This window comes from Cololabis saira, chromosome 3, assembly GCF_033807715.1.
Source record: "Cololabis saira isolate AMF1-May2022 chromosome 3, fColSai1.1, whole genome shotgun sequence".
In the NCBI taxonomy this organism is placed as follows: domain Eukaryota; kingdom Metazoa; phylum Chordata; class Actinopteri; order Beloniformes; family Belonidae; genus Cololabis; species Cololabis saira.
In genome coordinates, this window is record NC_084589.1 from 27,488,725 (window position 1) to 27,555,800 (window position 67,076).

The 67,076-nt window shown below is 37.8% G+C and overlaps 5 protein-coding genes across 6 annotated transcripts; 4 read left to right on the plus strand and 1 right to left on the minus strand.

Annotated features, from left to right (window-relative positions):
• Positions 1 to 1,989: 1,989 nt before the first annotated feature.
• On the plus strand, positions 1,990 to 5,112 carry si:ch211-120k19.1 (uncharacterized protein LOC563199 homolog). Its single transcript, XM_061718410.1, has 6 exons — positions 1,990 to 2,103; positions 2,353 to 2,501; positions 2,684 to 3,029; positions 3,539 to 3,609; positions 4,522 to 4,551; positions 4,634 to 5,112. Exons 3-6 carry the CDS (start codon positions 2,696 to 2,698, stop codon positions 4,751 to 4,753), a joined length of 555 nt encoding a protein of 184 aa, XP_061574394.1. The 5' UTR covers positions 1,990 to 2,103; positions 2,353 to 2,501; positions 2,684 to 2,695; the 3' UTR covers positions 4,754 to 5,112.
• A 3,097-nt stretch (positions 5,113 to 8,209) lies between these two features.
• On the plus strand, positions 8,210 to 14,208 carry rpl18 (ribosomal protein L18). The gene is made up of 7 exons (XM_061716951.1): positions 8,210 to 8,320; positions 8,919 to 9,005; positions 9,149 to 9,256; positions 10,287 to 10,385; positions 10,507 to 10,630; positions 12,139 to 12,208; positions 14,073 to 14,208. Exons 1-7 carry the CDS (start codon positions 8,318 to 8,320, stop codon positions 14,146 to 14,148), a joined length of 567 nt encoding a protein of 188 aa, XP_061572935.1. The 5' UTR covers positions 8,210 to 8,317; the 3' UTR covers positions 14,149 to 14,208.
• Positions 14,209 to 14,461: 253 nt separating this feature from the next.
• On the plus strand, positions 14,462 to 27,966 carry sphk2 (sphingosine kinase 2). The gene is made up of 8 exons (XM_061716952.1): positions 14,462 to 14,569; positions 16,863 to 18,335; positions 20,089 to 20,238; positions 20,320 to 20,414; positions 20,551 to 20,666; positions 22,407 to 22,610; positions 23,360 to 24,953; positions 25,652 to 27,966. Exons 2-8 carry the CDS (start codon positions 17,876 to 17,878, stop codon positions 25,712 to 25,714), a joined length of 2,682 nt encoding a protein of 893 aa, XP_061572936.1. The 5' UTR covers positions 14,462 to 14,569; positions 16,863 to 17,875; the 3' UTR covers positions 25,715 to 27,966.
• A 2,124-nt stretch (positions 27,967 to 30,090) lies between these two features.
• cyth2 (cytohesin 2) lies at positions 30,091 to 47,114 on the plus strand. The gene is made up of 12 exons (XM_061716953.1): positions 30,091 to 30,269; positions 35,060 to 35,210; positions 36,878 to 36,944; positions 37,027 to 37,145; positions 37,230 to 37,310; positions 37,544 to 37,656; positions 38,746 to 38,894; positions 39,406 to 39,517; positions 40,156 to 40,232; positions 44,050 to 44,121; positions 44,232 to 44,386; positions 44,488 to 47,114. Exons 1-12 carry the CDS (start codon positions 30,203 to 30,205, stop codon positions 44,573 to 44,575), a joined length of 1,251 nt encoding a protein of 416 aa, XP_061572937.1. The 5' UTR covers positions 30,091 to 30,202; the 3' UTR covers positions 44,576 to 47,114.
• A 4,120-nt stretch (positions 47,115 to 51,234) lies between these two features.
• On the minus strand, positions 51,235 to 60,404 carry si:dkey-283b15.2 (neuronal pentraxin-1). 2 transcript variants are annotated; one of them, XM_061716954.1, is made up of 6 exons: positions 60,288 to 60,404; positions 56,857 to 57,745; positions 55,535 to 56,030; positions 54,406 to 54,659; positions 53,242 to 53,421; positions 51,235 to 51,862 (listed from the first exon to the last, which is right to left on the minus strand). In XM_061716954.1, the coding sequence occupies exons 2-6, from the start codon at positions 57,517 to 57,519 to the stop codon at positions 51,653 to 51,655; spliced, it is 1,803 nt and encodes a 600-aa protein (XP_061572938.1). In that variant the 5' UTR covers positions 57,520 to 57,745; positions 60,288 to 60,404; the 3' UTR covers positions 51,235 to 51,652. The 2 variants fall into 2 exon arrangements, with proteins under 2 accessions (XP_061572938.1, XP_061572940.1); XM_061716956.1 differs by having other exon boundaries at positions 51,241 to 51,862; positions 55,535 to 56,027.
• Positions 60,405 to 67,076: the final 6,672 nt, after the last annotated feature.

The following is a 67,076-nucleotide window of genomic DNA, read 5'->3' on the forward strand; positions in this document are numbered from 1 at the left end:
CAAGGCCATCAATCGAAACAACAATCATATAACAACATGTGATGTAAATCCACCCCCCCACCCCATGTTAATTTTTCTTGGCATTAAGCTCAAGTTTGGCAACCACTTGATCTCACTGTCAGACACCCATTGTGTTGTATTTTGAATGTACTCACCTCTGAATCATGTTGTGAAGGAAGCGACGGTGGTTGACCTGTCTTTTAGACGGTCTGCTCTTCCGGGGTTTTTGCAGGGTCCTCATCATGTGGCCCGCTGCCGAGGTGACGAAGGTGTACAGGTCACGACCCCAGGGGACGCCACGCTCCAACCCAGGCTCAAGACTCATGGAGATGGACGGTCGCATGGCTGACAAATGGAAATAAGCAAGTTTATTCAGATACCAAATGCTTCAGAACAAGTGTATGATCTGATTCATAAATGTGACAGAAAAAATAATTATTGTCAGATTCATTTTACAAATACAAATACTTTTAAATCCTACTTTTATGTTCATTAAAGTCCTGCACAATATGTGTGTGTGTGTGTGTGTGTGTGTGCGTGTGTGTGTGTGTGTGTGTGTGTGTGTGTGTGTGTGTGTGTGTGTGTGTGTGTGTATATATATATATATGTATCATTTTTGGACCTTTCTTTACTTAATCTCTCCTCTTTTTTCTTTTTGAGTTTGAAAACCAAATTGTTTCTATATTTCATCGTAAAAGTGACTAATTAAATAAAGGAGGTTTCAGAAACCGGACAGCAGTATTTGCTGAAAACGTCTGACAAACGGGGTACACCCTACATAAATAGCGGGAGATGGAAAAAGACTGGGAGAGGGGATAGAGGAGAAAACAATGATAAAACTAATTCTGAAATTTAACAAGCATTTTTTTTCTTTCCAAAAAATTCAACCTTTTTAAAATTGGAGAATGATATTAACATTTTTAAAGACATACAAAAAGTTATGAGACTGCTGAGGTTACTGTCGGATAAGCAACAAGTCCAATTATCATAGTTCCTGTTAAAACTAATAATTGTTAACTTAGAAACAGAGTATTTTTATAGGACTTACAGAATAATGAAATCTGTCTTACCTTTTAACCTTCAGGCTCTGGTGTATCTCTGTGTCTATCTACAAGCTGAACTGAGCACTGAGGAGGCGGGCTGCCTCAGTGAGAGGTGTGCCAAGTAAAGTGTTCATCTATATATGTGTGTGTTTGTGTGTGCTTTTATTGTGGGTTTGTGCACACATATTCAGTTAAGAAACATCAGCACTCCTTGCAAATGTGTGATTTCTCTTTTCTCTTGCAATGTGAATGGAATCAATTGATGGAGGACGAGGGACACGATGAGAGGCTCTGAAAAGGGAGCGCTAATTATCAGAGAAGTCAAGCGTTTGTGGAAGTGTGGGTGCCCGTCGCTATAGTGTGGCACACTAAAAGCAGTTTGTTAAATACTGGGCGACATAAATGTTGCAGTTGAGGCAGATAATAAGCCCTTAATTGGTCAGTTTAAACTCTGGCCCCAATTATCACATTCTCAGAAGGAAGAGCTAAGATGGTTGCTAGTGGCTTTAATTGATCTTGACATTTCAACAACGCTCCTTCCACAGGGAGTATTTTACATATCTATGGCAGCAGGTGGACGATGGGGCTGTGGCTTTTACACAGATGAGAAACACTGACGAAATCAAAATAGAGAGTAACAAGTTTCTTGTTAATAAATTCATATTTTTACCCTTCAAGTTCACATTTTTACAAACCAGTTCACATAGAAACACTCTTTAATTCAGGTTCCATTATTCATACATACAATTTAAAACTTTCTTCACTAAAAATCTATTGCTTTAATTTTAGCAGTTCAACCACAAAGACTCCCACCTTTCTTTACTAAACTAAATTGAGGATTTTGTAACTCAAAAAAGTAACTCAAAGTAACTCTTTGTAACTCTTCCGGCGCCTGGCTGCAGGCAGTAAAGCACTGCTGCAGGACTGTTGTCTATTTATAGTGACACCACATGTGCTTCTGAGCAGAGGGTTGCATGGCTAACTACATTTCTTGTAGATTTGCCCTCGTGCCTTCTGTATGTCGCAACTTCAACACTTCACCTGAAGAGAAAAATCTTTGGTAAGTCCTGTCTTACACATACATACACTATAAAAAGAAAATTACTGTCGTGACCCCTTTTTTTCATAGATATTTAAGAAATGTAATAAATCATGTTGTGTCAATCTCAATAATGTGTGAGCTTGTTTCAGTTTACTTGTACATAAGTTGATTGTAATAGTTTAAGAATTATGATCTCTCATGTGCTGCTGCAGATTATTGTTCAACCTGTAGCTCCTGAATAATTCCTCACATGTGGCGTTTTCCCAGATTCCTCCCAGAAAGCTGATAAGTTTTATCAACGATGCCTTACAACAGTGAAAGAACTTTGACCTCTATAGATTTGCACTCGCCCTCACAAGTGTGTGTTTCTTTGGCTTTGTAAATTGAAGAAAAAAGGTGTGAAGAGCCACATAGAGGTAGGTATGACAATTATTTGATTAGAAATATAACTTAAAGTGATCCAAGACAAAGAAATGTTAAGTATGTAATTTGTAATTTCTTTATTTCTTTCCTTTATTCTTTATTGTGTTTTAACAATGTATTTTGTACATCCACGTAAAACCCTTAACGCAGCAACCCCCATCCCTTCTCTGATCAGATAAGATTCACGATGAGCCGCGTCTGGGCTTTGTTCAAAGCTCACCCATACATCAGCAACGTTCTGGGATACACAACGCTGTTTGCCTCAGCCGACCTCATCCAGCAGGGCGTACTGAGAGGGAAACCTGCCGCAGGGTCTGCATCGAAGGATGCACCTGGCATAGACTGGCATCAGACGGCTCGGGTGGCGACCGTTGGCTTCTGTTTCCATGCCAACTTCAACTATTACTGGCTCAGAGGGCTGGAGAGGATGCTGCCAGGAGGTGGAGTGAAGGCGGTGGCAGGGAAGGTTGTGGTGGATCAACTAGTTGCAGCTCCTCTTACAATCAGTGCCTTTTATATTGGTACGTTTGTCCCGAGGCTTATTTAACATGTTTGGGGATTATTTTGTTTAGACTTCATATTTTAAATGGGAAATAACCACCGTTGTTCTGTGCTACTTAGGTATGAAGTTTTATAAAACAATCTGGCTGCATTTCTTTTTTATAAATCTGTGACATCCTGATCTAGGAATCATGTTTGATTTCTTTTTTAGTGAGTAAGTTTACAGCTTGAGTCTGGAATTCCAAACATAACCTTCACCAAACATTGATTTAATTTACATTAAAAAAAAAAGAACAAAAAGAAAAAAATCAGCCACTATTATTTAATTTCATAGAATCATAGCTATTGCTATTTATATATATATATGGGTCAATATATATATATATATATATATATATATATATATATATATATATATATATATATATATATATATATATATATATATATATATATATATATATATTTTTTTTTTTTTTTTTTTTTTTTTTTTTTTTTTTCTACAATTAAACACCTGTATCTTTTTAAGGTTTAAGTTTATTAGAACACAAAGATGACCCTCTTCAAGACTGGCAACAGAAATTCTGGACATCTTACAAGGTAAATAAAGTCAAGTACCATCTCTTTATTCTCTAACCTTTCATGTTTCAAGACGTAATTAAAATAAATTATCTAGTGATTGTCTTAAAATTAGGTTAACCTCCCAGAAAGTCTCATATCAGCTGAAATGCTCCAGGTTATTTAAATTCAGATTGAAGACACACCTGTCCTTAGCTGCATTTGAATAAAGCTCCAAATCTGTTGCTTTTAAGCTTGAGTTGCAAAACGTATTTACATTTTAACTTCTCTTTATCTAGTGCCTTTCTTTCTTTTTGTTTTAAATCATGCTTTTTCTGCTATGTGACGTTTTAATGTTTTAATGCCTCTGTAAAGCACTTTGAATCCCTTTTTTGTTGAATTGTGCTATATAAATAAACCTTGCCTTGCCTTGAGAAGAACGCCATTAGTATGACATTATATACTGTCGATCAATAGTTTGTAGAAGCAGGTTTTTCAGCAATAACAATCATTTTCAGCGTGAAAGTGTAAGTCTGTCACATTGTTGTTGAGGAATTTTGTCCCACTCTTCTTTACAACATGGATTTAGTTCATTGACATCATTAAGGTTAGCAGGAATTTGTTGTTTTTGTAAGGTTCCACCACAGAACTTCAATGAATTTTAGGATAGGACTTTGCCTGGAAAAATTATGAAACTGCTAGGAAGTCCAGTCCATGGAAGACTGTCTTCAAAATAATCTAAGATTACTCACACTACCTGAAGATGAATGAATAATGTGCATTTGATCAGCAGCACCTGGTGTCTCGCCTTTTGAGTTAATGTCACAGTTTTGGTGTTTAGGTTCCTTGTGTTTAAGTTTTGTCTTGACTTCCCTTGTTTTCATATTATCATTATATGTTTATATATAGATTATCATAGTGGACATGGATTTATGACTCTATCTATCTATCTAGGCTGGGGTGGTGTATTGGTCTACAATGCAGGTGAGATAACCACACATGAATTCAAAGCAGTGTACAAATGAAACACATTCATCATGACATATCCATGTTTTCCTCATTTCAGGCTATGAACTTTGCATTTGTTCCACCTGTGGCACGTACAGCGTTCCTGGGAGGTATCGCACTGACTTTCACAATCTTCCTGTGTCACCTCAGGCAGCAGCACAACCACAAACCCGAATGAGCCTCACACCTTTGTGAGACTACTGTAAAATAATAGCTGATGCTTGTTTGGGAGCAAAGGAAATCTTCGGAAGAAACGAAAGAAACGTCCCCAAGGGAATAATTGTTACATCTCTGTGAATTCTTTAACCTCAGTTATTACAGACTAGTAATCTCATTCATACCTCGATGGTCCTCAGTCTGACCTTAATCAAATGTTGACTTTTTGTTTTCATTTGTTTTTTCTTTTAACAAGATTTTAGCCATATTTTCTTCTGAGAACAACACAGCATATAAATCCTTATCTTACTGACCCGTTGTTATGCGTATCATGATGGAACAGATCTGTCCCCACATACTTTGTGACCAATAAAGGTAATGTTTACATTTTTTTGTTTCATTTCCAATTTTTTTAATCATAATTGCTACATACATCACTAGCAAATAATAAACAGTGTATATTGCTAGTGTATTATAGAATTGAATTTGTGAAATGAGTAAAAAAGTGAAAAAAGAAGTAGCTCTTCTCTCTTTTAGACTTGGGTTTTACTACAATATGTATTGTCGACACTCAACAGATTAAGTCAAGTTATTTCAACTGAATTTAATTGACTTGAATTAAACTGATTTGAATTGATTATGTATATTAAAGTATAACAATTAAACAAATACAAAAGTATGTGATAGACTGAATAAAATAATTGATTTTCCAAATGTAGCCACTGTGATAAATATGAATAAATAAATAAATAAATGTAGGCAACAATTAAAAAAAATAAGGAATATGTTCACTCGGTTTCAGTTGTGAGTTGTGGCAGTTGTGACGAAGAGGGCTTTTTTTTTCCTGAGTGCTGAATGTAAACCTAAAGTAGGTCAGTGTGCCACAATTCACAGACACTTCTGGAATATTTTGAAACATTGTTCTCACCCTCCCCACAGGATTTTCTGTATTACGTAGGACTTCCAGTCTGTGCTATCCTACCCTGTTATATCCAAAGTTATTTATCCAATTATTCCCTTTACATTCACTATGTATATGATATTTTGAAAGTGAGCAGTTTAAAGGAATATAAACCTCCCCATTGTTTTTTAAAGAAAGACAGTGAAAGACAGGCTTAATTTGACTCAACACGGGAAACCTCACCCGGCCCGGACACGGAAAGGATTGACAGATTGATAGCTCTTGTCATTTTCGTCCTTATGATTCTGAATGTGATATTCCAGCTGAAAGAGACACTGGTCAATGTGAATGTCACAGCTGGAAAACTCACATTAGTGAGATTTTTATTTGGGATTATTGTTTGTTTCTTTATTGCTCTCAACTACTTTAGCTTGTATCCAGCCAATAAATTGTCCATATATTTATTATCCATACCTATGTTTTCCTGTTCAGGGTACTCTGGCTATCTTCAGGTGAAAGGCAGCAGTAAACCCTGAAAAGGTTGCCAGTCTGGCATAGTGACACATAAAGACAAACACCCATACATGCAATCCTGTGGTCAATTTATAATCACCTTTTTAACTAAGTTTTGACCTTTTTTTATTTATTTATTTTTTTAACCCAACATACCCACACTCACAACCAAACATGTTTTTGGATTCCACAAAAGAGAAGAGTAAGGAAATTGACAGTATTACAGTAGACCGTATAATAATACTCATTGGACAATATGTCTGTGTTTGTGTGTGTTCATTAGTTTCAATAAAAATTAATTCATTTAACAGTTCATTGGAACACATTAAATAAGACACTAACAAGTTGAGACAATTCAATTAAATTTATATACCGTCTATTACAACAGACGTTGTCTCTTGGCATTTTCCAGAGAGCCAGAAGAACAACAGAGATGGTTACATATTGAAATCTTTAGAAACATTTTGTTTTTTGATCGTTGTTAAGTGATAAGAATAAATGGGATTTGCCCAAAGCTAAACTCAGTGATCAGGCTTTTGCTTCCTTATTGGCTCGACGAGGTATCACACTTAAATGGAAGGAGTCTGCACCCCCTCCTGTCTCACATTGGCTTAGAGAAGTAATGTTAGCATGAATCTGGAGAAGATTATATACACTATCTGGGGATCAGAGAATACATTTTACAGATTGTGGCGCCCCTTCTTGGCATTTTTTGAGAAACCCACAACGGTAGTCTCTTTAAATCTACTTAATTATTTATCTATTTTTTAATGTATTTTTTAGAAAGACAATATATATATATATATATATATATATATATATATATATATATATATATATATATATATATATATATATATATATATATACACACATATATATATATATATATATATATATATATATATATATATATATATATATATATATATATATATATATATATATATATATATATATATATATATATATATATATATTGTCTTTCTCTTGTGTATTTATCTAACTTTAATGCTAATTTCAGTACCAATGTGCATTTACTTCTACTTTCCTTTGCTGTGTTTATTTCTGATGGCCAGCTGGTGTTGTTTGTTTCCACGTGTGGGCATCAAAGTGTGTTGTTGTCTGGGTGGGGGCTGATATAGGAAAAAAAATACTTCCTCCAGTAAAGTTATTGTTTTATTAATGACTTTTCATTAATATAAAGACCTTTTTTTTTTATCAAACTTTATTCAACATTCCAAAATTACAAAATTCCTTTGAGGAAACATTAATTTGCAACTGAAACATAAGTTCACAGCACACAAGCGAATATGTAACTATAAATTTTTTCCAAGATAAACTTCTAAATATAAATAAAAAGAAAATAAATAAAATACATTTAAATAATCACAAAATAAAATAATCATAGGGGTTGACATTCCAACAAAAATGTATAAGCGTAGCAAGATTGTATCTTAAAGAGCAAGAGACTCTAACATGGTTTCACATAAATCATTTATAGACTGATTTTCTTTTGAAAGTACCTTAATAGATGTTATATAACTTTTTATTTCGTTTTTAAAACATACTATGGAGGGTTTGCTGTTTTTCCATTTATTTTTATGTATATGATATTTACCCAAAATTAGAATTATGTTCACCATCTTGGATACCTTCTTTGGCAGACCATCCAATTATGACCTGAAACTTGCTGAACATACAGTTGTTGATCCCAATCTTTAACCACCGATAAACATCTTGCCAAAAAAGCTTTGTGATCGAATAAGAAAAGAATAAGTGTTCAATTGTTTCGTGTTCTGTTTTACAAAATATACAGGGTTTCAGCGGCAGGATAGATATTGTTTATTATTTTAAACTGAATTTCTTTTGCTTTGCGTGAAATTGGCCATTTAAGGTAGCTGCTGTATATCTTTGTTAACGTTACTTCAATTTCTGTTATCTTTATTTTTGATTAATAGAAAGACCTCTGAAAGAAAGAAATGTAGACGTTGAATAGTCTTTTTTGTCTCGTCTGCCACTAGAGGCGCAATCTTGAATCGTCGTCATTATCCTGCAGGAACAGGAAGCGCGTCCTCTGCGTCTGTAACCAATCAGACGCCCGAGATTTCACCGGACTTTGTTATCGCGAGACCTCTGCCTTTCCTTTTCCCTTTTCGCTCTGAATCCAAGATGGTACGTACCGCTAGCAGACTCTCACACTGCCGTGAATTCAGTATCCTCAGCCATCCTCTTTATTAAACAGTCCTATTTCTCCTTTGGAAACCGAAACATTCCCCAGCCATAACCACCGTAGCAGTGCTGAAGTGATTTTGTGTCGTACGCTCGGCCAAACCTTGTTTAGCTTATCCTCTCTGTGACCGACATTGTTGCTGGACATTATGCCGCCTTAAGTCGTATAGTTGATTAAAAGTTCACCTTGAAAACCTTTAAGACCGCGGAATATTGTTACATCATATCTGTTCAATTCCAGGCCCTGTTGAAACATTTTAAAATAGATTATCACAGTTGCTGTGCCGGAAGAGCAGTTAGCTGTAGTGTCAACGTGTGTAGCCGCCTGTGCTTTACAGAGCACTCATGAGATAGATAGATATATATATATATATATATATATATATATATATATATATATATATATATATATATATATAGAGCTGTGATCTATGGTAACTCGCTCTTTGTGCAGCAGAGAGTGTGGATTAAATGTGGGGCCACTGATGCATCAATTGCAAATTAATTATATATTTTTTCATGTTTCCGTTCACTTTTCCAGGGTGTTGACATCAGGCACAACAAGGACCGTAAGGTGCACAGGAAAGAGCCAAAGAGCCAGGATATCTACCTGAGGCTCCTGGTCAAGGTACAAAAATGAAAATTAAATATGTAAAGCAGTGCCAGTAAGGGCCTGCCTTTTTTTTTTTTACAGGTCTGAACTGTAAATGGTTTAATTATAAATGTATCTGGTAAACTGGCAATCTTTTTTAATTATTATTATTTTACCAGTTGTACAGGTTCCTGGCCCGCCGCTGTAATGCTCCCTTCAACAAGGTGGTCCTGAGGAGGCTGTTCATGAGCAGGTCCAACAGGCCTCCCATCTCCGTCTCCCGTCTGGTAAGTGTCAGTCTCTCAAGTTGTCAACCGGTAACGAAATCTCTTTTCCCTGACTGAACGTTGTTCAACTCGGCTGCTTTTACTATGTAGTCTAGGGGTGTAACGATACACTAATCTCACGGTACGGTACGATACACGATATTGAGGTCACGATAACGATACGATATTATAGCAGTATTTTTTTAACAACCTTGAATGAGGAACATATGACTGGAAAAAATTGTCTTTTATTTGAAAGACACAAAATACAAAACAATGCTGTGCATTTGCCCTATTGTTACAGTTTGTAATGGTTTATAACTGTTTAAGTTTTAAAGAGAAAGCCAGGCCAACCATTTTCCACAAACTGAACTAAAAGTAAATGTCAGGTTTGCATTATGCATCTTCAGTTTCATACAAGTACAAATATTTTGCCACAAACTGAATAGTTTCTCTCGTATGATTTGACTTTTTTCTTTTTTCGGATGCGCGTTCGTTACTAGTCAACACAATAGATTAATATTAATATTCCAATATCGCGATACACTTTGTCACCTCCACGACACGTATTGTGACGTTTTTGTATCACGAAATTTTGTGGCACGATATATTGTTACACCCCTAATGTAGTCACACTTATTTAGCTGGCAAATGTATTTTGGTCTTCTTAATTGTAGGTTATTTGTGGCTCTCTGCCTGTACTAACATTTTAATATCAGTCACGATGAGATACGTGATGTTTCACAGTGTTGAGGTTCTGAAAGTTGCAATATTTTGAATTTGATCCTTTTTTTTTTTTATTCTGCTGAGCTCTGTTTATTTTATTTGCTACAATGCTTTAAAACAATTGCACCGCAACATAAAGAAATTGAAAGTGTATCAGGAAAAGTTTTACTGTGTTCAAAATGACATAAGTTGCTACACAACACAATATTGCCAATTTACTTAAAGCTCTGTCAAATTCAAGTGGGGAAAGTGTATTTGATCAGCATCTTCCATGATGTCTGTTGTTCACAAATTAAACTACTCATTTCTTTTGTCTACTAATTAGATCCGTAAGATGAAACTGGCCGGCCGCGAGAACAAAATCGCTGTTGTTGTGGGAACAGTTACTGATGATATCAGGATTCAGGATATCCCCAAGCTCAAGGTAAGTTTTCTTATGCAGAAGTGATTATTGATGTTTGTCCACAAAGATGCAGTTCTACTGACGCTACATGAATGTTTAAATTGTTTGAATTAGTGTTGAAGTGCTGTTTGATGTTCCACAGATCTGCGCTCTGAAGGTAACTGATGGCGCCCGCCGCAGGATTCTTAAAGCTGGTGGTCAGGTGATGACCTTCGACCAGCTGGCTTTGACCTCACCAAAGGGACATGGCACAGTCCTGCTGTCAGGTAACTTAGCTTTAATACTTTTCTACCAGCATTAGTCAAGATGGTTGGGGGAAAAAGATCCTGCAACATTTTAAGAACATTTTACAAAAATCGAAATTATTCCATCTTTTTTTTTATACATATACTTTGTCATGTGTGCCAGGAAGTTTTGAAAGTTATCCATATGGACCTGTTATATTTTGGGGTACACTGAACGTAACATGTCCACAATGTTGTCCTCTGCTGTTCTGTGGTAACTGGTGTTTTCACTGATCCATCTCAGCCTTAATAAACGTAATCTTTTGGATCATTCCTAACACATGTACCAAAGTGAAAGGTTTAGAGCACCAAAAACAACACTGTTTGCTCTGTTTTGATATAACGTACAATCTCTGAGTTGTGTGGAGTAATGCTGAAATCCAGTCGTACACATTAGCCTCCTCTTTCCTGGCACCTTGCTGTAACTTTAGAAAATGTGCACAATGCCTTCGCATGACCACTTGCAACACTAACAAAGTCAGTTTACCACACTCCGTTTTGATTTATTCAGTTTTTTTAACTGTATATGCAACCATGTTGATTGGGGATATCAGCAAGGACACATGGATCAGACCTGATCACTTAAGACTAATAGGTCATTTCCACTAATGCCTCAGCCTCCGCTCATCTCTACTGTTTTAAGGATTTTCTCCGAGGTGATAGTACCGGTTAATGCCTCCTTTTTTTGCACCTACTTGGCTGGGGTTCCAACCAAGCTGAGTCGAGCTGAAAATGCAACATCACCAGGCTGCAGGCCACTGAAGAGAGTCTCTGATGAAACTTGAGAACAACTCCTTCACATCCTCATCTTTAAAACCCGGCAACAGCGACCGCAATATTTCCTTTACAACCAAAATATGATAGAGCGAAAAATGGCAAGCAAAAAAACAGAATAATGGAAATGGGGTGTACAATTGGTACCAACTTTGGGAAATCCCCACTGTTTTCAAGATCAAAGTTTATAGTTTTGGAAATAAGAATAATAAATAAAAATGACATAACCAAAATAGCAGCAGCCTACATTACATTGCCCATGAATAAGGATATTCCGTAATAAAAGCCTCCTAACATGCAACATCAATGGTGAGCCCGGAGGATTGGATTCTGGTTGGCTCCAAGTTTTTACTTTTTTATTCTAAAATAATTACTGTAAAATATTATCCAGTACAAATATTAGCTTTATTCAAATTATGGATGATACATTTTGTAGATTAAGAGCCTGTATTACTTTAAGGCTTTCTTGATGATGATCATCTCAGCTGTAATTTGCATTAACTAAACACATTGCTATTCTCTTTGGTATTTAACTCCAAGTGAGTAAAATAATACAAGAAAACACATTTACCTTGAGCTAAAGCCAAGTGTTAAAATGTACAAATAGGAAGTTCGAACTCTCTTCAAACCCCCATTTGATAACCTTCTTCCTCATCTCAAGGTGGTGTATTGTAATTGTGACTGCTTTTAATCCCTAATGTTTGTTTGCTTTCCAGGACCCCGCAAAGGCAGAGAGGTTTACAGGCACTTTGGAAAGGCCCCTGGAACCCCTCACAGCCACACCAAGTATGTGTACACTGAACAAAATATAAAACTAATGCACACGTTTAGGACAGATACAGATTAGATCTGGTGTCTATTACCCCGCTCTGTTTCTTTTTTTTTTTTCTTTGTGGATTTTCAAATTGTTTTTTGAAGGGTTCAGCTCAATATTACTTTATTCGTCTGTAATGGGAAATTATATAATAATTGAAACAGAATTTGCAAGAACCTTTTACTTTTTTTTTTTTTTTGGACGCAATTACAAATGTGCTGTAATGAGGGGTACATTTAACTTGCATGACTGATCAACAACAATTTACGACCCTTAAGAGGCGCACTCAGTACTAGACGGCATGAAAAAGCTGTTTGCCCAATTGAGACTAAAAAACAAAAATGCAGAAAACTCTTTCTCCCATATATGACCTAGGTCACTTTTTTGTTTAAAATTGTGTTTCTGGTTAGCGATTAGTATTCAGTTTTACTGTTAGCGCAATCAGTTTTTATCTTGTCTCTACCCTAATCTTCTGATTACACTTTAGAGCAATGATCAACCCTGGTCATCAAGATCTACTGTCCTGCATGTTTTAGATGTTCCCTTGCATCAAAACCACTGATTTTAATGATCGTTATCAGCTTGTCATCAAGGTCTGCATTGACAAAGCCACTTGTATAACAGCGTGATTAAGCAGGGAAACATCTAAAACATGCAGGACACTAGATCTTGAGGACCAGGGTTGGAGATCACTGCTTTAGAAAACAGATTGTTCACTCTGTCACCTAATGGAAATATAGCTCATTTGATATTTTTGTTCTCTCTGTAGCATTTGAAAAACTTCAAGTCCACTGGACTAATTTCACTACCACTCGATAGTGCAGATGGATGTACATACTTGTTTTAAATGATTAGGTGTCCAAACCTTTGACAGATATTGTGTATATAAAAACACAGCCATGATAATACTTTTGTACCAATGTTTTCCCTGGCTCAGTTAAAATATGGAACCAGTGTGAAAAATAAAATGAGTGACATTTAAAAGTCATTACTTTGCTTAATCAGCTTCGATTCCATATTCAAGTTTTCTTTTTTATTGTAAAGGTCTCTGTGTTAGCCAGTTAGGTATCAATACAGCGCTTTTTTCAGGTACATGGTTCACATACAGGGCAGCATGAGTTGCCACTCTGGCAAGTCTTTCTGTTTGGTTTGCATGTTCTCCATGTTCTTGCATGGGTTTCTCCCGGTACTCAGGCTTCCTCCTGCAGTCCACAAACGAGTGTCCGGTTAATTGGTGATTCTAAAGATTCGAGTTTAAGTGGTTGTTGTCTCTGTGGTGTCCTGGGTGTACCTCTGCGCTTTGCTCATAGAGAGCTGGGACAGACTTCAGCACATCCCTGTGGACCCAAAAGAGGAAAAAGCAGATATAGATAATGCATGGATAGATGATTCACATACCCGTTAAAACCTCTTGAATATATAGCTAAAACAATTATTTTGACATTAGCATTTTGAAAGTTTTAATGGAAAAAGGCAGATTTGCAGCTCAGAGTTCACTTCAGTGAAGCAATATTGGCATTGTATTTGTCTTCTAACGTATGAAACGGCTGCGTTGAACTGCAAATTAGACCCCTTTTCCCAAAAAACCTCAATCTGGTATGGGTCTCTTTGCAAATTGAAAAATCAGTCTGACGAGATTAAATTAAAACCCAGGATTTTTATCAGATATTTTAGTTGTAGTCTTTACTGAGATTGAATTGGTATCGTAAAGATTAATTAAGAGAGCCATCATGACACAGCCCTAAAGATTAGATAACGTAACTGACGTAGGCTGTGTATCTAAGGGTGTATCTAAGGTGGTAACTAACAAACATTTGTTTCTGTTTTCTCCTCCAGGCCCTATGTCCGCTCCAAGGGCAGGAAGTTCGAGAAAGCCCGCGGTCGCAGATCCAGCTGTGGTTACAAGAACTAGTTTGTGTTATTGTTTTCCATGCAGTCTGACACAAATAAAAAGATTGGCTGTACAAAATGAGTCGCATTCTGTGTTTCTTTGAGCATCTTAAGCCTTGTCTTATTTCCCTGGAATATCTTGTGTTTTAATCAAGACAATGCCACACCGATTAAAACTCCCAGACCTTCTGAGATTAAAACCTATGATAAACTCTTTGATAAGCGTTCATCATCATGCCCTCTTTAACAAACGAGCCGGACAGGAAGCGGCGTCGTGTCTATGATTGGAGAATGTCGGTGGGTGTTGCAGTATTTTTCTTATCGTCATTGGTGTTTCCTCTCCGCCGCTCACATCTGCTGCGGCTCCGTCTGCAGACGCTTCCTGCAGCCACGCACTTTCCTCAGCCCGCACCGACACCGTCCTAAAGGGGAGTCAAGATGAGGTAAATTCAGCCACCGTGGAGGGATTTTAGTTCATATTTTTGCTGTTTTATTCAACCCCGAGCTTCGTTACGTAAAATGTATGAGTGGTCTGTTGTGTTACTTAACTCTTGATGGTGAAGTAAACCCTGGGAGCTAACAGGCTAACTTGTGTGGCTCCTTCAGACCAAACAATAACTCAAACCTTGCACTAAAGAGCAGGCTTTATCGTGTAGCTGGGAGTGTCGCCTATGTTTTTGAGAAGAAATATAAATGGGATAGTTGTTTTAAATGGTCTTGGAGTTGGTGTAAACGTCAAGTAAAGTACTAGCCGCTTGCTTGACAGGCAGCACTTCATTAGCCAAGACGAAAAACTTGAGCTCCACGTTTGTGTTTATGCTGTCATTTATTTCTGTTTTCTTTTAAATTTGGTTATCAATTACCATCTCAAAGCGTTGATGAAAAGGGCCTTGCTTTGGTTGTGTTTTAGGTTAGATTAGATTGTCCTTTATTTCTCCCTCAATGGGGAAACTCGCTTTGTGCAGCAGCAGTACACTCAACACACATGCAGGGAAAGGGTAAAAAAATATATAATTACAAAATATAAACAGTATATACATTGAAATGAAAAAAATGAAGATACAATTTAAAAAAGAAAACATTTAAAAAAAAAATGTAATGTCCAGCCAGTCCTACTGCTAGCTGCCTTATGTGGAAAATATCGATAAAAGTTGAAAGGACATTTACATTTTATTACATTACATTTCAACATACAGGACTGTCACAGAGAATTAAAATATTGTGATAAAGTCCTTTATTTTCTGTAATGCAAAAATGTCATACATTCTGGATTCATTACAAATCAACTGAAATATTGCAAGCCTTTTATTTTAATATTGCTGATCATGGCTTACATCTTAAGAAAACTCAAATATCCTATCTCAAAAAATTAGAATATTCTGGGAATCTTAATCTTAAACTGTAAACCATAATCAGCAATATTATAATAACAAAAGGCTTGCAATATTTCAGTTGATTTGTAATGAATCCAGAATGTATGACATTTTTGTTTTTTTAATTGCATTACAGAAAATAAATGACTTTATCAAAATATTCTAATTTTCTGAGACAGGCCTGTATTCTTAGTAGCGTCAATTACTTGTCTAAAAGTGTGTAAACATCCCCCTGCCAGGAGGATAACTGCTCCTGTGTTCAACGTGAACGCAACAGAACCAGCAACAGAACCAGCAACAGCCAACAGCAGCCTCATTGTGTGTCGTTGACAAATTTAGCTGCTGGTGTTATTATTTCTGGCTGTCCCCACCCTGCACTTCAAGGACGTAAGGTGCAACAATGGGCATCAACGAGATGCTTTGCAGTTTTATCAGGGCAGCACATTAGTCGAGTATTCTCTTGTCTCCATTGAACATTGTACTATATTTCCTGACTTCTTTTAAAAACTTGAAATATGTGTAGTTAATGATATACCACCGTAGATCCTAATACAGCACAGCCACTGTATTCAGATGCACTATGTTGTAATGATTTATACCCCGCTGACGTTGAGTCTTCTAACATTTTGAGATAAGTTTATAACTAATAACTGTTAGAAATCATACTAGACATGTATTTTTGAGTGTTAAACTTGTTTTAACAGTCTTATGATACATTTTTGCTTCTCATCACTATTAGATTTCTTTCATCAAGTACATTGTGAAGTAGATTCTTTAGCAGGGAAACTGCCAGACTGAAAAATAATACTGCACGTTGCTGAACCTAAAACATCCTGTACCATTTAGGTCAGCACTTTGTGAAATCTCCGTCCAAGATTTAACTTGTGAAAGAAACACTTTGTCCCCAAGTCTTGTTTGACAAAATCCGCAAAAATGAAAAAATGCCAACCAATTGTGGTAATTCTCATGCAACCTTTCATCCGAATGAATGTGGTGTCTCAGCAAGAGGGTTGAGGATGTGTGACTGTGAGTCAGCACGGCACAGACCAGTGTAAGGTCAAGGAGCATGATGGATCTTGTATTACTTCACTGTTTAACTACAATATCTTTCTCTTATCATTTATTTCTTCTGTACTTTTACTTTATGATTGTGAAATGTGTGATAACGAACTATTTTCCTTTGCTCAACCAAACCCATGTGAATCAATTTAGCTAGGAGTAACTTGTTTTTTTCTTAATCTCAGTTTCCTAACCATCTCTTCTAAAATACTTCAAACATGATCGCAGATATATTGAAATGTTGTTGATGTTTTATGGTCCATTCCTGGACTTAACAATGTCCTTTTTTCTCCTTCACATATAGGAACAGAGATCTTTGGGCGGGAACGTGAGGCTTAACTCAAGGACATTAAGATGACATAAACTGAGAACCCGCATGAACTGTATCTTTGTTTGTCTTTTGTTTTGTTCATTGTTATAATTTTGTTACTCCTCTTGTGGAGGAGTATTTTCTTGTATGGAAGTTTAGTTTCTCACACTACTGTCGAGGAGATGGACCTTGTCACTCCTCTTGTCTGCCTCCTATATAATTGAGATCTAAAAAAGCTTGGGGAAAGAAACTACACTTGTATCTTTGTGGCATTAATTACACTTCAGGCTGAACTCACCATGCAATATACTTTACAAAAATCTTCATTCAATTGTTTTAGCCTACTTGAGCAAACAAAACGTGTCTGTCTATGTCTTATTCACACTTAATCGATCCTCATTTAAATGCAGGCGAGAAGTTCAGTTTCGTCCATCTGTGTCATTATTTAAAATTTAATTGTTGACATTAAGTAGCTGCTCTACTGCCTTGCATTGCTATCACATAAGGCAGCTTTAATTTGTAATGTAAACTTATTTTTATACTTATGCAATTTTTGTTAAATTGCTCTTTTTTTTTTTAAATGACTGATTTAAATTTTTGAAGTTGTGTTGAACAGTTGCCTGTACACTTTTCAACTGGCTGAAAACTGTATAAGCTGACAGCTCATAGGATCCGTCTGAAGGGATATTAATTGTTTTAGCATTTCCCATTTTCACTGGATTATTCTGAGCAAATAACTATTTGAACTGGAATAAGTTATCATTATTATTATTTTTTTTACTTTTTGAATGAAGATCTAATCAGAAATGGATGCAGATGAAGATACTTTTTTGTGGCAATTTCTTTAAGAAGAATTTTGAGTTGATTTCAGGGATAAAGTTCTCAGACTCTTGTAAATCTTAAAGATTGATACCAGAATCCACTCATCAATCTTATATCTGCATAAAATTCTACTGTTCAGCTTTTTTTTTCTCCACTTAAGACTTTTGTCCACTTAAACATTGAGGATGCGATCCCCAGAACCGTGTTCACCTTCTCCAGCAGAAGCCCTACTTCATGGCCAGTTTGCCAGCTGGGGATCAGGCACCAACAGCAATAATAACAGCTGCCCCAACAGCCCTAGTCCAGGAGGGCGCACCCCTACTACATCCCCAACTTCATCTCCAGCATCGAACTATGCCTTGACCCTCACCCACACCCACATACATATTCAGCGGCTGTCACAGCGGTCAGGAAAGGAGGCGCGTTTACTACTGCCCTTATCGGAATTGGTGGGGTGCAGCTGCCCTCGTTCTCCTGCACCTCCTCTGCTCGTGCTGTACTGGTACCCGCCAGGAAAACGACGGAAGGGGGTATCAAGACGCCGGCAGGTGAGAGCCTATCTGGCAGAAAGCAGGCCTGAAGCTGAAAGATGGTCAGCCGCTATCCAGTGTCTGCTCAGAGATGTCAACGTCACTGCTTACACAGGTGAGTGTGTTTAATGTTGTGTTTAGTGAAAGTTGCTCTGTAAATTACCTGCATGTTTATGCTACAAGTTCTTAAATTCTGTCCTCATGTATAGAACATGATGTATCATTACATAGATTTTCAAATTTTTATTTCTTTTTTTCCTTTTTCTGAAAAAACAACATGGTGCAAAAAAAACACCAATACATAACAACAAAAAATGAATAGATAAATGTAATAACAAAACAAACAAAAAAAAAAGTAATGCCCATATTATTAAGTATAACAATGCAAAATTAACACATAAATTAAGAGCAAAAATAAATAAATAAATAAATGAAAATAATTTTATTTTCATAAATGTTCTTAAGTGTTAAAAAAATAAATGTGTAATTTGGATATTTTATGTCCCCTGGTCTGAGAGAACACATGTTATGGAATCAGAGCGGGGAAAGTGAAGGAAAGATTATGGCTATGCCTATGTTGTTTTGCTTTAACAGTGAGTCTTTTGGCCTTTTATGTTTTACCCCGCAAGTAGGTCTTGAACTCTACACAATGCTGTCTCATTCTGCTTTGATTTACACCTCCTTTTGTAAATGTTTGCCAAGTATAGCTTAATGTCACAGTGTCACAAGAACTTCCTGGACACACGGCACAAGTTTTGTCACTAAGAGAACAAATGGGGCCAGAATTGGTCCAGGATCCCCAAAAACTATGGAGGAATAATACTAATACATACATTACAGGATACATTACATTTCCTGTTTATTTGTTTCTTAGATCTCTTTCATTTTATTTATCTGTTACTTTATTCCTTCCCTTATCTGTCCTGCACACATGGTTTGTATCATTCAGTGTCAAATGTAGAGCCAGAGAGGGTGGGGTTGCTTGCCACCCTTCCTTTACCATGTTCACCATGCTTAATGTTCACTTTCCATGGCTGTGTTTACATTTTCCTCACTTCTGTCTATTGACCTTTTACTTAACCAGCATCGCCATCTTTTTTAATCCCTATTCTTCTTTAGACTTCATTTTCTTTCAACTATGAACACTGTCTGCCTTTGTTTTCTTTCTTTAGTCTGAGCTATTTGCCTTACTATTCTTCCTACTAGAGTAAAAGTATTTATTTTTAATTCTCTCCAGTCCTCTTTGTGCCCTGCCTTCTCACGTTTCAGTTATAATTTAGCGAACATTTGTGTCTCTTTAGCATTTCTAAAGAATCGCTGACTTGATTCTGTGACTTTAACCACTGATAGGCATTACAGCTTTAATCTAGTTTGTTGCATAATCAAGATTTATCTGAACATGGACCTTTCGTCTCCCTCCCTGTACGATAGGTATTAATCCTTACCATTCTATATTTTAGAATATTTATAGTTGACTGTTGCTTGTATTTATTGTAATGATGGCTGTCAACAAAAAAGTGAAGTATCTTTACTGCAGTGCTTTACGATCAGTTATTTTAATACCAACACAAACTGGAGACCAGAGTTAAGAAAACAATTGTTTTATGACCAAGTTTCTGAACTTAAATGATTAACAGACACGTGTCAAATCCAGGGGCACCAGTTCAAGGTGAAACAAATCCTGCGAGGTAAAAACAAAGGAGGTTGAATACACCCAAAGTCCAGGGTTGGGCAAACACGCTAATAAGAGCTTACCTTACATACCAGTTGGCTGGTTCTAAAAATGTAATGAACCTTTCTCTCTCTCCCAGACAAAAAAAAGGAAAAAGGTTTTAACTCATTCATGCTGTTCTTTCTTTGTCATTAAGAATTTTCAAGAAGTTTACTACCTCGTCCCCGGCGACTACTGTTATTGGTTAATCCGTTCAGTGGAAGGGGGCAAGCAATGCAGTGGTGTCAGACCCACATCCTGCCAATGATTAGAGAGGCCAACATCAGCTACAACCTCATACAGACAGGTAACAGAACAATGCAAAATAACAGCCTCGTACATAAAACATGTGTTTATCCCAGGCATGAACTCAGTTAATGTGTTGCAGAACGTCAGAACCATGCAAGGGAGCTCATCAGAGAGATATCGCTCCCAGAGTGGGATGGTATCATCATTGTTTCAGGAGATGGCCTGTTGCATGAGGTGAGGTACTTTTGCTGTAGCTCTAAAAATTTGACATTTATTTACAAGTGTCGTGTATTTTGTTTTTGGTACATTTGAATCCTGGCCCAGCAGTATCATTTTCTTTAATTATTTTTTTGTTTTATTTTTTTAATAGGTAATTAATGGGCTTATGGAACGCCCAGACTGGGAACAAGCAATAAAAACACCTGTTGGGATTCTGCCCTGTGGCTCTGGAAATGCACTGGCTGGCTCCATCAACCACAATGCAGGGTGAGCATGTCTTACATTGATAACTGTAAATGATGTTCCTTCTGCAGTTGTTAAATGTTTGAAATGTTTTTACTGAAATTTCATGTCTTACAAATCCTATCCTTTCTCTGTGTGTGTTGTGACTAGGGGTGGGTATTGGGAAGGACCTCACGATACGATACGCATCACGATACTTGAGCCACGATACGATACACATTGCGATATCCCGATTATGCGATATCCCGATTATTATATTCTACATAGTTCACCGAAAAATTTTAAAATGCATTACACATCTTAAAATCCAAGTTGTATATATGTACATCAGATGATAGTGATGGATCTTAAAATCCGAGTTGCACGTTCATCAGATTATAGTGACAATTCATGGGACAAACTGAGTCAAAACAATGTTTTATTATAACTATACAAGCTAAAGTTACAACATATTTGTATATGTTTTTCATATTATTTACATCATATGAAATTAACATTCAATTTAGTATGAGGTTGGTTTAATTATGTGGCAAATGATAATAAACACAAGAAAGATGGGTACTAAAACCAAGGACAGGCACAGTGATCAGTCAGTACAGATATAAATCCATAAATAAATAAACCTCTGTCCATTATTTTTCATTTTTTAAGGACAGGCAATTGTGTTATATAAAAAATAAATTATAAAATGAAATAAAACGTGAAATAAAACCGGAGCTCAGTGCAGGGCCCTCCCAGGGTTGGTAGAGGATGGCAATGCCCAGGACTGTCACTTAGGTAGGAGCACTGGGTGATATAATGGGAAAAAAATCGGGGATAAAAAATATTAAATAAATAAATAAATAAATTAAAAAAAATCGATATTCAAATTTTGAATATCGATATTGAATCGGCTGGAAAAGTATTGCGATATATTGCCATATCAATATTTTTGCCCACCCCTAGTTGAGACCATGTCATGTTTTGTGCCACAAGGCTATGGGATTGCTGTTAAATGGTCAAATATTTATTGTACACCAATAGATAAAATAGTAGTTTTGTCGAAAACAGTGACAGCGACAATCAGCAAACGCAGCACAGCGACAGTAATGAGAGGAAGAGACAGAAGATGTCGAAGGTGTGGGATCATATTAAAAGGAAAAATTAAGGTCCCGGTCCACACTATGTAAGACTCTTGTTCCAAGTCCTGGTCCACAGCCAAGCATTTCTGTTTAAACGTATTGGTTCCGAATGTGAAGTTGCACAATTTAAAGGCAGTGTTTAAGAATTTTTAGAAAAAATAAGTGGGAAGCAATTGTATTTATTTTTGTCTAATTTTATGTCTCAGGAAATGTTAAGTTTGAAATAACTATTTATTTTTATTGGAAAATTTAACAAACAGTGTATTAGTTTGCATAATATGTAAAGAAATTACAATTTTTCTTATAAAGGAAACACATTGGTTGTTTTTAATAAGTGATCTGTCTTGTTTTCTATTGTATAATTATTATTGGGCTTTAATTAAGAAGTAAGTAAGTTTTATCCGGTAACTTGATTATTCATTGGAATATTCAATAGAATAATCGATTACCAAAATATTGGATAGCTGCAGCCCTAGAAATCAGCATCTTTAGGCTCTTAAAAAAAAAAAAAAGAAAGAGTGGCTTTCCTTTCCTGTTTTACTTCACACTGCGCTCACATTAGTAATATTCTGCTCGGTGATATGGCTCTGCTGAAATAACACGTGTTTTTTGTATCCTCCCCTCTCTCTCAAATCTTTCTTAGGTATGACATGTGCCTTCGAGAGCCCCTCCTATTGAACTGCTGCTTTTTGCTCTGTAGAGGTGGTGTTCAACCCATGGACCTGGTCTCTGTGACAACAAGCCCTGCTCCTTCCAAAAACAACCATGCTGCAGGACCCAGAAGACTGTTTTCCTTCCTTTCTGTTGCCTGGGGCTTTGTGTCCGATGTGGACATTGAGAGTGAGAGGTGTGTGTATTGCATTACCTCTAAACCAGTGGTCCTCAACCTTTTTTCAGTGATGTACCCCCTGTGAAATATTTTTTCAGCCAAGTACCCCCTAACCAGCGCAAAGCACTTTTGGTTGTAAAAAAAAGACCTAAAACAGAGCACTGTGCCATCAGTAACTGATTTATTAAACATAAAAATATTGCTGCTATGCTTCAACCAGACTCCATCGTTGGTCCAAGTGATTGACAGGTGAAGCCAGGTGGCATTTGACAGGTTAGGTGGAACCATCCTGGTGTGGGGGAGACTCTGGGGCTTTAGGATAATAAGTTGAATAGCCTATTCTGGAAGATAAAATTCATTTTATGAATTTAGACTTATATTTTCCTCAATTATTTATGAAATATTTATTTTTAAAGGATTTTTGCATGGATGCTACTTTTTAAATATATTCAATTAATTTTTTTTCAATTCAATTTTATTTATATAGCGTCTAATACAGCAAAAGTTGTCTCTAGACGCTTTCCAGAACCAGAACATAAACCCCCGAGCAATTATTACATAAACAATGGCAGGTAAAAACTCCCATATATGTATATTTTAAAATCTCACGTATCCCCTGGAGTGCCTTCACGTACCCCCAGGGGTACGCGTACCCCCATTTGAGAACCACTGCTCTAAACCATTTATTGGTTTATCACTAGTTAATTATGTGACAGCACATAGTTTCCTTATAAAATATGGCTTCAATTCATGTTTTCTCATTCCAGATATCGTGGCCTAGGCTCCGCTCGCTTCACCCTGGGCACCTTGGTGCGCATAGCTTCACTTCGATCCTACAAGGGTCGTCTGTCGTTCCTACCCCCCCATGCTGTCACTTCAGATGGCGTACAACCTCCGCCACGGAGAGCTCTATCCCGCAGTATCACAGAAGGACTGGAAGGATTCTGCCGAATGCCTATCCATCGCACCGGTTCTGACATGGGTATCAGTGAGCAAAGGAGCCTGCGTAAGGGTGAAGGAGAGAGGGAACGGGATGAGAGACAAAGAGAGCGGGAGAGGAGAAGGGAGAGAGCCAGGGGAGGAGGATCCGGTGTGGTCAGGGCAAGCAGCCTGGCAGAAGACAGAGAGAGAGAGGGGCAGTTGGAGATGGAAGCAGAAGAGGAGAAGTTAGCCACATGTTCTGAGAGATCTGGGACGAGTTCTGAATCAAATGAAAGGGATGAATGCAATATGGAAGGGGAAGAAAGGTTGGCAAGGATCACAGATGAAGGGAACGAGGAAGGCACAATAGAGGAAGACTCTTGTGGCATGGAAGAAAAGGATGGGGAACGCCGGGGTGGTTCAATAGAGGGGGAGGGAGTCTTGCAAGCTAGAGAGCTGGGAGAGAATTATGGAGTAGATATGGGCCGAGAGGCACACGAAGAGCCGGAGGATTGCAACACTTACCAGGACTGTCTTCAAGATGCCAGAAAATTGGTGAGAAAAAATTCAGCTCCTTCAAGTCAGATAGCAGATGCACTATTCACCCAGCCCCTGAGTCAGGACGCTGACACGGATTCTGGCACTTCATATGGGGTAGAGGACATGGATCTGAATGGAACTTACTTCCAGAAAGAATCTTACCCGGTGGAGGTTTCTCGTGAGCGGGCTCTCACCATCTCCTCTCCATTTCGTCATTCTCCCTTCTCATACAAGCAGAAGGCCTTGGACCAAAACCAAAATGCCTCCCGTCCGAGGCCCCTCTCACTTCTCCAGCACTCCAACTCCAACTCTCTCCCCCCTAAACTCCCTTCCCTGTCCCTGTCTCCTACACCTCCCTCCTCCCCTTCTTGTGCCTCGCCACACTCATCATCCTACCTTGTCCCCCGTCCAAACACCCCTAATTCCACTTCGCCCTCTCCTTCCTTCCGCACACCGTCCTCATCTTTTAACTTTGACATAAACGAACCAGCAAGACCATTCAAGAACCGTCCATTCATCTCATTGCCTTTTGATCTACCAAGGGACGACTTGGTACCGCCTCTTGACCAACCCCTTCCCACTAGAGACTGGGTCACCATTGAAGGGGACTTTGTGTTAGTCTTGGCCCTCTATCAGACCCACCTTGGAGCCGACCTCCATGCAGCTCCCCAGGCTAGATTTGATGATGGCCTTATTCACCTAACCTTTGTGCGGGCAGGGATCTCCAGAGCCACCCTCCTCAGACTTTTCTTTGCCATGGAAAGAGGAACCCACCACTCCGTCACCTCGCCATATGTGAGCCACGTTACCTGCAAGGCCTTTAGGCTACAGCCTCTGTCTACGAAAGGAACCCTCACTGTGGATGGAGAACTTGTTCCATATGGGCCGCTCCAAGCACAGGTCAGAAATGAGAATACTTGTATTCTGTATTTGTACAGAATAGGGCTGCACGATTAATCGTTAAAAAAATCGCGATCTCGATTCATGCTTGAACGCAATCTCATTTCCAAATGACGACGATTTAATTTTTTTTTTTTTTTTTTTTTTGATGTTTATTGTTTTTATGTTCAATGTCAGCTGTTACAAAGTTGATGCCAGTCTTTTATCAGGCACCATCATATTTTTTGTAACTTTTACCTTTTGTATCGGCAGCTTCTTAATAGCAGCAAAAGGCAATGGGGGGTTCATCCCAACCAGAGGAATAATTTGTTGCCTCAGAACTACAGGATCTGTTACAAGTCCCCTTTCTGAAAGGGTGTTCAACTCAGGGAGGAACAAATATTGTTCAAAATTGTTATTATTGTTTAAATTATTCAAAGGTTTGTGTAAAGAAGACAAGAGATGTTTATTGTTATTATATTTTTGTTCAGCTGTTGCAAAGTTAAAGTAATAAGTGCAATAAATTTTATATTGGAAAAAAATCGTGAGAGAATCGTGATCTCAATTCTAAGCAAAAAAATCGTGATTCTCATTTTGTCCAGAATCGTGCAGCCCTAGTACAGAATACACGTTGTGAATTTGTGTTGTAACTCTATGTCTAGGTCTATGTGTTAATGCCAAGATGTTAATATTTTTTTCTTGATCTCAATGTTTCACAGGTTCATCCTTCCATGGCTCGCCTCATTGTTGGAGATTCTGGAGTGAAGATTACTAGATTTTGATCAGGGACTGGTTGAGTTGATTGACATATCAGCAATCTACTGAATTCTTTTATCTTCATTTCCATTTGTACTAAGGGTGTATCTGAGACATTTAAATTAGCCTGGATTGGAGGAATTGCTTTTGTAGGGATTAATGAAAGGGATAACCTACCGAGCCACGCATCTTTGAGGAGTGACTGCAGGGATTAACAGTGAATTTGAAAATGGATGGAAAATGCGCTTCATTGCACAGATGTTGGATCACGCTGAGCGTACACTGAGAAGCATGAAAACTGCACAGCCTTGGATAATAAGAGGGACGAACATGTGAATGTTTTAGGTGGGGGCAGTTGTGCAGATAGTGCATGTGATGGATGTATACATAGTAGTATGCATGCAGAAAAGCACTACCTGATCTTTTTTTTTTTTGCCTTACATTGAAACAATGATACGTGTATAAGAAAGTTGTTCTTAAACATGGGAACCTAAAAGAAGACACAGATAAAGAGATCCATTTAGCACAGCTGATATGGAAATTGCCCTTATCTTAAGTTTCACCACCAATTTACAAATATTTAAGAACCTTGGTCCCTCAAAAGAATGCCTTATCTGCTATTACAGTACATCTCAATCTTTATCTGTTCCCTCTTATGTACGGAACATAAACTTTATTGATCTCTGTCCTCCTTTGAGATTACATATGCAACATAAAAGCAAAGCTGTTCTTTGATATTTAGAAATATTCACAAACCCAACTTTCAACTGCTGTCTGAGTATGCTACTAAACCACTGTTTAACTGGAGACAAAATGTGGCTATGGTGGAAAATAAATAGGTGTAGAGCAGCAAGAACACATTTTTTAGGATCAATACACTTATGAGAAATATTGAAACACTGAAGTTTAACCATTGCTGACATATTTGCATTCCACCTGTTTTGTTGAACATGTGGATGCACGCTGCTGCTGTCAGTGATGTAGTGTTCGCAACATATCAAACATAAAAACATCTAAACAAAGCAAGAATATTTGTGCTTTTTGCCAGTTGGTGAAGATAAAAAAAAAGAAAAAATCAAACTCACAGCCTGAGCCCAAGTTTGGCCAAAATATCCCACTATCTTTGAGCTATGTTTGAAACTGTGATTGGAGGATAGGAAGTAGTGCATTTATTTTGCACAGAAACTTCAGTTGAAGCAGTCCGGTGAATCAAAACACTATAATGCAAAGTAACATTTAGATACTAACTACACAGTAATAGAGACAAATGTTTTAGAGTGGATTCACTACAGTAGTTGCCTAGTCCAGAAATTAAATGAATTGTATTGCTTTCTTTACCTAAAGTGAATTGAATATCACAGTGTAAGGAGTGTTTACAAAAACAATTTGAAGCAGGAATGGAGACAACACTAAAATAAATAACTGCTGTACTATCAGATCAAATGTTTGCTTTTTGAAATGAACAAATTGGATAAAAATAAACTCCACTTTGAGAAATTAGTTGGCTACAAAGCCATTCTGCTGAATTGACAGATTGGCTTTTAAAATGAAAACATTAAGAATTATCGTTCTTCCAAACTGTAGTTATTGTAAGCACCAGATTTTGGAGCATTGTCTATAAAAGATTTATTTTTATTGTAAAACCTGCTGACATACACCTCTGGGCGAAGAATAAATCATTAGCATGTGCAATACAAATTTTGTGCCAGCCACTTGGGTCGTCATCTGCATACTGTATGTCTTTGTAATGCCTATACGAATCAATGCCTGTACATTCTGGCTGATGGTCATGGACTGTTTAAGCATCACTGCAAGAAAATTGAGTAAAACCTTATGCTTACCAAGATGCTTCTTTTCTTGTGCTTTTGCCTTTTTCCCCTTTTGAGAAAACAATTCAGCTAGTCCATAATTACACTGTGCTTGCACAACTACAGAATGTGAGTACAACTTTGTGCATCTAGGCTTGTTATATAACCAAATAGGATCATTTATATTCACTTTGAATGAAAAAAAATGCCAAAATACTTACTCTTGATGTTGAGCCTAGTTATGAGAGTTTATTTTCACAGAGCAGTTGTTGTCTTTGACCATAGCCAAGTGTAATAGACCAATTTGATGCGACAGCCTCAGGGTAGGACTCCTGAGCAGATAATACCATAAAGGTGTCTGTATCGGACTGCCTGTAGTAAAATTGTAATTATTACTAAATCAGTGAAAATATATACATATACAATGTGCAGTTAATAGTGGTTTCAAATAAATATAACATACGTTTGGAGTAACTGTTATTGTCCTTTGTCTTCCTAATGTGTCTTCAAATTACTGTAATATAAATGAACTATGTTTAAATATCTATCTCTGGCAGTATATTAGCTACTTAGCATAAAAGCTTATTTCTATTTCTCTCTTAATCACATTAAAAGAGGTATGTGTCAAGCCTGCACTTTTAGGTGAAATGGTGGGTATCCCATGCGGTCATATCTATTTAGGAAGTCCTATTTGTCAATATGTCCTTTAGTTCTGTCTCTAAAAAACACTAAGAACAACCATGAATCCCCAAAGATTTCTGTTCAAACACAAATGGACTTTGTAAAATTGAAACTAACTCAGTAGTATATATTATATATATGTTAATAGTCTTTTGCTTCACATTTAATTGTTGATTTTCTGATGATGATCTGATACTATGGAGAAGAACCAAAGGGCTGTTAATAGAATAGTTGAATGGGTCATCTCTATAATATACAGGCTAGATATTTTGAATGAATGAATTTTTTATTTCGAACATGTATATAAAAAATAAATAAATAAACAGTAACATCTTCATATTCACATATGTTCGAAAACATATGTAGGAAGAAGTATATACTTTTTCCTAGTTGCTACCCCTTTATAACTATGAATTTACATTATTGTTATTATTATATCTACACAATATCATATAAATATAGTCTATATAAATACTACGTAAACATGCCTATTACTACATAATTATCCATATAAGTCTATAGAAAATACAAATATCATATAAATCTATATAAATATCCCTATAAATATATATATGCTACATACCTAATAAATATAGAACATATATCACATAATTATAACTATCCCTCTCAACATATAATATATACTACATAAATATCCACATAAATATCTAAACATATCTTAAGCGAGTATAATATACAATTTTTCCCTATTTTATTTGTTTCTCACACTCCTCGTTAACCCATTTAATCTTCCATATACCTGTTTATAAATATTTTTTGTATCTCTTTTTAAACAGATTTATGTTAGTACTTTGTTTCATTTCCTGCTTCCACAGAGTCACTCCACAGTTCGATATGCACATGCTTGTCATTGTTAAATTAATTAATTTTATTGTAGTTATACCCATTTTCTACCTGTATGTCTCATTATCCTCGTAAAATTGCACTGTTAATTCAATACGTACAAAATCTGGTTCAACTTTGTAACTTAATCGCATCATAATTGTCCTTTTAACCAGTACTCGAGTTGTAAAAAAAAAATCAGGGGGGATGGTGGATTTTCTCATATGACAGATAATTTGTGCTGATTACAAATAATATAATATATTACAAATAATAGCACTGACCAAAACACCTGCAGAAATACTGCAGGAATGACATAGCAGCAGTTAAATGCAGCCTTCTGTAAGCTTTAAATATCCACTGGGCTCACATCAAATACATCAAAACACAACAATAAAAAACAGTTTTCTGAACTTATCAATATGCCTCTGTCCTTCACAGGATAAGTAAAATGGATCACTGCAAAAACTCAAAATCTTAACAAGAATATTTGTCTTATTTCTAGTTAAAATGTCTCATTTTAGTAAAAAAATCTCATTACACTTAAAACATGACTCATCACTGGAAGAAACAACAATTTTCTCCTGTTTCAAGTAGATTTTCACTTAAAATAAGTAGAAAAATCTGCATGTGGAACAAGATTTTATTGCTTGTAATGAGAAGATAAATCTTGTCCCATTGGCAGATTTTTCCTACTTATTTCAAGTGAAAATTTACTTGAAACAGGTGAAAATTGTCAAATAAGTTATTTTTCTGGTGATGACTAAATGTTGAAATAGCAGTTATGCCACATTCATTGATGAAATGACATAAGGGATGGAAAGGGGGGATGATTTTGACCATTTTTATTTCAGGGGGGATGCCATCCCCCCTCAACTCGAGTACTGCCTGTATGTCTCATTATCCTCGTAAAATTGTACTGTTAATTCAATACGTACAAAATCTGGTTCAATTTGTAACTTAATCGCATGATAATTGTCCTTTCCCCCCCACATCCCAACACTGATCCCACTGCTGCGGGAGCTGACCGGAAGTGCTTTGCCCTCGCAGCCACGCCGCTTCCGGTGTCGCCACCTTCTTTGTCTCCGGCCCAACATTTCGACAGCACGGCTTGTCTTATTTTTGTCCTCGCTTTTGAGGATATATTTTTCGCATATATTCCTATTTTTTTTCTGACATTTAATGACACTCGACTCTGACTTATTTATGCCTAAAAGTAAAGCGCCAAAGATGGATGAGCTGGACTACAGTAGGTGTTTGTTCTGTCGCTGTTTGCATGAGCCGCCGCAGCTACACGGCTAGTGGGGGAGATCAGGCTCAGGTTACACCTGATCACTGATCCTGTTCAACATATGTGTGGATGTACACCGTAAAACCCTTTGCTGGATGTTCTTGAACCGACCGCGTACGGGTTAAAGTAAGCTACAAGATCAGAATAGCCAACCATAGCTGTCAGTGTTGGCTTTGCGCTGCTTTAGAGCTAAAGTCGGGTTTACATTTATCATCTAAACCTGCCGTCATCTTACACTAATACTTGAAAACAGTCTTTCCAAAATCCCACCCGCTTACAGACTGTATTTGATGTGTGAGTCGAACCTGGCCATGTATCAGACTGTGGGCGTGGTTGTTGTAGTGTTTGTTTAGCAGCGTAAACACAGTGATTTAGGAGACTCAGCCTGCAGCTTCACTCCCACTAGGCTAGGGCTGTTCGATTTTGCCCAAAAATAAAATCTCGATTTTTTTCTCTCAAAATCCGATTTTCGATTACGATTATTTTGTGAATTGACAAAAGGCAAAGAAATTATTTCAAATATGCTATTTTTTTATTGAACATTTGCCCCATTGGGCTTTAAGTGCAAACTTTGCTCTTATTAAACCAAAAATGAATGAATAAAGTGCAAAACTCTGTAAAATAAGTTGAAAAAAAGTTTAAAAAAATATAAAGTTTTATCTCTGAAAAAAAAAAAATCAGCACTTGCAAGAATACAGTAAGTTATATTTCCAATTAAATAAAACAAGACATTTTCTAATTAAACTAAACTGGGTCTTTGCATGCTAAATAATAATGCAACCCATGAAGGAGGTAGAGGTGTGTAATGTCAGTCATTACATTTGCTATTCACATTTGCAAGTTTTTTGCAAGGAACACGAGCCGGTCTACGGCATCTGGCTTGAGGGATGCCCGGTGGCATGTTACAACCTCCCTCCTACACTAAAGAGCCTCTCCGATGGGGCACTTGTCGCAGGTATTGAGAGGTATTTCCATCAATCATTAATATGGTATCAATCATTAATATGTGTGCAGACAAGGTAAAAAAAAAAAGTGAAAATCGATTTTACGAGTTTCACGTTTTAACATCGTTCTAATTACATAATCGCGATTGCGATTTAAAATCGATTAATCGAACAGCCCTAAGTCCCACATGATTTATTAGAATTAGAATGTCTTTATTGTCATTTGTACAGGTACAACGAAATTGGATGCTATCTTCTTTAAGGTGCATGGTTTAAAATAATTGTGCTTTTTGCCAGTTGGTGAAGAATGAAGAAAAAAAAAAATAAAAAAATCAAACTCACAGCCTGAGCCCAAGTTTGGCCAAAATATCCCACTATCTTTGAGCTATGTTTGAAACTGTGATTGGAGGATAGGAAGTAGTGCATTTATTTTGCACAGAAACTTCAGTTGAAGTAGTCCGGTGAATCAAAACACTATAATGCAAAGTAACATTTAGATACTAACTACACAGTAACAGAGACAAATGTTTTAGAGTGGATTCACTACAGTAGTTGCCTAGTCCAGAAATTAAATGAATTGTGTTGCTTTCTTTACCTAAAGTGAATTGAATATCACAGTGTAAGGAGTGTTTACAAAAACATTTTGAAGCAGGAATGGAGACAACACTAAAATAAATAACTGCTGTACTATCAGATCAAATGTTTGCTTTTTGAAATGAACAAATTGAATAAAAATAAACTCCACTTTGAGAAATTAGTTGGCTACAAAGCCATTCTGCTGAAATGACAGATTGGCTTTTAAAATGAAAACATTAAGAATTGTCGCTCTTCCAAACTGTAGTTATTGTAAGCACCAGATTTTGGAGCATTGTCTATAAAAGATTTATTTTTATTGTAAAACCTGCTGACATACACCTCTGGGCGAAGAATAAATCATTAGCATGTGCAATACAAATTTTGTGCCAGCCACTTGGAGCAGCTTCATTCCCACATTATTTATTAGAATTAGAATGTCTTTATTGTCATTTGTACAGGTACAACGAAATTAGATGCTATCTTCTTTAAGGTGCATGGTTTAAAAAATAGATATATTAAAACAACAACTATACAAATAAATAATCTCTAAAAGGACACAAATAGGAAGACAACATACAGGTATTGCACGATTCGGTCAGTATTGCACATGGGAAAAGTCAGTTTGATTATTTAGCAGTATTGAGTGTAGTTATGGCTCTGGCATAGAAACTGTTCTTGAGTCTGTTTGTGCGTGATTTCAGTGTCCTGAAACGTCTGCCTGATGGCAACAGTTCAAAGAGTGAGTGTCCGAGGTGAGATGGGTCCTTGATGATTTTCCTGGCTTTCCTGAGACACTGGGTGTTGTACAGCTCCTCCAGGGAGGGGAGAGTGCAGCCGATTATTTCTTGGGCCGTGGTGACGACCCTCTGGAGTGCCTTCTTATTTGCCACTGTGCAGCTTATACCAGTGTTTCCCAGTCCTGGTCCTCGGAGCCCCCAGTCCTGCATGTTGTAGATGTTTCCCTGCATTAACACACCTTATTCTGATTAATGGTCCTCATTACCTCGCCATCAAGGTCTGCACTACTCTGTTGATGACACAGCTACTTTTATCACGGTGTGTTAAAGCAGAATAGCATCTAAAACATGCAGGACCAGGATTGGGAAACACTGATTTAGACAAAATCGACTTTCTTTAAAAGCACAAAATGTAAAGAGCTACGAAGAAAAGCCATGTTCATAGGCAAGGCAAGTTTATTTATATAGCACAATTCAACACAAGGTAATTCAAAGTGCTTTACATCAACATTAAAAGTGGCAAGACATAATTAGACAGTAAATAACAAATAAAATTATGAGAAAAGAAGGTAAAATAATAAAAAGCACAAGTTGCTGAAAACTAAGGGCAGTAGAGTACCGCAGGTAACATCTCAATCACGGTTTTCAGAAAGTATTTAATTTAAGAGTACGCTTTAAATACCAAATCAATGAAATAAAATTATAAGAAAAGAGGTAAAATAATAAAAAGCACAAATTGTTAAAAGTAAGAGCAGTAGAGTACAGCAGGTGAGTATTTAATTTAGGAGTAAGCTTCAGTAAACAGCAATGTTATAGGCCTGATTTAAAGGAGCTGACAGTTGGAGCAGACCTCAGGTCTACAGGAAGTTTGTTCCACCGGTGAGGAGCAGAATAACTGAACGCTGCCTTACCTGCTTGGTTCTGGTTCTTGGGAAATACAACAAACCAGATCCAGATGAACCTCAGGGCTCTGGGAGCTTCATAGGGAACTAACAGATCAAGCATGTATTTTGGTCCAAGACCATTCAGTGCTTTTGTAGACCAACAGTAGGGTTTTAATAATCCTACTTGCAACAGTGTTTTATTTGTTTATGCTTAAGGGGATGATGGTGAAATACATAGGCTGCAGCTGCTGGAGCCTTTTCAAATTATTCAGTTATTATTGCGCTACACTGGCAAGTGTTTATTTTAATTTTTCCACACAATGTATGTTTTTGAAGGTACACCTGAATCCCCCCAGAAATTGCAGTGAAAACATTATCTTTAGGATTATTTATATGTAGACTGTCCTATTGTGAGGCCAGCTTCATCTGAACAAAATTATTGGTCTTGCCTTTTGTTTTCGATGCTTCCATCCTTGGAGTTATGCAGAACGTTGAGATTTTGTTTTATCCAGATGTTGTTTCAGCTTGATGGTTATTTTAGTCTTCGCTGTGTACAGAAAGTGCAGTAAAATCAACTTTTTTCAGCGCATCATCAGGTTCCATATATTGATTTGGTATAGGTTTTCTTCTAACACAAGCTTCACCATTTATCAAAACTTGGGACCGGCACCATGTGGGGCTGGAGCAATGTGGGTTGATATTATGTAAATATATTCTCCAGATTTGCCTAGTAATGCCTGTTCTTGTTATATCCCTTAAGTGACTCTTTCAACACCTTTTTTTATTGTAACAAAGTCTAGCTGTGGTTATGATGAAATTGTATTGTATCATTGGGCCCAAGCAGTATGTCTTCGAATGAGAAATCTTTGAAAAGATATGTTACTTACTTATCAGAGATATATGATGTCTGGTAATTTTCAACAAAAAACTATATTTTATGACACCACTTTAAGAATAAATCAATCCATTCACCTTGTCGTGGTAGCTGAAACCTTAGTAAACACCTAATCCATTGATGTATTTGTGCAAGAACAGTAAGCAAAGGCCCTTTTAACAAATACAACACTTAGCATTGCACCAAAGGCTGTTAGAGCCTATCCCATTTTAAATCAGTTGCTGTTGCTTCCGTTTCTAGTATCATATACGGTATATTGTAGTAAAATTGTTTGGGCCTTCTAAAAGTTAGTCAGCTTTATGGCCCTCACATTTATCAGAACATCTGTGGTTTTTTTTTTTTGGTTTTGTTCTTGGGTTGTAATAAACAAAAAACGTTATTACTAAAAGAATGAAGGACAAGAAGAGGTTAAAATGGATGAATAATTGGAGTTATTCATTTAAGCTCAATAGTCATCCATGTTTCCAAAGTACCATGTCCAGCCCCTCTCCCTTACATATTATTCCTTTGGTTACTTTAGTTACCATTGTTTTCTCTATTTCTTCCACTCATTTCCATTGTGAGATATTTGAGTTTGAACAATGTACTTTCCCACATACCTTTGCCAACAGTAGAAGCTGCTTTTGCCCTAGATTGTTTGGGCACAGTTAATCGTATGTGGGCTGTACAGCTGTAGTAGTAATGCAATCATTCTTCTTCTCTTCCCCTGTAGTCCCAGTAGACCTGAGCCCAGAGGAGCGCTCTGAGCTGGAGGACATCCGCAGGAGGAAAGGCGTCCTGCTGCAAGAGATCCAGAGGCTCAGGGAAGAATTGAGAGAGGCGATTTTAGAAGTAGAGGGGCTGGAGACCAGCACAGAGGGCAGGTAAAAGGAACAACTTTTTTTTCTTAAAAATGTAAAAAAAAAAATATATACCGTATTTTCTGGACTATAAGCCGCTACTTTTTTCATAGGTTTTGAACCATGCGGCTTATACAAAGGTGCGGCTATTCTGTGGATTTTTCTTCCACTGCTCGGGGCGCTCTAACCGGAATTAGAATCAAAACCAAGACAAAATAAATGCAAAGAAGAATACACTACTTCTTCTTTAGCAGATAGAAGTAGGTAGAAGCAGATTTCAAACAGATAAATAGATAAATAAATACCGGTTATTTTCTCTTGGTTCTGTCCCGTTTTAATCAGCAAAGTTGCTGCCGTGTTAAAAGACACTGTTAGGAAAGGATCTATTTAGGTACAAACATGTACATTATCTACAGTTTAAATCCTTCTGTACATGTAGTAAATATCTAATCTAACAACATAAATATCTGCGGCTTGTATATCTTTTTTTTAAATAGAGCGGATGCGGCTTGTATACAGGTGCGGCTTGTTTATCTTTTTTTATTTATTCTTTTAAAAATAGAGCGGGTGCGGCTTATATACAGGTGCGGCTTATAGTCCAGAAAATACGGTATATATCTCTGTTCTTGGAACAGAGATTAATCTTTGGCATGTGTTGTCCTCCCATAAACGGCTCCTCCTCTGGTGATATGATTTTCTTGGCATTTGCAGCTGATGATTAGGCATCTGCTTCAAAAGATAAATGTTGCTCCATATAGGAATTATTTGTGGATATTTTTATTTATATTATGATCTTCTGATGAATTATTTAGTTCACTCATGGGCAAATGCAGCCTCCAGACCATCTTAATCCGTCTGACCCCTCCACCCTAAAGAATAATGACACAACATGAGCACTGGAAAAAAAGATTTTTGATAAGCATTATTCAGGTGTTTTAGAAAAGAAAGTGTAGACTTTATATTTCCACTTAACTCGACTGCTGCAGTAAAGGGTGCTCTGTGCATTCACACTGGACTAATAACCTGGTGGGTCAGTATGTAGGGATGGGATGGAGTTGGCCTATGTTTTAATCGATTTGTCAGGTGTGTGGCCCTTCGTCTATAGATCAATAGATGGCTAGGTACTTTACTCATCCCATGCTGAGAAATTACTTGGTTACGGTGACAAAGAGTGTAATCAAAAGGGAACTGAAATAAAAATGCTTGAAGGAAGAACCAACAATAGAATTAGACTAAATGTGTTTTTAAACTAGGAAAATGCAATATAATAATAATTATTATAGTTATAATGATAATTATAATAACAAAACTATACACACTTGTATTTGTGGGAATATGACATTAAGAAAAATAAACTTTGCCCTCCACTTATTTAACTTATTGACTCCCTTCCTGTGATTATCAAAGTCAGAAAACTCTTTTGTTTCTACCCAGTTGTGCTTTAATTTACATCTTTAACTTTTCTATATTTATTTAAAATTAAAAGTCATGATGTTTCAGCTTCCAGCAGCTTCCATCATACATTTATACCTACGTTTTACAATATTAGACATCAGTGTTGCTAAGTAAAATATTTTGTTTCAGAAATGTTCCTGTGGTCTTAAACTACCGTAGTTCTCGTTGTTTAATAGAGTTTCTGGTTTGATTTCAGCAAAAGTCCTTTATTTTTGTTACCTTTGTTTGCTCTGCAGTAAAACTCTACAGAAAAATAGACATGTGGCAATGGGGAGGAAAAAATTCAACATGGACCCCAAAAAGGTAACCCAATTTATTGCTGTAGAGATGACATTGTTTTCACTCAATGTTTGACCTATTTATTCAGTGACTGTGCTTTCTGAAGGGCATTGTGTTCCTGGTGGAGAACGAGCTGCTCAGACACACATCAGAGGACATCGCTCAGTTCTTGTACAAAGGAGAAGGGCTCAATAAGACTGCTATCGGAGATTATCTGGGAGAAAGGTGCAACATGCTGAAATGTCTCTTGAGTTTTCAGTTTGTGTATGTTTCAGTCATTTGACACTGTGATGTTTTTGTTTCTTGCAGGGATGACTTCAACATCAAAGTTCTTCAAGCTTTTGTTGACCTCCACGAGTTCACTGATCTCAACCTTGTCCAGGCTCTAAGGTAAATTGCTTCTTTTTGTTGTTATTTCGGGCTTGAATGGAAGAAAAGATATTTGTTAAAGTGTATCTAGGTATACCTTGGGGAGCAGATATACAAGTCTCACTGGCACCACAACAGGAGGGAAAGTCTGTATAAAAGGGTAGCTGGTGCTGTTGAATGTTTCCTTTTTTTTTTGTTTTATTGCAAAATCTTCTAACTCAGATTTGACCTCAACCGTGTCCTGTTTTCCACAGACAGTTCCTTTGGAGTTTCCGTTTGCCTGGTGAAGCGCAGAAGATTGACAGAATGATGGAGGCCTTTGCTCAGAGATACTGCCACTGCAACCCCGGTGTCTTCCACAGCACAGGTAAACGGCAACACACCCACACAAATGCACCGGGATTCTGGTTTAGTAGACGATACTACAATTATCAGATTAAATTTAAAGCTTTAAACTTCTTCCGTTTTTATCTGTTCCCCTTTGATTCTAGGCTTATTTTTCTGACAATTGTGCTCATTTTTGTGAGTATTGTGAAATCGCTATAGTGTAACAGAAAGTAACCTTTCAGGAGGTGTGTCCTCATTCAAACAATCATCCCTTTCCCAGAAATAACCCGATGTGCCATCCAACAGAGCCATTAGACTTTTTACCATTTTCATTATTTCCTTGAATTGTTTTGAGATGAAGATGAACTGCTTAAAATCGGGGATGTTTAATTGGGCATTGGGCATTCCCCTCTTTGGGTTTTCAGGTTATGTTTTTGAGTAGTAGTCGTATTAGTAGTAGTAATAAAAAACAACCATCAATTGTTTAAAGCAAGAATAATAACATGCTCCTATATTATTGCAATGTGAAAAATACCTTTTTTAAAGGTAAACGTAACATTAAATAAAAATTCTATTTGGAGCATAATAAGTCAGATTTTTTGTGGTCCAGCCTCCTAAGTTTAGTCTGGAAAAAAGTTTCCATGCTGTGCTTATCAGCCCTTATGCCATAACTAGAAAATAAACATAAACCATAGCTTGATACACCCTGAATACTTCCTGTGTGTCATACAGCATCGGCTCACTTCCAGAGTCACTCGCCCTCAGGTCAAGAGCCGTTTTAGAGGGATGCTTCTGCTTCATATCCATTTCTGTACAGTATTTTCCATGATGTTGTCAAGATATTTATGAGTTCATCTCTGTTAGAATAAAAAAAAGCAGTGTTCACAAATGCAGATGCCCCTCTGGTTTCAGCATTGCCCTTCCAGCTATTTAGATTGCTTGTGAACTGATTTTATTAGCATAATTCAGTCCTTAAAATAGGAAAGAAATAAAGTGAGTCAGTCCTGGGTCTGAAAATAACAATGGTGTTGGTGTATCATTACCTACTGGTGTTAGGTTAAATTGGTTCCAGCCCAATGCCACTCACTCAGGATTTATACAGTATCGTGTTTGTCTTTCTTGTTTACAGACACATGTTATGTGCTGTCATTTGCCATAATCATGTTGAACACAAGCCTCCATAACCCCAACGTGAGGGACAAACCTGGAGTGGACCGTTTCATCTCGATGAACCGAGGCATCAACGAGGGGGGAGACCTTCCAGAGGATCTGCTGAGAGTACGAGCTACCCTACCCTGTTTCTCCTTCAATCAATCAATCAAACTTTATTGTCACATCATATTACTCAGTAACATGGGTAAAAACCTTGTTTGTGCAGGCTCATCATCATTTGCAGTTAAAAGATAGACATACAAACAAAGTGCATAGTGCATGAATAAAAGCATAAAAACAGTATGTGGAATAAGAGGATAGAAAAACAAATAAATAGTCTTGGGCTTCTATGTATGATATAAAAAATCTTCAGTTCAGTCTTTCACAAGAACTAGGTCTTGTTCAGTAATCTGTTTGCTGACAGATAAAAACTGCTCAGGAATCTGGTGGTGCTGCTTTTTATGCACCGGTACCGTTTGCCCGGCCGTGGGTGCGGCAGTGGCTGGAACAGGCTATGGCTGGAACAGGCTATGGCTGGGGTGATGGATGTCCCGGATAATGTTGTGGGCCTTAGCCACACAACGTCTCCTTGCAGAGTTGGCTGCAAGCTTACCTTTCTGATGTCTCTGTTTTCCAGAATCTCTATGACAGCATTAAAAATGAGCCCTTTAAAATCCCAGAGGATGACGGAAATGACCTGACGCACACCTTCTTCAACCCTGACAGAGAGGGCTGGCTTCTTAAACTTGGTGAGATAATCCAAGTGAGGCCGCTGCTTTGCTCGAGGGCGCTGCTGCCTTTGATGTTTCATCAGTGACAACATCAGCGTTAATTACAGATGTCAAGAGAGTAACTTGGCAGTGCAATAAGAATGTGGTTTTTCTTTTCTTTTTTTGATTTTAAAACACTGTATCCTGCTCACCTCTAAGGCTTTGTGCTATAAATAATCTGTCTTATTGCCCCTGAAGTTTGCTTCCTCTTTGCCTCTACTTGAGTATCTACTGACATTTATGTTATTTAAACAATGCCCGAGCATGATGGTGAAAGAAAGGCTCACACTCTTTCGTTATGGCAGTCTTGATTGATTGATCTCTTTTGCATGGCGGGGCCTGAGATCAGTGTGTCACTAATACAATCTCCTTCCCCCCTTCCTTCTCCCTCTCTCTTTGTCTCCCTTTAAATCCTCTGGTTCTCTTTGTCACTGCTTCTTCCCTGTGATTTCCATCTACTGCCGCTGCTTGTTTTCTCAGGAGGTATGTACTGACAGAATATTTTGAAAAGTTTTAGAAGTCAATTAGCCTTTTAGTTTTTGTTAGAATAGAGTTTTTACATTACAGCTCTGTTTTTGTTTGCACTTTTCTCACTTGTCATGTTTTTGTCTTTTCAGGAGGACGGGTGAAGACTTGGAAACGTCGGTGGTTCATTCTGACAGACAACTGCCTTTATTATTTTGAATATACTACAGTAAGTCTATCCTCATGCTGTCTCGATTAATCCGATACTTTCACAACCTCAAAGGAACCGCCGTTATCTGATGTATTGCTGATGTTTCTGATGATTTATTTTAAGAAATGGGGGGATAAGATTTCTCCAAATTCAGTTTGCTTTGGAGTTCATTTTTAAGCCACTCTGAAGATCATCCCTTTTGATGATGGAGACAGTCTATGAAATAAGATGTAAGAATGTAGAAGATGTAAGAAAAATTGAAAATGAATGGATGTATCAAGTAAGATTAAGAAAATGAAACCAGTGTAGCAACATCTTGGGAATGAATTCTGTCTGTCGGCCAGTAGGTGGCAGCTCCTGGTCATAATCAGAAGTCAACATTGAATGTTTGTAGAGCAGATTTGACCTCAGTTTAAGAACCGTGGATCCACTTTAACTAATATTGGGTGGTAAAAACTTTTTATATATATATATATATATACACACACACACAGTACAGACCAAAAGTTTTGACAAACTTTTGGCATGTACTGTATATATTCTAGCTAAAAATACAATTGTAGATGTTGTGGAAAAATCCATTAAATGCTCTTTAATACATTCTTTCCAACTAGTTGAATAACTGGACTGAAACGGAGTGTCTAAGTTTAGCCAGATTAATACTTGAGATGATTCAGATTTCCGTAGATTTACTTAAACATTTGCATGCAATAGTGTCAAAACATACATTGGCCGGGTTTCCCAGATCCAACCTCTCTTAAGGATTTAAGAGAGGTTCAAAGAAGGTTTGAACTAAGAGAGAACCCTAAGATATGGGTGTTTCCCAGATGACTTCTTAACACCGTTCTTTAGTTTCGCTCTTTCAGACGCTCTTTGGAGCAGCTGTCCGGTTCTGAAACCAAATCAATCGATGCCAGGCAAATCGATCACCGATCACTATCAGCGCATTTTCACACGCAGCACTGCTACCTAACGCACTAATTCCCTGCTGCCTGTGCGTTATAATAAAAAATTAAGATGATAAATATAATTCAATGACCCTTTTTCATCCAAACGGTGCGTTACTCCGTTATTTCTTGCTACAGTGAGGCTTTTTTTCCCCTCACGCAGAGACCGGGAGGAAACGTGGTGGGCGTGTGTGTGCGTTCAAAAACATGAGCCAAGAGAAGGCGAGTTTCGCAAATCGCAACGTGGAATTACAGCAATCCCTGGTTTTTCGCAGGGGTTATGTTCCAAAAAGAACCCGTGATAAGTGAAATTCTTTTTACAATTATAGAGGGCTTCAGATTGCAGAGATCATCCCCGCCACGCACGTATTTCACTGCTCTTCTGAGACGCTGCATCCTGACTCGCGCTGCAGCGTCTTTTTCTCCTAAAGCCGCGGTGCAGGTGGGTTTTTTCAAGAGAAGAAAATAGTTATGGGTCGTTGTCTTCGCTCTTTTTTCTTCTGGGCAAAAAGATTCTTTAATATAAACCGACACCATTGATTATATTTGAGACTGTAATGAACGATTCATCAAAGGATTCCGTTCTTCAGCTGCTGCTTCCCTGTCATCACACATGTAGGTGCTCGGGCTCGGGCTCGGGCAGGATCGGTGTCCCGGCTGCCTGGACAGCCCGGTCCGACAGCACGTCCAGGGGACTGAAGTGCTGAGTCTGACGCACCAATGCGTTCATATAAACAGTTCTGCTTCGTGCACGGCGACGCGGTTGATTTGCAGAGAGAACATGCTGTATAGCAGCCAAATTATCAAATAAATGATATTCATGATGATCGTTTTATTTGTGCGTAATGCATAAAGCATATACAGGAACACACTTGTTATTCCTTATTTTTCTTTTTTTTCCCCCTTTGCTGTCACCAATAAATGCTAAACAATATAAATCTAAAGTATAAAATAGATCAAAATTTGTGCGGGGTGCATTGTTTTAATATCTCATTGCTTGGTGTAATATTGATTTGCCTGACGCGGCTGGATCTGTGAGTCTTTGTTCACTAAGATGGTTGTAAAGACTGGGTCAGCAGCATCTTTCATTTCCTTCTTAATGAAAGACATACTTAAGCTAAGAGCGACTCTGGGAAACGCGATTTTCTTTCACAGGCTCCTTAAGAAGGTTTGAAAGAAGTCTTTCGCTGTTAAGAACTACTTAACTGATCTGGGAAACCCGGCCATTGTGTGTCGATGCAGAATGACAATGAAACAAAGGAAGCATAATGATTTTAAGGCATAAAAGAGACTACCAGTCTGTAAATTTAGTTACTCTCAGCAGTTTGGGTTTAATCAAGTGGCCGCAGCTAAATTTTCCATCACAGTAAAAAGGAGCAAACTATCAGAGAATGGGAGGGGGTTGTCAGAGGGAAATGAAAGAGGATTTAAGCTTTCCTGTGGTGTTAGTTTTTTTTTCTTCTTCAAGTAACATTTATTCATAGAGCACCTTTCACATAAAGTGCTTTGCAATATAAATATAATAGCAATAAATATAAAACCAATGAAACAAAAAAGTAAAAAAAAAATGCAACAGCATACAACAAGTGAATATATCACATTAAAGCCCGAATTAAAATGTTTTCTGCTGTTTTTTTTTTGTTTTCTTCTGTCTTCTGTCTTCTGAGATTATAAAACAGAAGATTTAAGGTGCACAGTTCTAGAGTCTCAGTGCCACCATCCCAAAAGCCTGATCACCACGTGTTTTTAAATTTAGAACAAACCACCACCAGCAATCTCCGCTCAGAAGACGTCAGAGTCCGACCACAAGAGTACGGGCACGAGAGCTGAGAGTTTTGAACAAGAAATGATAATGAATCACATTCCGTACTTTCTTGCACTTCCCCCTTGTTTTCAATCTGCTTATATACGAGTATGAAACTCGCCTGGGTGTAAATCTTAAATCTTTCTGGTCAACAGAGTTTATTGATTTACATCGCATTGTGACGTGAAACACTGGTCTCCCAACTAAACAAAGAATAACTCCAGTGAGAGATGAGGGAGGGAAACAATATCAGCCTATCGCACCATTGTTGTCGTTATCAAGGACAAATGGAATATCTTAAAATAAGTCCCCACATTTTTTGTGCATTTCCAAATCACTACTGAAAAATCCTTTTTTACTTTACTTGTTCCATTTGCCTGAGAAATCCCAAACTGAAGCTGGCAGTGGCATCTCACCCACGCTGATTGTGCTCCAGTTGCAAGTCAGAAGGCCAGTGGGTAGTGAGTAGTTGACAAGTAGTTGACAGTGCAGCGTGCTCTGTTTTTGTGTTTTACAAACACCAGGGCTGCACGATATTAGGAAAAGGCAATGTCCAATATCATAGTTTAAGATTGTTCTGATGATGACTTGTGATTATATGAGACAACATTTAAGTGCTACTTATTATGGTTTCTCTGCTTTGCAGCTAAAATTTTACTGATTACGATTAAAAAGTCTATGCAGATACTACAGGAAAAAAAGAACTAACTAAATAAATAGAAAATGGCATGTAAACTACTTATCGGCTCTGGAACGCTCTCCCTGCCAACATTAGATCTGCCAACAGTGTAGACTGTTTTAAGATGCATTTATAATCTGCTTATGTTTAGGCAACAATTCCGATGTTATTCCCCTTTTTATGTTTTTTTTTTTTTATGGTTCTTATGGTTGTCTATGATTTCTATCTGTTATTGTAAAGTACTTTGTGATTTTTATCTGCGAAAAGCGCTCTATAAAGGAATTTTACTTACGGTACTTACTTATCTCAGGGTTCCATCTGATTTACCAACTATGTTATTGACATGTAGAGTCAGTGCATGGACGTTGAAAAATAAGATTGCCACTTATTGTTTTTCCCTAACAGGATAAGGAGCCACGAGGAATCATTCCCTTGGAAAACCTTAGCATTCGTGAAGTAGAGGACCCAAGGAAGCCTGTAAGTTTGCAAACTCGCTGGACCAGTGCAATAAAGCATGTAATTTGTACATGGGGATTCTACAGTTGACTTCATAGCGTTGATGATTATTCTTTACCTTTCATAACAAGAATTGCTTTGAGCTGTACATCCCCAACAACCGCGGCCAACTGATCAAAGCGTGTAAGACGGAGGCTGATGGGAGGGTGGTGGAAGGAAACCACATGGTGTACCGCATCTCTGCGCCCACACCGGAAGAGAAGGACGAGTGGATCCACAGCATCAAGTACGTACAATTTGGGAAATGCAGGAGGATTGCAAAGGAAAATTTATTAAAGTTAAATATTGCCTTTAGTCACCAAACTGTTTTCTTTATCATAATTGCAGATCCGCCGTTAGTGTGGACCCCTTCTACGAAATGCTTGCTGCCAGGAAGAAACGTATATCACTGAAGAAGAAAGAGGAACAACCATAGACGACTTCTCATTCTTCCATCAACCCTGCTTTTTACAACATGTTCCTAACTTCTGTCAGCCCTCCTTCCTCTTCCCAAAATACCTTCTCTTGCTGCTCCAAGGACTCTTTGCTATCCTGTCCAGTAGACCGAAAGCTGCTTCAGAGCTCATCTACTGTGGCTTCTTCCACTTACACTACTGCTGTTTTTCACTCCGTCACACTACATCCAGAGCACAATATCTGTCCCGTCTTCTCACCTTCACCCTCATTATAAGAAGACTGTGAAGGACGTGTTAGGCCACATTCACTCTACAATGCTGAAAGATTTCAGGACACTGTTGCTGTTCAGGCATTTCATCTGCACTTACTCACTGGAAGGATTTGATAATGGTTTTTCAGGTTTCCTAATTCATGATGGAGAATCGTAACGTGATGATGCACTTCTGTCTTTTAGGCAACTAAAATTTAGAAGAAACAAAACAATTTAACACCTTAAATTGTTCAATAGCAATACGAAAATGTGCTTGTTAAAGCAGCCCGTACATGCCTGACAGTGCATCATTTAGTGTATTTTTATGACTTTCTGAGACATTATTGTGTCTCAAGAACATAACAAACGGCTTTCTGACATTTATCTGCATCAGTGGGAATCAGGTCTTAATAGGGATAGCAAACGGCTTCCTTGCTATGAACTTATCTGTCACATTTATTTACGACGCCTTTACGAGAAATGGCCTTTCGTGATTGTGGATACCCAAAGCAAAATGTGAATTCAGATACTGTTACATTTATATTTAGTTAGTGTTGAAAAAAAAAAACAACCCAGACAGATGAGAGTTTGGATCATTGCTTGTTATAGTAACCTTCATGGCTTTAAATTCACATCCACGCTTAAGTACTAAAAAACATCACAAGGAAAAAATACCTTTTAATGTATATTTCCGCAAGATTTAATGGTGGAGTCTTGAGGTGAAGAGTCTCTCCTCTCGCAGATAGCTGCTTGTTTCGGCTCACTGAGAAACTATATACTATGTACTTTAGCATGTTTTCTCGACATGTTTAAGCAACAGCAGAGTAGAACGTCGTAGTCTGGAGGCTTGTTAAACAAATCCTTTATCTATACTGAGCAATTATCATCACGTTCCTTCAGATTTAACATCGCAGCATCACTTCCTTCTTACTCAGCAGTGGAGGATAAAGACCAGCGTCTCAGCAGTGACAACTGTCCGAGCCAGATCTGACCGCCACAGTGAGTGTATGAAATCACAAAGGCAGCTCATTACAATGTACACTTTTTTTGTAAATAGATGTTAGCATATTTGTTTACAAAACACATAGAAATGATTTAATTTATTCTTTATCTTTTGTTAAGATCAGAATTTTGTACGAGCTACTGTATTACTGCATGTTGACAAACGAAGGCGTCAGTCATTAGGCGCCGCTGCATGGCCGACCATGCTAATGCACTGATTTGAAAAGTGTTAAGTGTTCCCTGTTGACTTGGAAAGATTGCATATAATTATGAAGTTGATTTAAGCATTGATTTAACTCTAACCCCCCCTACACCCCCTTCTGTCAAGGAAATTACATTCAGTAAAGCACAAGCAGTCTTCACACTCCGCTGGCCAGTGTCCAGCTGCAGCGTGATGAAGCTGTTTACCAGCTGAAATTGCAGTTTTCCTGTATAGCACAGAAATGGACTGAAAAGAAGAAGAAAAAAAAGACAGCTAAACAAAGAACACTAATAAATACTAATTCATTATATGTTGGTAGGATCGAGAAGTAATGAATCTGTAATGATTTTAGACTTGTGTCCAGTGATAGATTTGCTTGACTTCCAGTTCATAAACTAGTAGTTTAATGAATTGGCTTTTTAGATTGTAGGAAAAATAATTGTCTACTGCACTTTATCAAGTTTGGCATTTTGGAGAAAATGCTGTTACTTTGACTGACTTAAATACTTCATGATGCCCTCTACTGGTAGTAACACACACTGCAATATGCTGAAGGATGAACTCCTGCGAGACTGTACAGCAACATCACGTGGTCAGTTTTAGTTATAGAAGCTTCAGTTTGTCACCAACATGTACTGGAATTATTGATTCTTTTTCGATCACCTGGTGCCGATCATGTTGCATTGAGCTTAAGGGGTTCTCTCTGTCATTGACAGACTTATCTTGTGTTTTGCCTCCCTCTGACTGTCAGAGGTCTAACTTTAAATTTCTATGCCCATTCTCTGTGTACATGACATGGACCGTCTGTAGGCTGTTACTTTCTGGGGATTCAAGTGCCAAAAAAAAAAAACACATCAAAAACAGAAAATATTTCCAACTAAAAGCTAGACATGAACACTGAAATGATCAGAATGAAGAGGTTCGTTGATTCAGATTTGTTTAAACTACAGGGCCACTTCTTTCTGAAAATGATAATTTTGTATTTATTTATTTTTTGTTTATTGTGAGGTGATGCATCATCTGTACACGTAGCAAAGGAAAACCACGATACATTGATGCCAGGAAACTACTGTGTTGCAATGTTAATAATAAAAGATGAACAGAGACTATGGGCGTGCTTTGATTTCTTTTAGGTATTACTATTTGTGTGTTGTGTGTTTGTCCTCATTTAATAAGTTTTAGGCTTAAGTCAGCTTAACCCATTGTTACTTTTAACCCTAATTATTTTCAGGGGATTTTCATTTGTGTAAAGAGTTATGGATGGCCTAAGGTGATGAATACCTCCATGTTAAGATTATAATAATTGCCAAGCAACTTCATTATTTGAAGTAAAAATAGATTTTATGCCAGTTAAGTCAATGTATAAATTATTTTCTAACCAGTGCAGCAGTATTGAAATAGGTAACACTTGACAATTAAACGTTTAATTGCAAACCGGCAACTGGGTCCATAAAGAGAATGAATAATCACATGGATTATAAGCAAAAGACCTGGCAGCTGTCAAAGTCATTTCTTTACAGTCGCTATGTTTTATTCCTGCAGCCTACCTGCCCAGAAATGCATGTCTAATGCTCAGAGAAATATGCACAGCACAGAAGATCTAAACTTCACCATATCTCAATAAGATTCACGAGCTAAATTAAGATTGGATGGTTGAAAAAAAGTGACTTTTGATCAGATGGATAGATGATTGGATCAATGATGGACACAAAGCTCTGACAAGCATTTCTATCATTCAAGATGACACCTACATGTTTCAGCTCATTACTGGACAACACTGTTATACTGGAAAATAATAAATAGGAAAATCCTCTCGCAGAGTGATGCAGAAAAACTAGTTCATGCATTTGTATCTTCTAGACTGGATTACTGTGATGTGTTGTTAGCAGGATGTCCAAGTAATTTGCTGAATAGGCTCCAGCTGATCCAGAATGCAGCAGCACGAGTACTGACAGGAATTAGCAGGAGAGACCACGTCTCTCCAGTGTTAGCGTCGCTCCATTGGCTACCTGTAAAATTCAGAATTCAATTTAAAAATTTATTACTTGCATATAAAGCCCAAAACGGCTTAGCTCCGCAGTATTTACAAGATTTGATAGTGCCTTATGTTCCTGGCAGAGCTCTCCGCTCCCAGGGTGCAGGTTTACTCGTAGTTCCTAGAGCAGTGTTTCTCAATCCTGGTCCTCGAGTACCACTGTCCTGCATGTTTTAGATGCTACCCTGCTTCAGCACACCGTGATAAAAGTACGTGTGTCATCAACAGAACTGTGCAGACCTTGGTGACAAGCTAATGAGGACCTTTAATTAGAATCAGGTGTGTTGGTGCAGGGAAACATCTAAAACATGCAGGACAGTGGTACTCGAGGACCAGGATTGAGAAGCACTGTCCTAGAGTATCTAAATGTAGATTTGGAGGGCAGGCGTTCTGCGATCAGGCACCAATTTTTTGGAACCAACTTCCAATCTGGGTTAAGGAGGCTGACACCACCTCCACCTTTAAAACTAAACTTAAAACCTTTCTGTTTAGTAAAGCCTATAGTTAGTGTTTAGTAAACCTCTAGCTGGTGTTGGTAAATCTCTAGGTAGTGTAAACTTTAGTGTGTTAGAGTCAGTAGTCATAGTTGCAGCTATAGAACAAGACTATAATAGTTAGTCTCAAATACAGTATAGTTTTGCGGTAGATATGCTGCTATAGGCTTATGCTGCAGGGGGGCACCGACATGATCCGCTGGGCGGTGCCTCTCACCCTTCTTCTCCTCTCCTTTTCCCTTCCTCTCTTCTCCATTACCATTTTTATTTATTATAAATATCTCGTAGCTACCATTTTTGTCCATCGTTCCTGTAGTTTCTTGTGCTGGCCCCCCTTTTTTCTCTTTTGTGCATGTTTGCAGGCTGGAGCCTCGGGAGCTGCGTTCTGGCCTGTGTTCCCGTGTTTGGCAGCTGCTTTGGAAAATGTTTGACTCGCCATGTGTTTCAATAAATTAGTATAATAGTACAACATATAGTACATGTTTTGTATTACTCTTACTTTTCTTTTCTTTTTTTTTGACTGCTATATTATGCTGAAGAGGCTCCGAGGCGTGAGCAATATTCTTTTTTCCTCGTGAGATTATTTTTTTCCTCTGCAGCTACAAATCAAATAGTTAATATTTTTTCTTCAACAAAATTAATCGCACTGCAGAGAGCTGGCCAGCAACTGCGTTTAGCTGGAGAAGTGGGGAATAAAACCCGTTTGAAGGATCCGACCCCGGTCTGTGAGTGTTTGTTCGTGGTTTAATAAACCCGTGTTTTGATCCGATGCCCGTCTGTGTGCGTGTTTGTTTGTTTACTGAGGAACGTTATGTTTGGTCGTTACTGCCGCGATCCCACCGAGCCGACGACTCTTTTACTCTTTTACTTTGTTATCAGATACTTGGCCGGCCTCCGTGGTTCTGCCTCCAAGCAGTAAAGCGGTGAAAAGTTAAGTCATTATTGATCTTTTCCCCACGTCTGTTATGTGTGGAGCTGCTGCAGCTACAACACAGCAACGGGTTACCAGCTTCTGCGGAGCTTTGCGCTCCACGCCCCGTCCATTTTCGTCTCGACTACGAATCGGGAAGGAGGGGGAAGTGACGTATGCTGTAAAGCAGTCAAAGCCGTAAAAATTTGTAGTTTTTTAGTGTGGCAGGGTTCCTACCATGCTCCTCAAAGTTACATAGTGCCAGTGAAGGTGATACAGACCCCTCAGACCATAACAGAGGTGTCATTAAACCTGTTGGAAGTTGATGTACCATCACAATGACTCTGGAAATATTATATTAAGGTGGAAAAGTTACATAGTGCCGCTTTAACTGTTTCCCTGTTCCTTGGGGTAGTAAATATGAACATGTTTGTTTAGTAAGTAAACCCAGCACATCTGAGATTGAAAAATGACAAAATGCTTTATATTCACAATTTTATTTACAATTTTTAAATAAAAACACAAAGGTAACGTGTAAACCGAACTAAAATGCCATACTGTACAACATCAAATATACAATCAAGGCCAGATTCACACAGTCAAAAGCCACAGTGCAATTATTTTATTTCACAAAATGCTAATAAGAAATAAAAAAACTGAATTCAATGAAAAAGTGAGAAATGTTAATGGGTTTTTTTTGTTTTTTGTTTTGTTAATATAGCCTACATGTATTGATGATACAAAAAGGTTTGGGGAAAAACACAAAAACAATTGGTTAAACCATTTTTCCATATTGAAAAGAGCCCTAACTGTTTCAAGTACAAAACTGAGGCAAGAATCCACATATTCAAATAAAACCAGGTAACAAAACACTTCTGTCTATTCTGTCTGACAAAGATCTTCAACATTTCCCTCCAAAAACATCTATCTGCCACGAGGACTCATCAAATTACACCCAAAAAAAGCAACACAAACACAAATGTATTTAAATCCTACAGTTTCTTTGGTAAATTAGCTGTATGTTTCATGGAAACCTTTTAAAAAAGAGAATCCAAAATAATAAAAAAATATCTATGAAATTCATTCATACTACTAACTTGGTTACTTCACCACAGCTGAACTGACAGCGTTACGTTATATTAACAATATGACAATATGTCACACGTAGCACTTGTCTGATTATCATCAAACACTAAAGGATGATTTATGGTTCCGCGTTACACCAACGCAGAGCCTATGGCGTAGGCTTTGCGTCGATTTAACGCGGAACAATAATTTAGGCTTAACTCATGGTTACAAGAGGTTATGGTCTGCTACTCAGCCCCAAGACCACTGAGACCACATCTGTATATACAGATTTATAACACCGTCTTTTTTTTTTCTTAATTATGTAGAAAAGTTTTTTTTTTTAAAAAGGCAATATACACTCTGCACCCTGGAAGTCAAGAGACCTTTGTTGTGTTTTTGCTTCTTCATTGGTCTCTGAGTTACGGAAGAGTATTAGGGCCAGGCAGGAGAAAAATAAAAATAATATTTTAGAAGAGGAAGATTTTTTTTTCATTGTGCACTTCGAGAAAAAAGTCGAAATGTCGAGATGAAGTACAATTTTGAGAAAAAAGTCGAAATGTCGAGAAAAAAAGTCGAAATGTTGAGATTAATGTTGAAGTACAATTTCGAGAAAAAAGTCGAAATGTCGAGAACAAAGTTGAAGTACAATTTCGAGAAAAAAGTCGAAATGTTGAGAAAAAATTTGAAATGTCGAGATTAATGTTGAAGTACAATTTTGAGAAAAAAGTCGAAATGTCGAGATTAATGTTGAAGTCCAATTTTGAGAAAGAAGTCGAAATGTTGAGAAAAAAGTCAAAATTTCGTGAATAAAGTTGAAATGTTGAGATAAAAGGCTAAATTTGGACTTTATTCACAAAATTTTGACTTTATTCTCGAAATTGTATTTCAACATTAATCTCGACATTTCGACTTTTTTCTCGAAGTGCATAATAAAAAAAAAATCTTCCCCTCGCAAATATTTGTTATACTCCATGGCCCTACTCTTCCTTACTGAGTTCTTGCTCGTCCGCGTTAAGGCTGATTTATGTTTCCGCGTTACACCAACGCAGAACCTACGGCGCACCGTACGGTGCGTGTCGCCGCGTACCCTAGGGCATAGCTCTGCGTCGATTTAACGCAGAACCATAATTCAGGCTCAGTAACACGGGTCAAACGGGTATTTGGCTGCTCCTCCGTGCAACTCGATGTCCGCTTCGGACCAGGCGATGACGTCACCTCGCAGGTGGCTGCCGCACGAGGCCACGCCGTAGATGTCGCTGGCGCTCAGGATGTGCGACCACATGTGCACGTCGGACATCTCGCCCACGTACGACTGAGTGGCATCGAAACGGCCTCCCAAAGTGTCCTGAGGAGGAGAGACAGGAAGATGGTCACTACTACTAAGTTTGACATACGGTACTTTTCTTCTTGTTTTTTTTTTTTTTTTTTGCATTTGCTGTAGGATTTTGTAGCATTTCCCGTAGTGCAGCTCCATCAGGTAGATACGTAACTCAACCCCAGCCACTATAGTATGGTATGGTATTTTACCATATATTTAGTGCGCCTTATAATGCTGTGCACCTTATATATGGAAAACGGTTTAAAATACGTAATTCATTGAAGGTGCGCCTTATAATGCGGTGCACCTTATAGTGCGGAAAATATGGTACATCTGAGAGAAAAACAAGCACAAAATCACATAGGAAGTTACAGCTGGATAAGTCTGGTCAGACTGCTGTCATGTGCTGTCACGCCAGTGCTAGAATACATACAATATATATATATATATATATATATATATATATATATATATATATAGATAGAGCTATAGGCAAGGCAAGTTTATTTGTATAGCACAATTCAACACAAGGTAATTCTAAGTGCTTTACGTCATCATTAAAAGCGGCAAGACATAATTAAACAGTAAATAACAAATAAAATGATAAGAAAAGAGGTAAAATAATAAAAAACACAAGTTGTTAAAAAGTAAGGTCAGTAGTAAGGACAGTAATGTTTTTAGTCCTGATTTAAAGGATCTACAGTTGGAGCAGACCTCAGGTCTACAGGAAGTTTTTTCCACCGGTGAGGAGCAGAATAACTGAACGCTGCCTCACCTTGCTTGGTTCTGGTTCTTGGGACACACAACAAACCAGATCCAGATGAACCTCAGGGGTCTGGGAGCTTCATAGGAACTAACAGATCAACCATGTATTTTGGTCCAAGACCATTCAGTGCTTTGTAGACCAGCAGTAAGATTTTAAACTCTATCCTTTGACTCACTGGAAGCCAATGTAGCGATTTCATGACCGGTGTAATATATATATATATATATATATATATATATATATATATATATATATATATATATATATATATATATATATATATATATAGGCTATATATATATTTTTTATTTTTATTTATTTTTTCCCTTTATATAAGAAAGCTATGTCTAAAAGTGCATGCAGCTTACTGGATGCAGAAGTGTTCCTTAAAGAGCTGAGTCTTTAGGTTGCTCTTAAAAGTAGGTACAGACCCTGCGGATTGGACAGTTTTTTTTTTGTTATTTTTTTTTTCAAATTAGCTCAGGCCATGTTATTACACAGTTATGTCAAAAAAAACTTGAGATGACGTCACAAACACAGCGGAAATCCCAACCAACGCTCACATGAGACACATTTTGAACTATAATCTCTGTATTTTGGTCTCTAATATGAACATTGTGGTATTTGGTTTTGTTTTCACCTGCTCCTGTCCCAGGATGAAGACCCCCCCAGGCTTGATGGAGTGCCAGGGAGAGAGGTTTGTCCCGGATCCCCTCTGCACTCCATCCTGGTAGGCCTCCCACTGTCCATCCCGAGTGGTCCACGTCACACACACATGGTGCCACTTCCCATCACTCAGAGACAAGGGCAGCGGCACAGCCTGCGGATAGGATGGGGGAAAGTCATGAAATAATTAGTATCATGATATTTTTCAAATACCAAAGTAATTTGTTGAATTTTCTGCTTTTAAAAAGAAGCTTGTTTTTGCAGACTAAAATTTAGTAACAACTCCTTTCTTATTGTATCCTCAAACCGGATGAAAACTTGGAGTTTGTTATCCTCTTGTGGTAAAAGTGGTCAGATCTGTGTTTTATTGCTGCATTTGTGTACCAATGTTACCAGATGAGAAGTAGGATTACTGAGTTTGACAACAGCGTGGTTTTGACGGCAGGTGGAGGCACAAGGTGGACTTCCAGTGCCTTAGAATGGACTAAAGACTTCAGGGGGAAACTCCTTGTAGCATTACACATAATAAAGTGTAAACGTAACTTGAATTCAGAGATGTTTTTAATTAAAATGTGAATGTAATGGTCTATAAATGGTATAACATTACTGTTCCTGACCCTTTTTAACTTTCTAATCTTTTGTTTTTATGAGGTAAAAAGGCCAGGAAAATGATATCAATTAAAACGGATTTAAGTTTATTAATGTAAAAATAACATTTACGATTCTTAGAATTAATAACCTATAAAAATCACCAAGCTAGGTTTTCGTTTTTAGTCATGTCATCTTTTATGGATCAAATCTAAATACGAGGTTGATAAAAATCTTCAAATTCAAATAAAACTATCACATCATTTCTAAACCTGAGGCCCAAACTGAAAAACTGTTGTTTTAAAACTATTTGACAAATTTAAGCTTCTTAATTGGAATTGCAAAATTTTAATTTCCATTTAAGTGTTTATCAGTTAATTAAATATCAAAACAAAAAAAGAAATGGTCAATTAAAATGTTTAAAACTCAATTTAACATCAAAGTTAACATGAGTTGTTGGCTGGTTTTATTAGTTGTTTTGTTTTTAAACAGCTGATGTTATATACAGTCTCGGAGGAGAAACGTGCGGCTTACGCCTGTTTTCACTCACCTTGTCGTCAATCAGCAGCTCTATGGGGTTGCTCCCCCACTCGATGAGCACCAGTTCATTGGACTGTCCAGGCGCAGAGTAAGAAAAAGGTGTCCCCAGTCCTGGAGCCGTGCCCGCCTTCATCCAAAGGCACAAAGTCATAGCGAATATCTCCTGCAGCAGAGTCCTCTTCACCCGGCCGTACATGTAGTTGGTCCTTATGGGGAAGCTGATCTGGAAGACGTCAAGGTTCTTGGTTCTCTTCCTGGTGGACCCTGTTCAAGAGGAAAACATTATAGTCTCCCTTCAGGTCGGAAGGAGGGGCTGCTTTTGTGCAGCTTTTTATACAAACTTCTTTTAAAGCAATATTTTGCCAAACTGTCATAGATTTAAGTTATGAGCATTCAAATTGAAGGGGTCTTTTATATAATTTTTTAGAGCAAATGTCCTTTTTTGTGTAAAATTTGAAGTCAAAAATGAACTTTAGATTGAAAGTACCATATTTTCTGGACTATAAGCCGCACCTGCATATAAGCCGCATCGGCTCTATTTTTAAGAAAATAATAAAAAAAAGATATACAAGCTGCACCTGCATACAAGCCGCATCCACTCTATTTAAAAAAAAAGATATGCAAGCCGCAGATATTCATGTTGTTAGATTAGATATTTACTTAATGTACAGAACAATTTTGAACTGTAAATGATGTACATGTTTGTACCTAAATAGATCCTTTCCTAACAGTGTCTTTTAACACGGCAGCAACTTTGCTGATTAAAACGGGACAGAACCAAGAGAAAATAACCAGTATTTATTTATCTATTTACCTGTTTGAAATCTGCTTCTACTTCTTTCTGCTAAAGAAGAAGTAGTGTATTCTTCTTTGCATTTATTTTTCGCTTAGTTTTGATTCTAATTCCGGTTAGAGTGCCCCGAGCGGTGGAAGAAAAATCCACACCTTTGTATAAGCCGCATGGTTCAAAACCTATGAAAAAAGTAGCGGCTTATAGTCCAGAAAATGGTAATTCATAACGGCAAATCTTTGTTGTTATAGGTCAGTGTCTGGCTTTCATCTGTGCACTCAGTATAACCACAGTGCTCCATAAATGGGAGCAGCTGTGCTCATCACCTGAAAGCTGCATAAATACATACCTGCGTGCTGCAGCTGGTTGAGCATCGTTTCCAGTTTATTCGAATGGAAACCAGTCTGTGACCGTGGCCCTGGAACTCTGTATCCTGTTTGTGGCATGTAACTGTGGGTATCGGCTTCATTACCATGGTGATCCTCATCATTATCTTCACCATAGCTGTCGTCATGGTCACCATCTGCGTCGTCATGATCATCGCCGTCATGAGCTTCATGATGTTCTGTGTGGTTGCCAGTGTCCGTGTGATCGTCATGATGCTCATCATTGTGACTGTCTTTATGGTCACCGTCGTGGTGGCCGTCGTCGGGATGGTGGCCGTCGTCGGGGTGGTGGTCGTCGTCTCCGTGGCCGTCGTCTCCGTGGCTGGAGTCATCGTGGTGGTGGTCAGGGCTGCTGAGGGGGCCGGTGCGGTGGTGCAGCTGCTCCTCCAGAGTGCTGATCTTCCGCTGCAGCAGCTCCTTCAGGGAGCTGGAGTATGTGCTGGATGTGTTCCTCTTCTGCTGGGAGATGTGAAAACACACAGGTCAGGTCTTGATAGAACACATTTCCCAGCGCTTGCTCCTGATGGTACAGAATTTTTGGCACATGCTGATCTAAGGTCAGATGTAGAACTAAGCTGCTCTGCTTGGTCTTCCATGACCACCATTTTCAAATAATCTTTTGTGTTTTTGTGGCTGTCTCCACTCCTCTACCGTCCAGGTAATCCTGGCTTTGCTCTGTTGTGCACCCTGATTACAAGTCTGTCTCAGGAGATCACGATAATTACTGTTGATCTTAGACACCCCCCTCCCGCCGCCACACACACACACACACACACACACACACTCCACCTCCTCATACTGTACACCCCTCACAGCTCCTGATATCTGTCTATGATCATGATCCAGGGAAGAACGACTGCATAAAAGAATACAAAATATATATATTCAAATAAAACTGACTGTAAAGCTTTCAAATACCCTCTAACTCCCTAAGTGAGGAAGAATCAAATTAGTGATGTCACTCCTGAGCCTGCTGCTGCTCCCAGGTATCCACAGAGGAACAACAGAGAGAATGTCTTTATGAGATTAAGTAATTCATTGTTCCTTTGTCTTAAGTGCTCAGTGGACGCAGCACTTTGGGTCTTTGACAAATAGCCTCGTGACAATGGCATTAATGCTTTCTAAACAAGTAAATGAGGCACATGGACACAACACAAGGCTCTCTCTACCGCTATCCATCTCTTTCTCACATGTCTGCCCACTTATATTCAGTTCAAAAAAGTCTTTGTAGCTACATCCTCTCTGTCTATAGTTGATGAACGTGTCCCTTCCTGTCTCCGCTCACCTGCAGGTTGTCCAGCCTCTCCTTCAGTGCATGCAGCATTCTCTCCATCTGCTCCATTGATGCCGTGCTGTCCCCGGGTGCCACATGTTTGTCCTTCCCCTGGTTGTTGCCGCTGTACCCTCCCTCATACTTCTGCCCCCCCACAGGGGAGGGATGGTGTGGTGAATCTGGTATGAAGTTGCTGTTTCCATGGTGACCCTGCTGGGTGCCATAGTGCCCCTCGTCAGTGAGCGTGTGACGACCGGCCGTGCCGTGGTGTGAGTCCGTGCCGTGGTGCTCCCCCCGGCCGAGACCCTCACACAGGGTGAGCTTGGCCGTCAGCTCTCTAATGGTCTCCCTCTGGTCCAGGATGATCTCTTTCTGTTGGACAAGGCTCTCCCTGAGGTGGAGGATGGTGACTTTTGCCTCGTCATTCACCCCCCACCAGCTGCTAGGAGGCACACCTTGATGGCCCGGGCCGCTGGAGCCTCCCACCCCAACTCCTGGACCTGCTGTGGGGAAGCAGGCAGGGTCGGCGTCTGCGGGAATTGGGGCACACATGAACCGTGGGTGGGCTCCAAAGTCATACTCAGCCCCAAAAGTGAAAGATGCAAGGTCAAAAAAAGAAAACGCCACAAGGTGAAGGAGCAGCTTCAGAGATAGAGAGTTCCTCATGATCTCCATCCACAGTTCACAGATTCAAAAGCTTAACTTCACTTCAGTACGTGTGATGTTCTAGTAAAGGTTTGTTTCGTCTTCTTTGAAGTTGCAAATGAAGCATCAGGTAGAAAGAAAACAACTCATCAGTGAGAAACTCAAATCTCTTTACGTTCCTTTGATCAGCGAGACCTTGTTCATGTGAAGGATATTCAAGCGGCCTCCCCTCTCCTCAGTCCAGAATGAAAGAAACCTGTGAAATAGAATGATGGATATTAGATGAAGCTCTTTCAATAGCTCAACTACAACAACTTTAGCAGCAGCAGGTATGAAGGCATTTGATAAGCCTGGAAATAAAGGAATTATTTAGTTTCTGTCGTGTTTAGATTTTGATATAGTGAACTATTCATTATACATAATTTCTATGTCCTTAGTGTGATAAAGGAAAACTAAGTATACCATGTTAAAAGTTATATTATAAACACATTGATGTGATTTAAAGCTGCTAGGATCCAGGGGGTGGGTGGGTAATGTCTGGGGTTATGATTTTATTTTCATCTATTTATTTATTTATTTTTGCTCTTAATTTATGTGTTTATTTTGCATTGTTATACTTAATAATATGGGCATTACTTTTTTTTTTGTTTTGTATTTGTTTTTTTTTTGTTATTACATTTATCTATTTATTTTTTGTTGTTATGTATTGGTGTTTTTTTTGCACCATGTTGTTTTTTCAGAAAAAGGAAAAAAAGAAATAAAAATTTGATCACAAAAAAAAAAAAAATAGCTCAACTACAGAGTATTGATGAACATTGATGTGCCTGCAGTACGATGCAAACCTTTATTTTATAATTCAAAGAGAAAGAGCTCAGACTGGTCATCAAGTGATAGTTTTCCTTTGGTAAAATAAACAGGTCACTACAAAAGGGTTCTTTAGTCCTCAGCCGGATGAGATGAAGACTGAATGTCTTGGTGTCAGATCTCTGGCTCTGGTTTTGTCTGACCAGTAACCTTGAAAACACCAAAGTCCTTCCAAGTCAGGATTAGTGCAGGTCAGATGTGAGACGACCTGCCTGGCCCGGCCAGCAGGATTTTTGCTGGATCAGTTGCCGCAGCCAACTGTAACTTTTAAACCCAATGCAAGACAAATCATAAGAGATCCTCAAGCAACGAATAATTTGCGTCCATTACATTTAACAGAAGAATTTGATCTGGAGGACGGCAGTAATCGCAGATGCACTTCTAATATTAATGGATAACTAAGTCCATCTTATGTTTCTTGTATCAGGAAGGGAAGCTGACCTCTCTCTGTATCATGTCCTTTATTATACAGGGTCGGCATTTTGAAATGGCACACACGTGATGTGGCAGCTAAACCTCACTGACCACCTGTTGCTCTGAGTGACCACCCTCTGCCGTGCTGCGTACGCTGCAGTGTGTGTTTGTGTTGACAATTCATGTTTGATTCACAGCGTCTTATCAATAATGAAACAGAGTGGAGAAAATGCTAATATTGTGTCTTACTGCACATTAGTCCACCCTCATTTCAAGTTCCCAAGAAGGCTGAAATAAAACATTTTTAAAAAAGTATATTTTGCTAAAAAAAATAAATAATTGATTATCACGGATTAAGAAACTTGTTAACAACATGGCTCTTTACAGTCTTGAGGGGCTCGGGCTTTAGTGTGTTCGGTCTCTTGCTGTTGTAATTTAGAGAGGCTTAGAGGAGAGACAGATGGACGAGCCACAGAACCGTGTCACACCCAATCGCCATCGTTTAGCCCCTAAGTTTATTACCACCCACAGGTCTTCCAATTAACCTAATTACAAACAGTTGTTGTGCTATCTTAGTCGGAGATAAGTGGGCTTGCACACTCCCCTGTGAGCGAGTGTGTGTAAGTGGTAATCCACAGCGAGGCAGTGGGGTCGTGCATCATCCCAGCAACATATGCTCACGGTAGGAATTTAAGCAGTGCGATTATAGTCTCAAATCTAAAACTGACAACTACGGTTAGAAATGTGATTAAAAGTCAGTTGATTCTGGCTCGGTGGTGTTAATACTATGATCGTGCTGCGACGTGACTACATCAGTATCAACATCATATTTTCTCAGGTATGAAGTTTACCGGTTGAAACATTTTAAAGAAATGTGAAGGAGTTCAATGAAATGGATCAGACAAGAACCCATTCAGTATTTTGTGTATATAAAGCTAATATTAGAAAATATAAATGATTCCATCTAAGAGCCAAAGAGTTTTCCTTGCAAGAACAAAGTCTTTAATATCTTGAGTCTTTCTTGAAGAAAGCAATGATCTGACCTTGATGTAAATTTTTACTAAGGAACCTTGTTAATAATAAGTTAACATGTATTTTCTGATCCATTACTCCTTTTTCATTCAAACTGAACCCTATAAATACAGCAGCAACACATTTAAAGTACAAAATTAAAAAAAGGTGCTTCCTTACTTGTCAATTATGGAGACAATCCCAGCATGCAACAGCCCATATGCACTTTAAACTTCATATTACAACTTAATGTAGCTTTATTTTACCTATCAGTGCATTTCATCCATTAAACATAGTCTCCAGAGCAGACGTTTAAAAGCCTAAATTACCTTCTGTGTCAAAGGTTAAAGTATGTAAACAGTCTACGTAGTAATTCTCTGGTTCCACTCCTGGTTCTGATATAACCTTACAACCTGATTCTAACTTTTTCACACCTTTGTAACTGCTTACTCTCTTTTCTAGTTGAAGATGTATAAAAATGCGATGAATGAACATCAGATTGTGCTTACCTCAGAGCTGGTGTAGTCACGCTTGGAGATAGTAAGCGCTCCTCCGCACGCTGATCAGATTGAAAGAGATTTACTCCAGAGGAGTGCTCAACTCGTTCTGTCGCTCCTTCATTGTCTCTACGCCTCTTTTTCTCTACTCCTCTCCTCCCTTCTTCCTTTGTTGATTTTTTTTTCTTGGAAAGCCACACCCCCTGTTTCCTCTCAGACTTTACACCTCCACCTCTTTACTATGTCTCCTTTTGTGTTGCAGATTTCGGAGAAAATCCCTTGATTATATTTACAGAGCTGACAAACATTTTTAAATTTGATTGACGTGTTACAAATCCCATCAAACCGAAAGAGGTGTCAAAAGTATTCACATTCATTACTCAGATAGAAATATAGATACTAGAGTTTAGAAATACTCCTGTAGAAGTTGAAGTATCAACTCAAGTTTTTCACTCAAGTAAAAGTATAAAAGTACTGGTTTCAAAACGACTTAAAGTATAAAAGTAAAAGTAATGTAAGGGGGAAAAAAGCCATTAAGTACAAAAGCCATTGAAAATGAATGCATCTTAGTATAATGTAAATATATTAAAGAACCATATATGTGTACTATTGAGCATTAACGTGTGTTTCAGAGAGCAGAAGATATGATGACTAGTTGCCTATAAGTATTGTAATGGTGCAAAAAGTCAAACTTCAGAGGCATGTTATCATTTATCCTAACCTTTATTGGAATGTACATCCAAGTTTAGTTGCAGGAATCTGAGGGAACGGATGTAAGAACAAAACTGGACAAGAACATCTGAAACAACCACAACCAAATTCACTCTATCCGGATGGAGCAATTTAACTGGATAGTTTTTTTTAAAAGGCCGAAATGAAATTGAATAACAAGGCTGTTTTTAAAATGTAAGGAATAAAAAGTACAGATAATTGCGTGAAAATGTAAGGAGTAAAAGTAAAAAGTCGTCTGAAAAATAATTACTCCAGTGAAGTATAGATAACCAAAATTTCTACTTAAGTAAGGTAACGAAGTACTTCGTTACTTGACACCTCTGCAAACAGTGCACCAACCCTGACCTCTTCTGCTGCAGCGCACGTCACACAGTTCACCTACATATCAGCACACGAGTAAGTGGCCAGATTAACTCCTCGTGTGACTGATGGCCACTGAGCCAGTGGCGGGACAACAGATGGCTGCTTCCAGGTCAATCAAAATCACACGCAAACAATGAAGCCAGCGCGTTGATTACAGGACCGGTGCCAGTACTTACGTTATAGCCAAAAGGTTCAGAGACAGAACACAGGTCAGACGATAGGTCAGACAAGGCTGCAGACACGGATCCTGATGAGAGTCCGGATATATGATCACATAACACCTGTTCTCCACTCACTCCACTGGCTCCCTGTCTCAATCCGGATTGAATACAAAGTCCTACTCCTCACCCATAAGTGCATAAATGGACATGCACCTCCGTACCTACAAGAACTCATTACTCCCCAAACCTCTACCCGCACCCTCAGATCTACAAACTGCTCGCTCCTCCGGGTTCCCAACACCAAGCTCCCCGACACGGGCGAGTGGGCCTTTTGATCATTGAGTTTTATGACTTATTATTGTTAGTTTTAACTATGTACTGGCTCTGTGGCACTCTGAGATTCTTGGATGAAGAGTGCCTTACAAATAGAATGTATTATTATTATTATTATTGCTGTTTTTGACTGAGCTCCCAGACATGTACAAAGACACATTTGCTTCTTTATTTCCAATTGCATATTAATTCCCAACTGCTTACCGACTCATGAAAGATGTATGAAGCAGCACAGACAATGAACATGCACTTTTGACTCTATCCATCCAAGAATCATAGCAGTAAGGGGATCTGTCTCATCAAACATGGCTCTGAAATAGTGGACTGAATTTCCCCGATGGGTCTAAAGCCGATGTGGAAAAACCTGCTACGTCTGGTCTGCAGAGCTTTGTGAACCATTAAAGCGATCTCTTAACAATTTGGAGGCCAAGTGTGTATAAATAAAAGAATTAAAGAGCATTGTTAATCTCCCTTGGACCAGTCAGGAAACAGAGATCACTCAAAGGAGCCTGTTAAAGTCTCTGAGGTCACATTGAACACAGACAGCGGAAGGTCTCTTTCACATGGGTTACAGTCAATGTTCACTAATGCATCATCAGGAAAATGTTGAATGTCAATGGCCTTCACAGCAGGGCTGTGGGAACAAATCCACTTTTTTTTTTTTTTTTATTTTATTAGTTTGCACACAATAAAATTAACACTTGCAATCAAAATAGTAAAACAAATGTGACAGGAGAGGTCAAAAAGCCAACAGGCTTATGCAACGGACCTCCCCTCAATTTAGGAAGTAAAACAGTAATTACAAAAAATCAAAAAACAAAAACAACAAGACGAAGACTATAAACAAAAACAAAGAAGGTTTGACTACATAGTTACAGATCATCAACACACACAAAAAAACAACCAAAAAAACAAAAAAAAAACAAACAAAAAAAAAACAAACAAAAAAAACAAAGAAAACTTGACATTCTTTAAATGTGAATTAAATGAGATGATAAATTTCTTTTAAAAATCTCTAGAGAAGCAGAGCTTTTGATAATGTGAGATTTGGAGTTCCATATCTGTACACCGCGATATCTGAGGGAAAACTGGCCGTGTTTAGTTTTATAAAAAGGAAAATGAAAATGATTAACCTGTCTAGTATTATATGAATGTATTTGAGAAGTATAAGTGAAAAAATTACTAAACGATAGTGGTAAAGAAAAAGGCAAAAACATATGTTTGTATAAAAACACACATATCTGATGAATATTTATGTCATATACTGAAAGAAGTTTGAGTTTTCTGAACAAAGGAGTAGAGGGTTCCGTAGAGTTAGAAAAAGTTGCCAGTCTTACAAATCGTTTTTGCATTAAATAAAGTTGATGAAGACTGGAAGGGTATGTATATGCCCAAACAATATTACCATAAATCAAATAAGGATAAATCATAGAATAATACAGAGTTAATAAGCAAGAAATATTAACGAAATATTAACACTTCTCTCCCCAAAACACCTTTAAATAGTTTTACATGGACAAGCTACAGGGGTTTTATAAAAATAATTTTGTTGTAGATGTAATATTTGGAGAAATGAGTCATTAGAACATTAACTCACCACTGAAACACAGAGGTGGGGGTATCACAGTATGGGCCAGCACGGCAACCCATCATCAGTGAGAGGGTGAATTCTGAATCAAATCGGTGAACTTAAAATGAAAATGTTGTGACATCTGAGTATGAAGTGACAATCAAGGTGAGGGGTGTCACGCCAGGTACAGAAAGCAAGGATTCACAAACTTTTACCCTTCATGGATCTTTAATATTGTATCATTACAAAAAGAAATAAGAATATTCTTGTTTCGTCTGTTCAAACGTCTGTTTATCTACTTTTAGGACATGCTCAAGATCATTTCTCTGCAGGAATACAAGAAAACAGGTTCCCAAATGTTCAAATCTCACAGTATTTTTGTAAAGGACTTTAAATCTGTCTAATTTATTCCAGCATCGTTGGAACTTTTGGACGAAGTCCAACAACTAAGCTCCGAACATAGACAGTCTAAAACACCTTTGCTGCCCCTGAAGCAGCATATGATGACATGAATACAGATAAGAGAGGTGAGGATGACTCATGTTTTCTTTATTGTTTAATAGGTCAGTGCGTGTCGGGTTCTCCTGTCTGTCAATCTCCTTACCGTACATTAATTAGGCCCTGAGGAAGTGAGCGCAGACAAACAGCTTTACAGCTCAGATCCAAGGACACAGGCCCACAGACACTCCAGTGTTCCCCACAACACTCAATTAAGTGACCCGGATCCCCACAGAGCGCACTTGTCTGCTGTGACTGGCAAACTGGAGGTCGCACTTTGTCTTTTGAATAGTTTCCTCAGATAAACCGTACTTATGCTCCGGAAAGAAACAAAAATCTGTAATTTCCTTTCTCAAATTGTCCTTGCTAAAATTTAAAGTCAAACGTTAGTATTATTTACAACATCAGTGGAGTTCTGCAGTTTGTACTTATTGTATAAATTCTACAGTACGCTGTTTGTCCAGGTTCAAGAAGCGAAAGAGCAACAAGAAATAACGTCTAAGCGCCGCCACCTGCTGGAGAAAACCTGCAACTGCAAGAGTGACCCCAGGAATGGCCTCTAAATAATTCTGTCATATTATTATTTACACCTTTTTCTGTTTCTAATCTTATTTGACGACAAACGATGTGTTCAAATGTTATACTTAATTTAAGGTGTTATGGACAAAACGTGAATGAATGGCTATAACAAATTTTGCAGCTAAATATAGAGTAAAGTCGTAACAAAAAGAAAAGAAAAGTCCTCATTACGTCTTAAAACTAGGAAATACAGGATTAGATGTATTTAGGAAAGCACCATATCATTATATATATATATATATATATATATATATATATATATATATATATATATATATATATATATATATATATATATATATATATATATATATATATATATATATATATATAGCTATAGGCAAGGCAAGTTTATTTGTATAGCACAATTCAACACAAGGTAATTCTAAGTGCTTTACGTCATCATTAAAAGCGGCAAGACATAATCAAACAGTAAATAACAAATAAAATGATAAGAAAAGAGGTAAAATAATAAAAAGCACAAGTTGTTAAAAAGTAAGGGCAGTGGAGTACAGCAGGTAAGTATTTAATTTAAGAGTACACTTCAGTAAACAGTAATGTTTTTAACCCTGATTTAAAGGATCTACAGTTGGAGCAGACCTCAGGTCTACAGGAAGTTTGTTCCACCGGTGAGGAGCAGAATAACTGAACGCTGCCTCACCTTGCTTGGTTCTTGTTCTTGGGACACAGAACAAACCAGATCCAGATGAACCTCAGGGGTCTGGGAGCTTCATAGGAACTAACAGATCAAGCATGTATTTTGGTCCAAGACCATTCAGGTCTTTGTAGACCAGCAGTAAGATTTTAAACTCTATCCTTTGACTCACTGGAAGCCAGTGTAGTGATTTCATGACCGGTGTAATATACATATATATATATATATATATATATATATATATATATATATATATATATATATATATATATATATATATATATATATATATATATATATATTGTTTTGCATATGATCTGGAGCCTTCACAGCCCCTAACACCATGCCAATGGACACCATGGAGTTCATTTTTCTACAGTAAGAAACAACAACTCAATAAAGAAATAATAATAAAGGGAAAAGATTCAACAGTTACAGAATTGGATGTTCCAGGAGGTTCACTCCAAGGTCAGATTGTGCAGTGCTCAGAGACATTGCAAAAGACTTCACAGGCCTCAGTTGCAGTTAAAAAATATGCAATTTAAAATGATTCAATATAGCACGTTTAGCTGGAATCGGAAGGAAGGGTTGCCAGTAGAACGCTTCTTCTCTCTTTTAAGAAAATGGCACCACATCTTAAGTTTGCAAAGCTGAAGGGTTGATTATTTGGGCTTGTTTGGCAGCTGGATGACCCCGAAATCTTGCATTCACTAAGTTGCCAATAAACTCCTCTGTGTATGTTTAAAATTGTGGAGTCACACTTATCTGAAGTCTAAAGTTTGCCTGAAAATGAGTCATGCAACATGACTATGATCTCGTGCACTCCAGAAAATCTAGAGAAGAACGGCTGGAAAAGAAAATATTCAGTGCAATGGTCCAGTCAAAGTACAGGCTCACACCCTCTGAAGTGGTGGGACTTTCAGAGTAGTCCCTGGGTGTATCTGGTATCAGGATGTTATGGATCCTTTGGGCCTGAGTGGGTTTTTGGTCGGGAGTCTCTGGATTGACTTGGGGTTCCATCAGTTTGGCATCTGGGTGGTTTAAAGACCAAATGAACATATCAGTCTCTTTGATGTTATCATTAAACATGCCCTGAAATAACTAAATAAAAAATGAAGTTGGTGTACTGGTGATCCCACCCCATGAAGGACACCTTCAGAGCGCTGGAGAGCTCCTTCAGCGACAGGCTCCTTCACCCTAGGTGTGTGAAGGAGCGCTACAGAAGGTCCTTCCTCCCTGCAGCTGTGAGACTACACAACCAGCACTGCTCACAGTAGACCACAAACAAAAATGTGCAATACCATTCTCTGGTATTGTAAATATCCTCTGTAATATCATCTGTAAATATCCATCTGTTTTTCTTTTTGTATACTAGTATTTTTTTATTTATTACTATTTTTATTCTCCTTCTTCTTATTATTATTATTATTGTATATACTGTTTATAGTGTTTTTCTATTATTATTATTATTATTGTATATACTGTTTATAGTGTTTTTCTATTATTATTATTATTGTGTGATATTGATGCCTCTTGTGTTTTGCACTATCCACTTTGCTGCTGTAATCTGGAAATTTCCCCTCTGGGGACTATTAAAGGATTTCTTATCTTATCTTATCTTATCTGTTGGGGAGGCTACGGCAGGAGACTGATGTGAGGCTGAGGGGTGTGATTGGTCTGGAAAAAATGTTCAGGTCGGTGTATGTAATATTTATAACTTAAATATATATTGTATATATTAAATATATATTGTATATATGGTATATGTGTGTATACATATATATATATATATATATATATATATATATATATATATATATATATATATATATATATATATATATATATATATATAAAATGTTCAAGAGAGTTGATTGTAGTAAGAAACCCAATCTATCTATTCTGATTCC

Coding starts and splice junctions, on each gene's coding strand:
- si:ch211-120k19.1 (XM_061718410.1), top strand. CDS start 2,696: ATGAGCCGCGTCTGGGCTTTGTTCAAAGCTCACCCATACATCAGCAAC. Junction 3,030..3,538: donor AATCAGTGCCTTTTATATTG/GTACGTTTGTCC, acceptor TATCTTTTTAAG/GTTTAAGTTTATTAGAACAC. Junction 4,552..4,633: donor TGTATTGGTCTACAATGCAG/GTGAGATAACCA, acceptor TCCTCATTTCAG/GCTATGAACTTTGCATTTGT.
- rpl18 (XM_061716951.1), top strand. Junction 9,006..9,148: donor ACCTGAGGCTCCTGGTCAAG/GTACAAAAATGA, acceptor TTATTTTACCAG/TTGTACAGGTTCCTGGCCCG. Junction 10,386..10,506: donor AGGATATCCCCAAGCTCAAG/GTAAGTTTTCTT, acceptor GATGTTCCACAG/ATCTGCGCTCTGAAGGTAAC.
- sphk2 (XM_061716952.1), top strand. CDS start 17,876: ATGCGATCCCCAGAACCGTGTTCACCTTCTCCAGCAGAAGCCCTACTT. Junction 20,239..20,319: donor CTACAACCTCATACAGACAG/GTAACAGAACAA, acceptor AATGTGTTGCAG/AACGTCAGAACCATGCAAGG. Junction 24,954..25,651: donor ATGGGCCGCTCCAAGCACAG/GTCAGAAATGAG, acceptor AATGTTTCACAG/GTTCATCCTTCCATGGCTCG.
- cyth2 (XM_061716953.1), top strand. CDS start 30,203: ATGACACTCGACTCTGACTTATTTATGCCTAAAAGTAAAGCGCCAAAG. Junction 37,311..37,543: donor AACCTTGTCCAGGCTCTAAG/GTAAATTGCTTC, acceptor TGTTTTCCACAG/ACAGTTCCTTTGGAGTTTCC. Junction 38,895..39,405: donor TTCCAGAGGATCTGCTGAGA/GTACGAGCTACC, acceptor TCTGTTTTCCAG/AATCTCTATGACAGCATTAA.
- si:dkey-283b15.2 (XM_061716954.1), bottom strand. CDS start 57,519: ATGGAGATCATGAGGAACTCTCTATCTCTGAAGCTGCTCCTTCACCTT. Junction 56,031..56,856: donor AGAGGCTGGACAACCTGCAG/GTGAGCGGAGAC, acceptor CACATCTCCCAG/CAGAAGAGGAACACATCCAG. Junction 54,660..55,534: donor CAACCAGCTGCAGCACGCAG/GTATGTATTTAT, acceptor CCTCTTGAACAG/GGTCCACCAGGAAGAGAACC.